This window comes from Humulus lupulus, chromosome 1 (assembly GCF_963169125.1).
Source record: "Humulus lupulus chromosome 1, drHumLupu1.1, whole genome shotgun sequence".
NCBI classification, from domain to species: domain Eukaryota; kingdom Viridiplantae; phylum Streptophyta; class Magnoliopsida; order Rosales; family Cannabaceae; genus Humulus; species Humulus lupulus.
This window is the reverse complement of record NC_084793.1, coordinates 15254361-15326449: the sequence shown is the minus strand read 5'-3', so window position 1 is coordinate 15326449 and position 72089 is coordinate 15254361. Positions and strand designations below refer to the sequence as shown.

The following is a 72089-nucleotide window of genomic DNA, read 5'->3' as shown; positions in this document are numbered from 1 at the left end:
ATGGTCCGCCTGCCTGATTCTCTGAAATATTCTCAATCCTTCATCCAAGACAGTCTTCTAATTGATTCTTTTCTATTATGTTGTGTCGTGCAATGCTTGTTTTCCCTTCATTTTTGATTTCTGAGTTCTTGAATATCTCTGTCAGTTCTTGTAAAATGGTCTTGGGGTAAATGGGTATGTTGATCTGTGCTAAATATGGTAGGAAAATAACACCTTACTGGGGTTAGGAATTAGTTTGGTAGTTAGGATCATGAATTTAGGGCGTAAAATCGAAGTAAAAATTCGATTTTCTAGCTTGTAGAAAAACTGGGTTTTTCCCGCCCCTTCAAAGTCGAAAAAGTCTTTCCTGAAAAACTTCTTACTTCTGCCTTTTGATCCGTTTTCCAAACTGCTCGTATATAATTTAGTATTTTTGTTAAAATGCTGCTAGTCGTATAAAAGCTTAACTTTTATACGCGAGCAACATTATTCCAACTCTTAACACAAGTTTTTAGGTCGTAGATTCTCATCTCCCCTTCTCTATTCGCAAATTTTCATGCAAGATCCGTGGGGAGGTGAGAGGCCAATTGATGATGTCCTGCTCGCTCAGCTGCTTGTGGACGAAGAACAACCGTCACTACTTATCCCATGAATCCCTTTTTCTCAAATTCCACCCACCAGACCTTCTTCCAGTCCATAAAAAATTGGTAGAGTAAAATCCACTGCCCAGAAAAAGAAATCATCAAAACCTTCTGAAAATCAGCCCGCTCCTCGGGCTGAAATTCCTTCGACTAGTGATAGAGCCGAAACCACTGATTTCGAAATTCAAACACAGGCCAACCCCCACGACGCCATTCGACCAGACATCGAATGGTACCTTGTTCCTCCTAGCACAATCCCTGCTAGGATGGTAAATAATTTCCTCAGAAAGTACGGACTTTCTGGGGTTTCTTTATTCCTTCCTACCACTGACCAACGGGCAAACCTACCTGGTGGCACCTTAACCGCCTAATCGAGGTATCATATTGAGGTAGGAGCAATCCTGCCTCTCCATCCTTTCTTCCAAGGAGTGGCAAATTATTTTGGGGTCACTCCTTTCCAAATAACCCCGAACGGGTATAGAATGCTTTCGGCACTCTATATCCTTTACAGCCATAAAAAATGGCCTGTCTCTGCTCCTCATGAGATCAACTACTTGTTTGATCTTAAATCTAACCCCAACCAGGACAACATGGGGTTCTTTCATTTTTGCCACCAGGAATCGACTTGCACCTTCCTGAGTGGGACTACCTACAAGTCCAATGTAGGAAAGTACTACCAGGAGTACTTTTTAACCACCGACCTGGTCGCCAACAACCTAGCCTTCACCCAAGACAACAACAGGGTCCGTGGAGAAAGCAACAAAGCTGCTTCAAAGAAGGCTCAGACTGAGGGTCCTTCAGCAACTGCTCCTTCGAAGGAAATCATGCCAACTCCTACAAAGGAAACAGCACTACCTCTTTCTCCACTTGACCAACCATCTCCAACTGCACCGGTCGACCAACACTTTACCGAACAAACACCTCTGGGTAATAAACCTTAGGATGCCCTGACCAGCACCGTAGTTGGCTCAGCCAGAGAGAGGATATACAAACTCTCAAAGCACAAGCGCAGCCGAGAGGCCATTGTCAGCACCAACTCCATGGAGGCCGATCAAATAATCAACCGAGGTCTGAATGAGATAGCCAGTGTAAGTTGCTTTTCTTTAGTTGAGTTATTTTATCTTGTCATTTTCTGCCATCATCTTATCTTTTCTCCTGATCGCAGGGATTGTTGACTATAACTGCCGGTTGGCATCGCACAGGGGCTTTGGTCACCCAGACCAGAGACTCCGATACCAAGTATACTGAGGCGATGAAGATGCTTGAGGAGAAGAACACTGAACTGCTCGAGAAAAACACAGAATTGCTCTGCAAGAACACTGAACTAGTCGAGCATAATTCTAAGCTGGCCAAAGAGCTTCAATAGTTTAAGACTGCCCTAGACATAGCCAATACAGACAAAGAGAAGTTTAGGGAGTGTGCTAGACTTAACTGTCAAGAGGCCAAACAACTCGAGGTTGATCTGATCGCAAGCAGAAAGGAGACTGAGGAGCTGGAGGGGTGCGTCAAAGAGCTTAAGGAGACGAATGCCAGAAACTTGGAGAAGTATAGGGAAGCCACCCACCTTTGCTTCTACAAGTTTTGGAAGCATAACCGTGAGGCCGACTTCAGCTATCTGTCTGAGCGCTTGAGGAGAACTCAAATAACCCAGTGCAATACTCGCTTGGAGGAAGAAGAAAGAGCCAAAATTCCTGCTTCCCCAGAAATTTCCTTAGCAACGGGGATTGATGGTGCGGAAAATGAAGCTGGTACAACTATCGACCAGGGCACTCCTCAAGATCCTCCTGCCTCGTAGTCTTTTTTTTCTCTATCTTTTTAAATACACGACCTATTGGTCATGATGTAAAGAATTTTTTTTTTTAACTTTTATTGCTGCATGGGCAGCTTTTTCCCTTTTAATCTAACAATTACACCTGAGCAGTGACTACTTGTGGTGTAAAATGATTCTTTTTTGATATTATAATATATTTGCACTTTATTATAACATCTATTCGCATGACCGAACTTAGCATAGTACTTTGGATTGATTTAACAAAATAACAAAATTTTGAAAAATACTCTAAGTACCCTAGCATGCTTTCACTTATTTTGCTCATGTGTTTACATACCTTTCGATATGCTTTGCTTACCAGATACCTTATATGCCCCCCAAGTGATTGAGGAGCTTTAGATCCTCGGTCGCTTGCCTTGACTAAGACCTATTCGAACATTTCTGCTCGTAGGATAAATTTTAAAACGAGAATATAGCAAAAAAACACACGTAATGAGCAAATACTTGTAATAAATACAATAGTGGGCAAGATTGACTGGCTGCGCACAGTCCCTTTTATTTCTCGTAGTAAATGGACAAAACGTGTCTGTACGAGTGATCACAAAAATGATCTTACACTTATAAGCGATTAGTCACATATAATGACCAACCCTTTTTCATAACTTGTAAAAAGTAAAATTAATACAAGCCAATTCTTTAAGAATAATTGTTTATTGATAGTACTTGCGCAGGTGTTCTCCATTCCAATAGCGAGGAATGAGATCTCCATTTAAGCGAGCAAGTTTGTAAGTGTCTGGATGGATGACTTCTTCAATTTGGCACGGTCATTCCCAGTTAGGTCCGAGTACTCCAGCGGCCTGGTCGCGGGTGTTGAGGAAAACCCTTCTAAGTATTAGATCTCCTACATTGAATTTCCTCTCACATACTTTAGAATTAAAATACCGGGCGACCTTTTGCTGGTAAGCCGCTACTCAAAGTTGGGCTTGCTCGCGCCTTTCATCGACCAAATCTAGAGATTCCATCAATAGTTGGCTATTAGAGCCTTGATCATACGTCATTCTACGATGCGATGGCGAATCTAACTCGACAGGCAACATAGCCTCATATCCATAAGCCAAGGAAAATGGAGTACAACCTATTGCTGTGCGATGGGACATTTTGTACGACCAGAGAACTTCAGGCAATTGCTCTGGCCATGCTCCCTTTGCTTCCTCCAACCTTTTCTTCAGAGTATCCTTCAGCATTTTATTGACTGCCTCAACTTGTCCGTTCGCTTAAGGGTGAGCAACTGAAGAAAAAATCTTGATAATTCCATGCCGTTTGCAAAAATCCGTGAACAAATCACTATCAAACTGTGTGCCGTTGTCTGAGACAATTTTTCTTGGCAATCCATAGCGACACACAATGTTTTTAACCACGAAATCCAGCACTTTCTTGGTCGTTATGGTTGCAAGTGGCTCAGCTTCGGCCCATTTGGTGAAGTAATCGACAGCCACCACGGCGTACTTGATGCCGCCCTTTCCTATGGGCAAAGATCCGATTAGGTCTATACCCCAGATTGCGAATGGCCACAGACTTTGCATCTGTTTTAGTTCATTAGGGGCCGCTCGCGAAATTTTGGAGAACCTCTGGCACTTGTCGCACCTCCGCACAAATTCCATCGAGTCTTCATTCATTGTTGGCCAGAAGTATCCTTGGCTTAAGATCTTTTTGATAAGCTCTGCCCCCCAGCATGGTCTCCACAAAAGCCTTCGTGGACCTCTTTCATCAATTCTTTGACATTCTCCTTCGAAATACACCTGAGGAGTGGCATTGAGTATCCCCTTCGGTACAAGATTCCACCAACCAGGATATACCTAGCAGCCTGCCGCTGAAGAATCCTGGCTTTGTTTCTGTCAGTTGGTAACACACCCTTCGTCAAGTACTCCATGTAAGGTGCCATCCATGTATCCACCACTTGAATCACCAAAGATGCCTCTTCTTCTTGGATGCTTGGCGCAGATAGTCGTTCAACCAGCACTATGTTTAGGGTGTCAGCATCCTTGGCACTTGCCAACTTGGCCAAAGCATCAGCGTTTGAATTTTGGTCGCGAGGTACTTGCTAGAGAGTGTACTTATCAAACTGCGCCAATAGATTCCTCGCTTTATTCAATTAAATGACCATTTTTAAACCTCGGGCCTGGTATTCTCCAATGATTTGATTGACCACTAACTGAGAGTCACTGTAGATATCAAGTGACTTTATGAGCATGTCTCTGGCTAGCTGTAATCCTGCGAGCAGCGCTTCATATTCGACTTTGTTGTTTGAAGCAGTGAAGTCGAATCTAATCACGAAGTGAAATCGATGCCCTTCAGGCGTTATCAAAATCACTCCTGCTCCAGCGTGATGCTCATTGGAAGAACCATCTGTAAACAACTTCCATGAGGGAGTTTGGCTTTGAGGTTCAGGCTCGTTTGTTCCTTCTAGCTGTTCGCTATCTGGAAGACCAGTGAGCTCTGCAATGAAGTTAGCTAGTGCTTGTCCTTTTATTACTGCTCATGGTAAGTAAGAGATATCAAACTACCCAAATTCAATCGCCCATTTCAATAATCGGCCTGCGGCTTCTGACTTCTGCAGAACTTGCCGTAGAGGTTGGTCGGTCAAAACTGTGATTGGGTGAGCTTAGAAATATGGCCGCAATTTTTCAGATGCTAAGATCAGGCAATAGGCTAATTTTTCAATAGGAGGATATCGCAGTTCCGCTCCTATTAGCCTTTTGCTTACATAATATACGACCTTCTGCACGCCCTCTTCCTCTCTTACTAGAACAACACTAGCAACACATTCCATGATTTCCAAGTAGATGGACAAGGTTTCGTTATGAACCAGCTTTGATAGAATCGGTGGCTGCGACATGTGAGTCTTTAAAGCTTGAAAAGCTTGCTCGCATTCCTCCCTCCATTCGAACTTCTTGTTGCCTCTGAGTAGATTAAAAAATGGGACGCATTTGTTCGTCGATTTGGAAATAAATCTACTGAGAGCAGCAATTCTTCCGGTTAAGCTCTGAACATCCTTGATTTTTGTTGGTGATCTCATATCGACCAGGGCTTTGATCTTCTCGGGATTGGCCTCAATTCTTCGCGAGTTTACTATAAATCCTAAGAATTTTCCTAATCCAACTCCGAAGGAACACTTGAGGGGATTCAACTTCATTTGATATTTGTTCAAGACGTCAAAGAATTCTTGCAAGTCCCCTATATGTCCTTCTACCTTCTTCGACTTAACTAGCATGTTGTCGACGTATACCTCCATGTTTATTCTGATCAACTCCTTGAACATGTGATTGACTAGTTGCTGGTAAGTCGCACCAGTGTTTTCCAAACCGAAGGGCATTACTTTATAATAGTAAAACCCTGTATCGGTCTGAAAGCTAGTGTGATCCTCGTCAGAGGGATGCATACTAATCTGATTGTACGCGGAGTATGCATCCATGAATGAGAGGATCTCATGCCCCGTAGTGGCATCGACCAGCTGGTCAATCATAGGGAGTGAGAAACAATCTTTAGGGCATGCTTTATTAAGGTTTGTGAAATCCACGCATATTCTCCACTTGCCATTCAGCTTTGGAACCAGTACGGGATTAGAGACCCAGGATGGATAAAACACTACCTGGATGAATCCATTCTCCTTTAGCTTCTCGACTTTTTCCTTTAGAGCTTTTGATCTATCTTTGTCGAGCAGTCTCCTTTTCTGTTGCACTGGTGGAAAACTCTTATCTATGTTTAGGACATGGCTAATGACCGTAGGGTCTATTCCAACCATGTCTTTATGCGACCAGGAAAATACTTCCTAGTTTTTTCTTAAAAATTCCACCAATTTTTGTTTCGTTGTTGTCTCTAAGTTTTTACCGACTTTCACAACCCTGGTCGGATCTGCTTCATCGAGTTGGACCTCCTCAAGGTCCTCGATGGGACCTACCTCTTCATCAAAATCCCCAAAGCGAGGATCTAAATCTTTGTCCTCACTTTGGGCAATGCCCTATTTGGTGACACCATCACCTGATTGGGCTTGTACATCAATAGTCGTTTGCAACTCTTTCTCGGCAGCTTCCCTCGATACACCTTTCTTCGCCTTAGATATCGAGGCTTTGTAGCACTCCCTTGCTTCCCGCTAGTTTCCCAACACACATCCTATCCTTGCGTCGATTGGGAATTTCATGGCAAGGTGCCATATCGAGGTAACGGCTCGCAGGTCGACCAAAATTGGCCTTCCAATTACAGCATTATACGCTGAAGGACAATCAACTACTATGAAAGTAGTGAGTAATGTCCTGTTTGCAGGTGCAGTTCCTGCTATAACTGGGAGCTTAATTGATCCTGTCGGGGTGAGCCCTTTGCCAGAAAAACCATATATGGTTTGGTTGCATGGCTCCAGGTCCTTGACGGACAACTTCATCCTTTCTAGTGAAGACTTGTACAAGATGTTGACTGAGCTTCCTGTGTCAACCAGCAACCTTTTAACCATCACGTTGGTGATTTGGACGTCAACGACCAGCGGATTAGAGTGTGGGAATCAGACGTGCTGAGCATCATCTTCAGAGAAGGTTATCAACTCCTCCTCTGTTCGAGCTTTCTTTGGTGCTCGATCCTCCACACTCATCATCTCGATGTCTTGGTCGTGGCGTATCACTCCCTTACTTTCCCACTATCCCTTGCAATGTGGGGGCTGCCACAGATGGTGAGTAATGTTCCTGCCACAGGAGATGGCTATAAAGGTGTCAAGCATTGGCATGCAGGCGCCTGCTCGTTGCCACCTTGAGCCTCTCGTTGAGACCCCCCTTTGGCTCGTACGTATCTCCTAAGGTGTCCCTGCCTGATTAAGAACTCAATCTCGTCCTTCAACTGGTTACACTCATTGGTGTCATGTCCATAGTCGTTGTGAAAATGACAGAATTTTGTCGTATCTCTCTTGGAGATATCCTTCCTTATAGGCGCTGGTCACTTATAAAGGACATTGGCATGGTAGACCTCTGCCCTACTTTCAACAAGGGTCATATAGTTGGTGAATCTCGGCTCATATCTGTTGCCTTTGGGGCATTTATTTTCAGATGTTGACGGCTCATTGCCCACCTTTTTTCCACTGTTGTTGTTGTTTCCGCTCCCGTTGCCTTTGTCGTTGCCATTGGGTTTATCTGACCCATTGGCGGCTTTGGCGGGATCTTCCTTCGGTCCCTTATATTTTGTGGGCGACTTCCCTTGGTTGGCGATCACATCTTCGAGCTTGATGTATCGATCAGCTCGATCCAAAAATTCCTGGGTATTTTTTACCCCATTCTTTCTTAGGCTACTCCAGAGGGGAGAATGGTGGATAACCCCAGCAGTTAGGGCCATCATCTTTCCCTCGTCGCCCACTGTTTTGGCTCCAGCCGCTACTCGCATAAAGCACTGGACATACTCCTTTAAGGGCTTTCCTTCCTTTTGGCATATCTCAACTAGCTCTTTGGCCTCAGTGGGGTGTACGCGACCCACGTAGAATTGTTTGTAAAATTCCTTCATGAACATTTCCCAGGATACTATACTAGCAGGAGGGAACTTAAAGAACCATTCTTGAGCGGTGTCAGATAGGGTGGCGGGAAAGATCCTGCAACGGGCATCGTCCAACACCTTCTGAATATCCATTTGTATCTCAAACTTGTTCACATGAGATACTGGGTCCCCGTACCCATCAAAGTTCGACAGTACTGACATTTTGAACTTGCTGGGGATTTCTACCACAACAATCCTCTGCACAAATGGAGTGCCTCTCCTCTGGTCATATTCTATGTGGGATGTCCGGCTCCCGACCAGCTGCTGTACCGCCTGGTTCAGAGCATCAATTTGAGCCTGAACCACGTCTGGGATCGCTAGGGTGATTGGGGTCGGAGGAGCATACTCATTGTGCCTCTTGTGTCTGTCATTAAGTATGTCCCTCAAGTCATCATCCCTACGCCTTTGTTCGCTAGTGCCCAGGCGATCAAAGACGTTATGCTATCGGGGTTGCCCCCCAAAGTTATGGCTCGCGGGCCTATTTTCTCTTGATGGGGGGTTTCTATCTCCACCTATCCCCTCATGTCTTCGACCAGCATTCTCGCTCCCAGAATCAGCCTCATTGTAGTCATGGCCATCCCTAAACTGTGGCCGACTATGGTGAGACCGGCTGGTCACGCTGTTTCCTCATCTGCATGGTTTCTCCCGAGCGTCAAAGGGAGGCCTGTGTTGGTCGGTGGGCCACCGTGCATTATTATGCCGTGGGGGGCCCTTGACTGCACAGCCTGACTCGTTATGCCTTCTGTTAGCAGAAGGACGTTGCCCCTTGCTTAGTGGATTAGGCTCATCGTCCCCTGGGCGTCTAGAGCTACGGGGCGGCTGCCCGGCCCTATTCTGCCTCTAGCGCTGGGGATTGCCGCGACCAGCTTGAGAGGGTGGCTGTTGCTCAAGATCCCAAATCGGGACATCATCCTGAGCAACAGGTGGCTGCTCCGGCCTTTGAGGGCTTGTTGGCTGGAGAGGAGGACTCGGATTAGGGGCCCGTTGCGGTGGTGCACTTGGTGGATGATCCAGTTGAGAGGCCGGCGCAGCATGCCTTCTGGCCAACTGAATGACTGCTTCAAGAGCAGCCGTGGCATCTCTCTGTTGACGGTCCATTTCTGCCCGCCGCTCATTTAGCTCCTGGCGCTGACGCTCAATCTCCCTTTGTTACAGCGCCAATGTCTCTGCCACATCTTCCTGATTGGCCCTCAAACTGGCCAACTCATCCTGCAACACGCCCAGTGTTGCCCTCAGCGTCTCAGAATCCATTTCCTCCTCTTTAAAATCCAAGTGTGGTTCATTTTCAGCCACATTTGGAGGAGGAGGTTGAGATGACGCAACGCCAGCAACCTGTTCAGCTCTCTTGGATGCCTTCGCCATTTGATCTTTTTCAAGCTTTTTGATTAAGCTCTCAATGAAAGCATCAAAATGTTGACCCTTGATTTGGCCAACGACAAAGAATAAAATCAAGAATGAAATCAAATGGGAAGAAAGTGACACAAATGATTTATAGTGGTTCGGCCCCAACTGTGTGGTAATGACCTACGTCCACTTAGTGTTCTTATTGATGTTGAATCCCAACGCAGTGATCAAAGAACTAGGGTTCTTGAGTTTCACCCGCCTTAGGAGAATTACAACTTTTTTGTGGATAATCACACTATGCTTTCTCTATGAGTATGAGTACTCGAGTTCAAGGTTCAAAAGTCCCTTCCTTGAGCCATCCCATTCATATTTATAGGCTCAAGGGGGTTACATGGGTCAATGGGCCTTAATTATCCTTAATATCAGTGCATCAAGGTAATAAAGAGAAAATAATAAATGTTGTTATTACAAGATTGCGTATCTTAACGGAAATAAACTGAAGCATGTGACCAGACTGGTCGCATCTAAAAGCGTGATCTGATGAAACAATAAACATCTGGTCGATAGGTGAACAACACCCCTTCACTTTGATGCTGCCACGTGCCAACCACGTGTAATAAACTCTTTCCATATCATCAGGAGTCATTTTTGGGTAAACAGTGTGCATTTTAAACTGTGCTAAACTCGCTAATCGAGTCATTTGGCCATAATCATGTAACTATGTATGATTAGAGGTTTAGGTTAAAATTTTTGGTTAAGATATAATGTTTCACTAAAACGTTTACTATATATACATTGGGATCCCAAAAATATAATTTAAAGGTTATTTACAACAAAATATTTACAACCAGCCGACCTAGGCGGCAAAATAGGGTTTAACCCTAGTTCCTCTTTCAACCCTCGACCGTGGCAGTCGAGCAGCCGCATATGTACACATCGTCACCTAAGCTCTCCAACTCAAGGATGGTTCAACTTTCTTTTGCCTTTACTTGCACCACATAGCACCCGTGAGCCGAAGCTCAGCAAGAAAACTCAATATGCTCAACAACAGTAATAACATGTTACCAAATCATAACAGGCATGCCTAGCATTAGTAACCTTATTCATGCATGCAAATAAGTTCAAATAATGATGGTTGTGGGTCATGCCCTCCTGTATTCAATCCTAAACAGATGAGTGATTAACACTGGAGGTTCCGATAACCATGCTGGGGCTTATAGCCCTAAACCAGATGAGTGGTTGAGAAGTAAGTCACTAACATGGGTTCCGTACCCTTAGCCATGTGATGATGTAGTCACTTGGGCCTTCTGACCCTGGCTCAGATGAGTGACAAATGAGTGAGTCACTAATGTAAACCAAATGAGTGACTAATGAGTGAGTCACGAACATGGGTTTCGCACCCTTAGCCATGTGACAATGCAGTCACCTGGGCCTTCTGACCCTGGCTCTAAGTGACTAGTCATTAGACTAGACAAGCGCTTTTAGTTTTCATCGAACTTGGGGTCGGTCAAGCATTAATGTTCATGATGAATCATTCAATGCTTATGTCGATTTGATCTAATCTTTTCGGCTTGCATTAAACACGCTAAAACTGTTCTTGACTCTTAAGCCAATACCATACGACCAATGCTCAGTACTACTGCCGAACTTGACTAGTAAGTCACAGATTCACAGTTAATACCGACACCATTGCTGATTCTGACAATGAGTCGGTGCCATTCACAAGTGAGCAATGCAACCAGACATATATCATATGTCAAATATCCAAATGTAGGGCATTCAGCAAGCTTACTTAACAATCCCTAGCATAATTATGATCATGCACAAATGCAGAGACTCAAGCTCTGAACAATCTCATATTCAATATTCATGTCATGCCCTAATCACATGTTTCTCATGCTTCAAATGCATCACATACTGGGTGCAGTTTTCTTATCTCTGATTCGAGCGAGAAATAACAATTGAACGACCCTTGAGAACGATTGATTCTTTAATCCTTTAGCGGTCACCTAGTCATAACCAACTCCAATTAATGAAATCAACAATAAAAGGTTCTTGACCTAAACCTCACTCCCAGGACCCCGAATTGTACTTAGATGGTGAGTAGATTCGATCCCGAGCCTTAGGAATTGTAACCCCGAATGGAAAAGCAGGGTAGCGCTACAGCACTACCCCCCTAGCGCCCCAGCGCTACAAGCAGGGCATAATGCCCCTGGCTAGCGCTGTAGCGCCCATAGCTGGGTGCTGTAGCGCTACAACTAGGGTTTTCAACCCTGGTTTTTCCCTCCTTCGGCTCCTCTATTTCCAACCTTCAAAACAAGCTTCCAAACCTCATTAAATTCCCAAATGAACCCCAAAACCATATACACAAGTCCCAGGCATCATAACCTAACCAAACTTTGCCAAAAAATCCATTGAATTCTCAACTTTCAAACCAAAATCCAAACTGAAACTTAATAAGAAAAACAGAGCAAGAACCAGAGTTTTAATGGCTAGAAACTCACCTTAATCTCAGTATCACACCCTTGTCAATGGTAGAACATAACCCTAGATCGTCAAAACTTGGTTCCTAAAAAAGAGCTTCAAAAGAAAAAGAAAAAGAAGAGAAAATGATGAACGGTTGAAGAGAAGGTGATGCTCTATTTTGGTTCAGTTATATAGCCTTTTGAGTTCATATATATCTTAAGGTCAAAGAACAAAATTCCCCCAAGCCTATTTAAAACCCTTAACAGCCACCAAGGGCAAAATCGTCCTTTCCTGCCTGTAACGCCCCAACTCCAAGGACCGCTACAGTGCACATTGAAAACAGTGCTAAACTCGCTAATCGAGTCATTTGGCCATAAACGTGTAACTAAGTGTGATTAGCGGTTTAGGGATTAAAAACTTTGATTAAGATATAACGTCTCAATAGAACGTTTACTGTATACATTGGGATCCCAAAAATATAATTTTAGAGTCTACTATAAAAGAATATTTACAACAGGCCGTTCTAAGCGGCAAAACAGGGTTCAACCCTAGTTCCACTTTCAAACCTCGCCCAAGTATTGGTCGAGCAGCTGCATATGTACACGTCATCACCTAAGCTCTCCAACTCAAGGATGGTCCAGCTTCCTTTTTCCTTTACCTGCACCACAAAGCACCCGTGAGCCGAAGCCCAGCAAGTAAACTCATATGCTCAAAAACAGTCATATCATGATATCAAATCATATCTGGCATGCCTAGCATTCATAGTTCTACTCAGCATGCAAATGAATTCAAACATATGCTGGGGTATCCAGGAAAAGAAAACCTGGCCTTCTGATTGGAGGACTATCAAATCAATCCTAATCAGATGAGTGTCGTAACACTAGAGGTTCTGATAAACCATGCTGAGTGCCGACAAGCGAATCACTAACTCAAGTGGAAGGGTGGCTGTTGGGTAAGCCTCTAACCTTCAATAGGTTCTGGTAAACCATACTGAGTGACTGACAAGCACGTCACTAATTCAAATGGAAGGCTGGTTGTTGGGTAAGCCTCTAACCTTCAACAGGTCCTGGTAAACCATACTGAGTGACCAACAAGCAAGTCACTGGGGCCTCAGTGCCCAAGCCATGCATATGATGATCAAAATGATCATGCAGAGCCCGTAGCTCTGATCAGATGAGTGAATATCACTTTGAGGTCCTGGTAAACCATACTGAGTGACTGACAACCAAGTCACTAGGGGCCCAGTGCCCATTTCCTGCAATGGCTCTACATGACTAGCCTTTGGCTAGATAAATGCTTGTTTATATTCATCGAACTTGAGGTCGGTCCTGCATTAATGCTTTTGGAGTCATTAAATGCAGAGGGTCGATTAGGTCCAATCGACATAGCTTGCACTACTCACTAGGGTTGTCATGACTAGTGAGACAGCACAATGTGGCCAGTGCCCAGTACCACTGCCGAACCTGACTAATAAGTCACAGCTTCACAGTTGATACTAGCACCTTTGCCAAACCTGACTAATAAGTCAGTGCCATGCACAAGTAAGCAATGCTATCAATATGTATCATATGCCAATTATCCAAGAGTAGGGCACTCAGCATGCTTACTAAACAGTTGCTAGCATAGTTATAATCATGCACAAACACAGAGACTCAAGCTCTGACCAATCTCATATTCATCATTCATGGCATGCCCTAATCACATGTTTCTCATGCATCACATGCATCACATTTAACCAACCAGCATGCCTCAATAATAATCATATGCAAATGGGCAAGATTTCCAAGCATTCATTATGCTATCAATGTTTACATTTCAACATCCAACATGCATCAAACATAACCATGCATGTCACAAATGGGGTGCAATTTTCTTACCTTGGGTCCAAGCACAGGTTACCAACAAATGAGCCACAAGAACGATCCCGATTCCAAGCCTCTAGTGATAACCTAGTCACAACCATAATATAAAACCTCATCAAAATGAGTAATTAAATACTTCCAAACCCAACCCAAGCCTCCGAGACATCGAATCCCACTCAACTAAGTAGTAGGATCGATCCCGGGCCCTTAGAGCTAAGTTCTCATCACAAAAACCACCATTTAGTATTTTTTCCCTTAAGGGCCGCGGCCCGCCCCCCTGGCAGAGCCTCCTCCATCTTCTTCAAGCTAGGGCCGCGGCGCCCAAGAACAGGGCCGCGGCCCAACCTCGCACCAGCCACTTTTCTTCGTTTTTTTCATTTTAAAACCTTCCAAAAACCCATCCAAACATTTCCCAATCATTAAATCAAAGTTCCCAAACTTCTCAATGGTCTAAAACCACCAAAACCTGAAGCTCAAACAAACTAAAAACTCAACAATTCACAAAATCCAATTCAAGCTTAAAAACTTTTAAAAACTTAAAACTTAAACTTGAATTACCTCCGATTGATTTGTTTCCAACTAAATCCTCCGGTTAATAAGCTTCTAATTCTCCTTAGGATTGCTATGCCTCGATCCTTGCTTGATTCCGAGCCCTAGAACTCAAGATACCTTCGAAAATGCGATCGGGAAACAAAAAGGGAACTTTTAGGGAGAGAGAACGTACAGAACGTTCTTTTTATTTTCTTAAAAGGTTACTTCAAGCTTAAGTAGCTTCCAATAAAACCTAACGCTTGGGGTCCCGAAAACACCCCCGGGGACATTATAGTCAAAACTTCCAGAATTTCCCCCTGATCTTACTAACTCCCAATTTATCACCAAATATTAATTCCCATTACCCAATAACCCGGTAATGCTCTAAATACCCCTTGACTTACTCCGACTCAAGCTTAAATCCCGTTGTGACTTTCCCACTAGCTTACCTCCTAGGACCGTCTTATGCTGGGTAGCCCTGGCATAACCAAATAATAACAAAGCACCACGCCCATTTCACATATATGCCAAAATTGCCCGAAATGGCCAAAATATGAAAATCACCCAATTAATCACAAATGGGTTCACATGCATATTTAATACACCTAAACATGCATATTATCATTAAATAGCATAATAAATCAATTATGGCCCTCCCGGCCTCCTAATCAAGGTCCTAAACCTTATTAGGAAATTTGGGGCATTACACTGCCTATCTCGTTAATCATAATTAACACCCTCCAATTCCCGTTATTCTCAATACCCTCAAATGCTAATAAATCATATCCCATTACCCTTTAATTCTCGGTAATGTTCTAATCACCAAATTACCCCGAGACTCACCCCGAGCCCCGAAATTAACCTCGTTATGACCAAACTGATAACTTGCGTTCAAAGATCGTCTCATGCCGAATGGCTCGAACTGTAATGACCCACTAATTCTAAGACTTTGGACCATTAAAACTACTAGACATAACTACGAATTTAAATAAAACATACATAAGGAATATTCATAACTTTATTAAAAACTCCAAAGTAAATATTGAAATACATAAATGAGTGATATGGGTGCTTAAGACTCGATCAAAAACATTCAGAGGCTAGTCAAGAGGTTAAGGCTATTTTTAAAATTGATAAACCAAAATTTCAAAAATACATAGGTGGGGCCGATATATCGCCCCTTATAGGCGATATATCGCCTCTCCCAGTATTCCCGAGGCTGGTTCGATCGTTCGTGCAAAGTCGACGTGTTTTTCATATCTTCCGTAGGCGATATATCGGCCCCTATACTGCGATATATCGGCATACATGAATATATTAAACACATAATTTAGCATAATTTGAATTGATTAATCAGGTTTGATTGAGTAATACGAGATTCCAACAAGTTTTGGAAGGGTCCAGAGCTTCTCGGAACTTCTATTTTTGAATTATCCACTTAAAATGCTTAAATCCTCAAATAAACAAGATTATGATAAATGTCATGCTATTAATGGTTTTGGAAGATTCTAGAGTTTCTAGAGCTTTCTTTTATTTAAACTATAATTAAATCCTTAAATAAACATGCACACGACAAGTGTCATAATCTTATTAATTCTATCTAAACCTTACAGTATAATAAATGACATCTTTATAATCAGCAATATTAATCAAACCTTATGTTATAATTAATATTCTTAAACTATAGGTTAAACTTATAAAATCTATAAGTGTTGCTACGAGTGTTCAACTAAATCCTGGCTTGAACAAAAAATCACAGTAACTATCATACTATAACTACTACTAGCTACTGCTACTGCTACTACTACTACTACTACTACTACTACTACTATCTAACTAGTTAAGTAAAGTTCTGGGACTCTACACGAACAAATCCACATTATGATGTGGCCTTATTCAAAATTCACCAACATGCATGAAAATACACAATTACGCCCTCAACGGGCCAAATTACCAAAATGCCCTTATAATTAAAAGTGGACTGTAACGCCCTAAACTCCAGGGACCGTTACGGTGTGCATTTTGAACAGTGCGAAACTCGCTAATCGAGTCATTTGGCCATAATCATGTAACTAAGTATGATTAGCGGTTTAGGGTTAATTTTTTTTATTATGATATAACGTTTCACTAAAATGTTTACTATATATACATTGGGATCCCAAAAATATAATTTAGAGGTTAATTACAACAAAATATTTACAACCAGCCGATCTAAGCGGAAAAATAGGGTTTAACCCTAGTTTCTCTTTCAACCCTCGGCCGTGGCGGTCGAGCAGCCACATATGTACACATCGTCACCTAAGCTCTCCAACTCAAGGATGGTCCAGGTTTCTTTTGCCTTTACCTGCACCACATAGCACCCGTGAGCCAAAGCCCAGCAAGAAAACTCAATATGATCATGAACAGTAACAACATGTTACCAAATCATAACATGCATGCCTAGCAATAATAGTCCTATTCATGCATGCAAATAAACCCAAATAATAACGGTTGTGTGCCATGCCCTCCTGTATGGATGACTATCAAATCAATCATAAACAAATGAGTGATTAACACTAGAGGTTCCGATAATGATGCTGGGGCTTATAGCCCTAATCAAATGAGTGACAGAGGAGTAAGTCACTTGCATGGGTTCCGCACCCTCAGATGAGTGATTGATGAAGGAAGCCACTAACTCAAACCATATGAGTGACTAATGAGCAAGTCACTAACATGGGTTCCACACCCTCAGATGAATGACTGATGAAAGAGTCACTGAGTAAACCAAGTGAGTGACCAGGGAGTCACTAGTGTGGGTTCCGTACCCTTAGCCATGTGATGATGCGGTCACCTGGACCTTCTGGCCCTGGCTCTAAGTGACTAGCCATAGGCTAGACAAGCGCTTTTAGTTTTCATTGAACTTAAGGTCGGTTCGGCATTAATGCTCATGATGAGTCATTCAATGCAGATGTCGATTAGTTATAATCTTTTCGGCTCTGCGTTCATGGCGCTTATGCTGCTCCTGACTCATAGGTCAATAACATATGACCAGTGCTCAGTAATACTGTCGAACTTGACTAGTAAGTTACAGCTTCATAGTCAGTTCTGACACCATTGCCGATTTTGACTAATAAGTCAGGGCCACACACAAGTAAGCAATGCAACCAGACATATATCATACGTCAAATATCCAAATATAGGGCATTCAGGATGCTTACTTTGTTGGAAAAAGCTTATACAGGATCTTTATTTATTTTCATGTATATCTAATATTAAACAAATTAATACAAGATAACCTAAAACATGTTTCTAAAATTGAATTCAAAGAGAAACAAATAATATAATACTTACAGTATACGCAGCGGAATTAAGAGTCCTTCCTTCAGTTTCTCTAACTCTTGTATCCTTTCTGTCGCAGAGTATTATCAAGAAACTGAACCGATCTTCTATTTTCTTCACGATCTTCCAATGTATCCTTAGAACCACCTAGACTAGTGTGGGCAATTCTCAACACATGAGATAGATATAGAGAGAAGAAAAGAAAATAACAAAGTGGCTTAGAAAAGGACTTGTGTTTAGAGAGAATATAAAACTATCAGAAAATCTGACTTGTGACTTATCTGTTGTGACGCCCCACGTCACTATGGCTGCTTTCTGGAATGACGACTGACCCTACAAACCAAGACAAGTCTTTCCAGTGTGCTTTGTCCTCACTCGCACACTTCCTGGGAAAACTTCCCAGGAGGTCACCCATCCTTAGATTACTCCAGGCCAAGCACGCTTAACCATGGAGTTCTCAAGTGATGGGCTACCGAAAAGAAGATGCATCTTCCTGATATAGGTAGTACCCATCAATCCATTTAAGCCCTCTTCAACTGTGTAGTCCCATACCTACACAGTCTTAGAATCATCACACTTGACCTTCCCCAGGCAGTGTGGGATTGCACAGCTTACCCCGTCTTTCCCCTTACGGATCATGGGATTCTGACTGTCACAATCACCCCCCCTTACGGGCCCGACGTCCCCGTCGGCCACACTTCCGGCTGGGTCAAGGCTCTGATACCATTATGTGACGCCCCACGTCACTATGGCTGCTTTCTGGAATGACGACTGACCCTACAAACCAAGACAAATCTTTCCAGCGTGCTTTGTCCTCACTCGCACACTTCCTGGGAAAACTTCCTAGGAGGTCACCCATCCCTAGATTACTCCAGGCCAAGCACGCTTAACCATGGAGTTCTTAAGTGATGGGCTACCGAAAAGAAGATGCACTTTCCTGATATAGGTAGTACCCATCAATCCATTTAAGCCATCTTCAACTGTGTAGTCCCATACCTACACAGTCTTAGAATCATCACACTTGACCTTCCCCAGGCGGTGTGGGATTGCACAGCTTACCCGGTCTTTCCCCTTACGGATCACGGGATTCTGACTGTCACATCTGTCGTCTCTTAAATCTTCTCTCTAAGCACTCCTTTTATAGACTCAATTAGGCCATTTAATTTAATTAAAAAATCAATAAAATAACAGTCATTTTGAAGCCCTAGGTCGAAATTATCATGGGCTATAGGCCCGTGAAATTTCCCATTTGATTATAAGCCCATTGGACTTAAAATCAAGGCCTGTATTATTTTCTATTGATTTAATTAATTAAATAATTATTTAAATCCTTTATCAAATTAATTATTTATAATTTGAACCTTGATTTAAATTTATTTATTAATTTAGATACCAATTTATCTTAATTAATAAATCTGCCATAATTTCTCTTTTCTTCTCAAAATTACACAACTCTGTGAAACTATCCAAAATTGACCTGGTCAACTTTGATAATTCTAATTGATAATTAAAGCTCCAATAAGTTATCATAAATCTAACAAATAAATTTACTAACTTATTAATTCCTCGTGACTCCACTATAGACTTGGAATTGCACTCTTGAATTCATAGAACGCTCTATAACAAATATAGATACGCTATTAATTATCCATTGTTACAACCATAATTGTCACTCAATCCTCTATAAACGGTCTACAATGAGATAGGACTAAAATACCGTTTTGCCCCTCATTGTATTTTATCCTTAAAACACTTAGTTCCTTCTAAATGATATTTCAGTAAACTAATTTAATTACTGAAATGAGATCTCTATCATTTAACACCTTGAACCAAACTAAAAGGAAACCATCGTTTCACTTCTTCATCAGAAGCTATAGATGTTCATATCTATGATTAACACTCCCACTCAATTATACTACCGAGTTCCCAAGATGTAAGTATGGGCTAGTCCGTAGGGTAAGCTGGTAACGAACAAGTCAAAGAACTCAAATAATACAATCAGTTAGAATACTAACCACTCAGAATTATTTGGATATATCTCATATATCTAAATATTGTAACTCTCTATTATATGTTACAATATGTGACACACTTTGTAACATTTATTTAATCTAAAGCATTATATTATAATATTACATTATATTATAAAATAATATAATATTCCCCCACTAGATTAAATAGTTTATCTATTGTAACACTTATTTAATCAATCATTATATTTTAAAATATAACATATCCCCCACTTGATTAAATAAAAACTCTCTCTTATAGGAGTCATTGCATTAGTGCATAAAGCAAAGTATTTTTCAACTTGAACTTTACTATAGTGTAATTATCACAAAATTTGTCGAAAATTTGGTCGCACTAGGCATTGAACCATCTTTTCATGATAACAAATTAGTGATAACACACACACCTTTGCGATGTTCACTTGAGACCTCTATGTCTCGCTTTGCACCGTTAATGGCCATGTGCACTTTCCATTCATGGGCGTTCTTGAGAATACTCTCAATTCTCATGAGAGGCGGCACCATCCCTAGGTCCATATAGGTAGAATTCTTACAGTATTTTGTTACCAAAAATACTTGTCTTTACAAGACTGAATTCTATTAACAAAACCTTTCGGTTTTAACCCTCTACTTGGTACACACAAGTACTTAATATCTCAGATGAGACTTATTTGAGTACAACTAATATTCAATTGATTGACTTGTTGTTACCTATTGAACCTAACACTAGTTGAATAACTAATGTTAAGATAGGTTACCATCAATCGTGAATCTCTTTAAGGAGTTTGAGTCCCATCCCTCAAGATGATGCAGCCACTAAATCCCTCATTAGTGGCTAAGTGAAAGGATCCGCCAGATTTTCAATTGTTCTCACATAGGATATTGAGATGACTCCTCTTTGAATCAATTCTCTTACATATCCATGTCTTAGACTAATGTGTCTAGACTTCCCATTATACACTCCACTGTATGCTTTAGCCAATGTAGCTTGGCTATCACAATGTATCGATATAGTAGATACATTCTCTTTGATTAGGGGAATCTCTATCAACAGATCCCTTAACCATTCGACCTCTTTGCCGGTAGCAGCTAGAGCTATGAACTCTGCTTCCATAGTAGAATGAGATATACAGGTTTGTTTCTTGGAACCCCAAGAAATTTCACCTCCACCAGGTGTAAATACCCAACCAGTTGTGGACAAGTTGTCCCCAAGATTGGATATCCAACTTGCATCTGTATATCCTTCTAATATTGAAGGAAATTTGGAGTAGTGAAGGCTTAGTCCTTTGGTTTTCTTGAGATAACCTAGGACTCTTCCAATTGCCTTCCAGTGATCCACACTTGGATTACTTGTAAACCTACTAAGTTTACTTACCGCAAATGCTATATCAGGTCTAGTACACTGGACAGCGTACATTAGACTCCCTATAGCACTAGCGTACTCCAATTGAGCCACCACTCTTCTTTCATTCTTCTCTAGTTTTACACTATGATCGAATGGAGTATTGACATCTTTAACCTTGAGATGGTTAAATTTGTTCAATACTTTCTCAACATAATGGGCTTGCCCTAATGCAAAACCCCCACTATGTTTCTTTACTTTGATACCGAGTATGGTATTAACTTCTCCAAGATCTTTCATCTTGAAGGATGATGATAGAAACCTCTTCGTTTCTTCTATCCCTTTCATGCTATTACTTAGAATAAGCATGTCATCCACATATAAGCAAACAATGATAACATATCCCTTACAAGTTTTGGAATATAAACACTTGTCTCCATTATTATGTCTAAACCCATTAGACATGATGGCTTGATCAAATTTCTCATGCCATTGCTTAGGAGCTTATTTCAATCCATATAAGGATTTTACAAGTCTGCAAACTTTATGTTCATATTTTGGTAGGACAAACCCTTCGGGTTGTTCCATATAGACCTCCTCATTGAGGTCACCAATAAGGAATGTCGTTTTGACATCTATTTGATGAACATACAAGTTGTGTATAGAAGCTAAAGCGAACAAAATTCTTATAGTAGTTGTTCTTGCAATAGGCGCATAGGCATCGAAATAATTGATACCCTCTTTTTGCCTAAACCCTTTAGCTACTAATCTAGTTTTAAAGGTTTGGATAGTGCCGTCAGTGTGGTATTTTCTCCTAAATACCCACTTACACCCAATTGGCTTTGACCCCGGTGGGAGGTCTACCAATTCCCAAGTGTTATTGGAAAGAATGGAATCCATCTCATCATTGATGGCTTCTTTCCAAAATGCACTATCTCTCGATTGCATAGCTTCTCTATAAGTCTTAGGATCATCCTCAACGAGAAGTACAATAAGAATTTTCCTAATGACTTCCTCTGTATTTCCTTCTACCATGTAGAATGAAATTCGTTGAGAATCTATCTCATCCACTACTAGAATTTTATGATTTTTAAGCCTTTGACTTCTTCTAGGTTCAAAGGGTTGCTTTACATCCTTTTGAGAATTCTCCTCTTGAGAATCAACTTTGGATGTAGAAGCTTGAGAATTGTTCTCATATAACAAATTCTCCTTTAGAGATGTTGAAGCTTGAGAATTGTTGTCACATAACTTATTCTCAAAAAATTCAACTTCTCTAGATTCAATCACAACATTAGACTCTAAGTCTAATAGCCTATAAGCTTTACTATTGCTGGCATAACCAACAAAAGCACACTTTATGGCTCTTGAACCTAACTTTGTTCTATTAGGTTCATTTTTCTTGCAATATGCAAGACACCCCCACACTTTGAAGTACCCTATGTTGGGTTTTCTTCCTTTCCATAACTCATATGGAGATATCTCATTTTTCTTCATCGGTATTCGATTAAGAATGTGACAAGCGGTTAAAAGCGCTTCACCCCATAAGTTGAAGTTCAACTTAGAAAACAACAACATAGAATTTATCATCTCTAGATAAGTCCTATTTTTCCTTTCCGCAATACCTTTGTGTTGTGGTGTATAAGGTGCAGTGCACTCATGAATTATACCATTTTCTTCACAAAATGTATTGTATTCATTAGAGAAGTACTCTCCACCTCTATCACTTCTTAGCACCTTAATATTTTTATTTAGTTGATTTTCAACTTCTAATTTATACAATTTAAAAGCATCAAAAGTTTCATCTTTATGCTTTAAAAGAAACACATAGGTATATCTACTAAAATCATCTATAAAAGTAAGAAAATACCTTTTACCACCTCTAGTTAAAACACCCTTTAATTCACAAAGATCACTATGGATTAAATCTAGTAAATTAGATGATCTTTCTACACTAGGAAATGGTTTCTTAATCATTTTTGCCTTAACACATGTTTCACATTTACCATAGTTTTTAATATTGCATGCAATCATACCACATTTTACTACTCTTTTCATGGTTTAAAAACCTATATGCGATAGTCTAAGATGCCACAAAAATAAAGAATCATACTCAACAATATAGGCGGAATTAGCATTTTTATTGATAACATTGAAAGTTACATCATTGGTGCACAATTTAACCATTCCCTCACAAGAGTACCCTTTTCCCAAGAATACATTTGATTTGGTAAGTATAAGTTTACCGGACTCAAAAATTGTAACTCTCTATTATATGTTACAATATGTGGCACTCTTTTTCACATTTATTTAATCTAAAACATTATATTATAATATAATATAATATTACATTATATTATAAAATAATATAACAATATTTTGTGATCCCATGTTGTATAATACTTTTGGAATAAAATTCAATGGTTCTTTGACCAAAATTTTTAACCCTAACCCTTGTCACTAACCTTAGTTACACGATTTAAGCCAAATGACCTGATTACTAGGTCTGACACAATTTTAAGTACACAGTGTAATGGTCCTTGATTAGGAGGGCGTTACAGATATATTTTGGTTACTCAAGGCGAGGTGATCCTGGTGAGCAAGTTAGCGAAAGAGTCACAACGGGGTAAAATACCCGACTCAGGGTGAGCTTAGGGGTATTTTTGTAATTTAGTACATTATCGAGATTTAGCAGGTAATAGGAGATTAAATGATTATTATTTTGAGGTAGTTGGGGACTTAGAGGAACACTCTAGTATTTACAAGAAGTGGCAATTGACGGAATTTCCCTTGAGGTCATTAGAGGATTTAAGTTAGTGGTAAGGGCATTTTGGACTTTTTGGGAAAAATGGATATGTTGGTTTAGGCAGCTAGAACCTTAGAACTATTCAGAAAGAAAGAAAGAAGGAAAAAACTCTCTATCTCTCTCCCGTAGCTCTCTCTCTCTCTCTCTCTCTTTGGTGAATTGGGGACTTTGAGTAATTGAAGGAGCAAAGCATAGGAAGCTGAGGATTTGGTGTTTAAGATTAAGCTAGAAGAAACTTGGGATCATTAGAAAACCATTGGAGGTAAGGAATTACTCTGAATTTTAAGTTTAAATTCAGTTAGTTTAAGCTTTTTTAGAACCTTAGGTTTGAGTTTGAATTTTGGAATTTTGATGAGTTTTAATCTGGTTCTGAGTTGGTTTTTGTTGCTGGTGAGTTGTTGAGTTGGTTATGGAAGTTGAATTGAGGTTTTAAGCTTTATTTGGGGTAATTATGAATGGGTTCGGCTGAGGGAAACCAAAGAATTCTGGGTTCGAAAGGGGTCGGGCCGCAGCCTTGTTCATGGTGTCCCGCGGCTGTAACGCCCTGATTACTCCAAGACCATTACTGTGAACTTTAAACCGTGCTTAACTCGCTAAATGAGTCATTTGGTAATAAACATGCATCTAGGTGTTATTAATAGGCTAAGGTGAAAAATCTCGATCAAAAGGAATTGATATATTTTATTTAAAACATAAAACTGTACATGGGCCCATAAAAGCGTTTACAAGTTATTTACAATCCAAAATGGTCATTACAGTATAAAAATTACAACCCGCCGACCTAAGCGGCAAAATATAGGGTTAACCCCTAGTTCCTCTGAGAAACACCTTGGCCATGGTAGTCAAGCGGCTGCATATGTACACATCACCACCTAAGGTCTCCACTCAAGGATGGGTGAGCTTTTCTTTCCCTTTACCTACACCACATAGCACCCGTGAGCCAAGGCTTAGCAAGAAAACTCATTACTGCATGTATACAATATCAAATGATGATTATGATAATCATAATGGGCTTATAGCCCTAAACAGATAAGTGAATATCACTTCAACATTCTAGTAACCATGTTGGGGTTTGTAGCCCTAATTAGATAATTTTGAGATTCTAATAATCATGCTGGGGCTTGTAGCCCTAATCAGATGGTATCGAGATTCTAATAATCATGCTGGGGGGTGTAGCCCTAATCAGATGAGTGACTGATGAGTAAGTCACAAACTTAAACTAGATAAGTTACTATGGAGTCACAAACTTGAATAAGATAAGTGATTGATGAGTAAGTCACGAACTTGGGCTCCGCACCCATAGCCGTGTGACAATGTAGTCACTTGGGCCTTCTGGCCCCGACTCTAAGTAACTAGCTTTTAGACTAGAGAAGCACTTTTGTTTTCATCGAACTTAAGGTTGGTCAAGCATTTCATGCTTATGACGATAATGCTTATGTCAATTAGATCTAATCTTTTCGGCTTGCGTTAAACACGTTAATACTGTTCTTGACTAGTAAGCCAATACCATACGACCAGTGCTTAGTACTACTACAGAATTTGACTAATGAGTCACAGCTTCACAGTCAATACTGACACCATTACCGATTCTGACTAATAAGTCAGTGCCATTCACAGATAAGCAAGATTGCTAAGAATTTAATATGAAATGAATGTCCACATATAGAGCACTCAACATGCCTCATTAATAACCATGCATGTCACATATTGGGTGCAACTTTCTTACCTCTGGTTTGAGCGAGAAACAATAAAAGAACGACCCTTGAGAACGATCGATCCTTTGATCCCTTAGCAGTTACCTAGTCATAACCAAATATGGAATTCCATCAATAAAGTAAATTAATAAAAGGTTTATAATCTAAAGCCTCACTCCCGAGACCAATCCTGTGCTCTGGGGACTCCCAATCCACCCAAACGGGGTAGTGGAACCATCCCCCGAGCCCCCAAAGTCATCCCAAGCCCTAAAAAATAGGCCTTGCTCGAAATGACCTAGCGCTGGGGCACTGCCCCAAGTTAGAGAGAACCCCAATCTCCCATTTGCCTAGCGCTGGGGCGCCACTGACAGACCAGAAAAACTCTGGTCTTCTCCCCTGCAATTTCCTTTGAAAACCAAGCTTCAAAATCAACCCCAAACATCATCCAAACCTATAATTTAACCCCAAAACTTCATCCATACCTTAACCTCAACCTCATCAAAACCCAAGAAAACTTTCCCAAAAACCTCCACGAATTCTCAACTATCCACTTCAAAATTTTCAGCTGAAAACTAAAAGAAAAACAGAGTATAACCAGAGTTTCATGGCTGAATTCTTACTGTAAGCTTGAATTGAGTCCTCTTCAATGGTTTAACTAAGGTTCAAAGCTTCAAACCTTGATCTCCTAGTGTAACGCCCCACGTCACTATGGTTGCTTCCTGGAATGACGACTAACTCTACAAACCAACACGAGTCTTTTCAGCGTGCTTTGTCCTTACTCGCACGCTTCCTAGCAAAACTTCCCAGAAGGTCACCCATCATAAGATTGCTCCAGGTCAAGCACGCTTAACTTTAGAGTTCTCAAATGATGAGCCACTGAAAAGAAGATGCATCTTGTTGGCATAGGTAGTACCCATCAATCCATTTAAGCCATCTTCAATTGTGTAGTCTCATACCTACACAGTCTTAGAATCATCACACTTGACCTTCCCCAGGCGATGTGGGATTGCACAGCTTTTACCCAGTCTTTCCCCCTGCGGATCACGAGATTCTGACTGTCACAATCACCCACCCTTAGGGGTCCGACGTCCCCGTCGGCCACACTTCCAGCTGGGTCAAGGCTCTAATACCATTTATAACGCCCCATGTCACTATGGTTGCTTCCTAGAATGATGACTGATCCTATAAACCAACACGAGTATTTCCAGCGTGCTTTGTCCTCACTCGCACACTTCCTGAGAAAACTTCCCAGGAGGTCACCAATCATGAGACTACTCCAGGTCAAGCACGCTTAACTTTGTAGTTCTCAAGTGATGGGCTACTGAAAAGAAGATGCATCTTGTTGGCATAGGTAGTACCCATCAATCCATTTAAGTCATCTTCAATTGTGTAGTCCCATACCTAGACAGTCTTAGAATCATCACACTTGACCTTCCCCAGGCGATGTGGGATTGCACAGCTTTTACCCGGTCTTTCCCCCCTGCGAATCACGGGATTCTGACTGTCACACCTAGCTTGAATCCTCAAATGGAGTTTCAAAAATTGAAACGAAGTCGAAGATGGATGATGATCGTGGGAGAGTAAGGAGAAGGGCTCTGTTTTGGTTTCATCTTTCCACAACCTTCTACTTATTTCACATATAACCTTAGGTCAAATGATCATATTGCCACTAGGTTAAGTAAAGTCCTTTAAAGTCTAGCAAAGGCAAAATCATTATTTCCCGTCTATCTCGTTAATTATAATTAACGTTCACCAATTCCCGTTACTCCCAATATTCTCAAATGCTAATAAATCATATCCCATTGTCCTTTAATTCCCAGTAATGTACTAATCGTCAAATTACCCCGAGACTCACCCCGAGCCCCGAAATTAACCCCGTTATGACCAAACCGCTAACTAGTATTCAAAGATCATCTCATGCCGAATAGCTCGAACAAATCCACATTATAATGTGGCCTCATCATAAATCACCAACATGCTTGAAAATATACAAATATTCAATTAACGGGCCAAATTTCCAAAATGCCCTTATAATAAAAAGTGGACCCACATGCATGCATTTATCATCATATAATAATATAATTCACATAATCATGCACATAATCATTTAATGGCATAATAAATCAATTATGGCCCTCCCGGCCTTCTAATCCAACCATTAAACCTCATTAGGGATTTTGGGGCACTACAACTATCCCCTCCTTATAGAAATTTCGTCCTCGAAATTTACATGAACAGCTCGGGATACTAATTCTGCATATCTGACTCCAGCTCCCAAGTCACTTCCTCGACCTTGTTGTCCCTCTATAATACCTTAACCAAAGGTATCATTTTATTCCCAAGGACCTTGTCCTTTCTGACAAGTATCTGGACTGTTTGTTCCTCATAGAAGAGATCTGCCTTAAGCTCTAGATCTTCGTAACTTAGAACATGAGTCACATCAGATACATACCTCCGAAGAGCTGAAACATGAAACACATTATGCACGACTAACAATGCCGGTGGTAAGGCCAACTTGTAGGCCACCGACCAATCCTCTCCAGGATCTCAAATGGACCTACAAATCTAGGGCTCAGCTTGTCCTTCTTCCCAAATCTCCTCACCCCTTTCCATGGTGAGACTCTAAGGAAGACATAGTCTCCTACCTGGAACTCCACGTTCCTGTGTTTGGGATCTGCATAACTTTTCTGTCTGTTTGAAAGGTGAACATCCGAGCTCTAATCTTCTCAATGGCCTCACCAGTCCTCTGAACTACCTCAAGACCCAAGTATCTTCTTTCTCCTGTCTCATCCCAATGAATGGGAGGTCCACATTTCCTACCATACAACATCTCATAAGGTACCACACCAATGGTAGACTGATAGCTGTTGTTGTAGGAAAACTCTATCAAAGGTAGATACTTACTCCAGGATCTACCAAAGTCCAGTACACATGCTCGCAGCATGTCCTCTAATATTTGGAACGTACTCTCAGATTGTCCATTTGTTTGAGGATGATAAGTAGTACTGAACTTCAAATGTGTACCCATGGCCTCTATAAACTCCCCCAGAACTTGGAAGTGAAAGTGGGGTCCCGATTTGACATGATCGACCTCGGTGCTCCATGGAGGTGCACGATCTCTCTCAAATAGAGATCTGTGTACTGGTCAACTGTATATGTAGTCCTCACTGGTAAGACGTGAGTTGACTTGGTGTAGTGGCCCACAATAACCCATACTGAATCATGTTGACCAATAGTCCTAGGTAACCCCACCATGAAATCCATCGTGATGTCTTCCCATTTCCACTCTAGGATGTCTAGAGGCTGCAATAACCCTACTGGCCTCTGATGCTCAGCCTTGACCTGTTGACATGTCAAGCACTTAGCCACATACTCCACTACATCCCTCTTCATCCAAGGCCACCACTACAATAATCTCACATCCTGATACATCTTTGAGGTGCCGGATGCAAAGAGTAAGGAGTGGTATGAGATTCATCCAGAATCTCCCGTCTCATGGCAGTGTCTAACGGAACACATATCTGACCCTTGTATCTCAACAAGCCCAAATCAGACACCGTATAATCTCTGGACACTTCAACTAAAACATCTTCTCTAATCTTGATCAGCTGTGGATCACCCAACTAACCCTCCTTGATTCTTTCCAACAGTGTAGATTGTAGCGTAATGTTGGCCAATTGGCCCATCAGCAACTCTGTACCAACTCTGGTCATATCCTCTGCTAACTCTCTGGCTATCAAGATCGCACTATAAATCTGTCCTGGACCCTTCTGGCTTAAAGCATCAGCTACCACGTTGGCCTTTCCTGGATGATACAAGATCTCAAAATCATAATCTTTTACTAACTCCAGCCAATGCCTATGTCTCATATTCAAGTCTTTCTGCGAGAAGAAGTACTCCAGGCTCTTGTGGTCAGTATAGATCTCACAATTCTCCCCATAAAGGTAATGCCTCCATGCCTTTAATGCAAACACCACAGCCGCCAATTCTAGATCATGAGTGGGATATCTCTGTTCATACTCCTTCAGCTAACGTAAGGCATAAGAAATCACCTTCCTTGACTGCATCAGGGCACAACCCAAACCTTGATGTGAGGCATCACAGTATATCACAAATTTCTCTTGATCTGTTGGAAGACTCAAAACTGGAGCTATAATCAATCTCTGCTTCAGTTATTGGAAGTTGTTCTCACACCTGTCTCACCACACAAAATTTTGATTCTTCCGTGTCAGCTCAGTCAATGAAGTAGCAATCTTAGAGAACACTTCAACGAAATGTCTATAATAACCTGCCAATCCAAGGAAACTTCTAACCTTAGAAGCATTCTTTGGCCTTGGCCAATCTCTAACTGCCTCAATCTTGGCTGGATCTACTTTAATCCCCTCCTTACTGACAATGTGTCCAAGGAAAGACACCTGAGATAACCAACACTCACATTTATTGAACGTTGCAAACAATCTGTGCTCCCTCAGTCTCTGTAGAACCAACCTCAAATGTTGCTCATGTTCTGACTCTGACTGAGAATAAACCAAGATATCATCGATGAAGACGATCACAAACTGGTCCAAATAATCCTTGAACACTCTGTTCATCAGATCCATGAAAGCGGCTGGGGCATTAGTCAATCCAAAGGACATGACTAAGAACTCATAATGCCCATATCTAGTGCGGAAAGCAGTCTTTGCTATGTTTCCCTCCTTGACCCTCAACTGATGATAACCAAAACGAAGGTCTATCTTTGAGAATACCCTTTTACCTTGCAAATGATCAAACATATCATCTATCCTTGGAAGAGGATACTTGTTCTTAATTGTTAACTTATTCAGTTCTTTGTAATCAATACACATTGTCAAAGAACCATCTTTCTTTTTCACAAACAAAACTGGGGCACCCCAAGGTGAGAAACTAGGTATGATAAAACCCAAGTCCAATAGCTCTTGCAACTGTCCTTTCAATTCTTTTAACTTAGCTGGGGCAATTCTGTAAGGTGCTCTAGACACTGGCTCCATCCCTGGTGCCAGTTCTATCACAAACTCAATATCTCTGTGCAGTGGCAACCCTGGTAAATCTTTTGGAAACACATCCAGAAACTCAAAGACAAGTCTAGTCTCTTCTAGTCTCACTGGCATGACCTGAGTGGTATCAACCACACTAGCTAAGAATCCAATGCAACCTCCTTGCAATAGATTTATAGCCCTCAACACAGAAATCATAGGTATGTGAGGTCCATGCACAATACCAACAAACACAAAATGATCCTCACCTTCAGGCTCAAAAGTGACCATCTTCCTTCTACAATCTATGGTTGCCCCATACTTCACTAATCAGTCCATACCCATAATCATGTCAAAGTCAGTCATAACTAACTTTATCAAATCCATTGACAACTCTCTGCCCTCCAATGGGTCACTGGCAAAGATCTGACCCATCTCCTGGATACTACTAACTCCCCAGTGGGTAATAAGGTCCCGAACCCCACAATAATAATCACATGCTCTACACAGTCTATCAATAATTATACTAGCAACAAAATAATGTGTAGCACCAGAATCAATAAAAACAGTATAAGGGGTTCCAGCACTAAGAAGCTTACTTGTAACTATTGAGGGTGAAGCCTCAGCTTCTGCTTGAGTCAATGCGAACACTCGAGCTGGGGCCAAGTTGTTCGCGTTCTTGGGTTCTTCCTTTCTTGATTTTGGGCAGTCTTTCTTGAAATGTCCCACTACCCCACATAAGAAGCAAGTCTTTGCCCTACAATCCCCTAAATGGCGCCTCTTGCACCTAGGGTACTCAGGATAAGTCCTCCAAGCCTCACTACCACCCTAACGACCCATTTAAATACCACGTGGTCGCCTATCAGGACCTGGAGTTGGGAAGGTGTCAGGAACCTTCCTCTTTTGATCACTAGGGCCTCTGCCCCTACCTGAACCCATAAATGGAGGACCTGTCCTCCTCAACTCTCTTCTAGCATCATTGTCCTGCCAAATCTTGTTCTCTGCACTCTCAGCTGTGAGTGCCTTCTCCACCACCTGTGCATAAGTGGTAACTTCAGCCACAGTGGTGATATGAACATCCCAGGCTAATCTAGGTTGTAGCCCTTGGAGAAACCTCTCCCTTATGGTCCCATCAGTGGGCACCAGCTCCATGGAAAACTTTGCCAATCTATCAAACTTCAGGGCATATTCAGTCACTGACAAACTTACCAGAAGTAATCTGATAAACTCTTCAGCTTTAGCAGCCCTTATGTCATCATTGTAATACTTCTCATTGAACAGAGTTTGAAACTCTTCCCAACTCAAGGCATTGACATTTCTGGTCTGGGATATAACTTCCCACCAAATTTAGGCATCCTCCCAAAACATGTATGTGGCACAGGCCACCCTCCCATTACCAGACATCCTTATGAAGTCGAGGATGGTGGTAATCATGCTCATCCATTGCTTAGCCTTAGTTGGATCTGCACTGCCCTCAAATACTGGAGGTTACTGTTTCCTAAACCTTTTATAAAGAGGCTCCCATTTACTTCCAACCTCAGGCAGCTGCTCAACTGTTGGCACTGATACAGGTGGTGCCTCTGGTAAACTGATCTCTACAGGAACTTGTTGTTGTCTGAGGAGATGAATTTATTCTTCCTGCCTCAACACTCTGGCCTATAAATCATTAAACAACTATTGCCAGTTATCAGTAGCTGGCTGTGTTATCTAATTCTAGTCATTCTCTTGACCTTGCCTGGTATTCTAGCCTTGATCTTCCTGGCCAGTTGGTGAATCTGTCTATCTTGGAAACATTCTTATCACTTAAACCTTGCTGCAACAGTCAATGCGGCCAATTAGGCAATGATAACTAAACCTCTTGTCGCCTCACTGTCCAAGATACACAAATAATCACCCATATTCCACAATTATACAGATATACAAATGGATACATGATCATAGCATTTAGCATTTAGCATTTAACACGTATCATTCAATAATTCACAATGAACAATACTAATAAGTATGTTCTAGCAATATCAGTGCTAATAAGAACGTTTTTGCTAATGATGCAGTAGTCCAGGCCTAACCTTATTGAAATTCCGTTTTTAATAATTACCAGATTAATTAAACAATGTATTAATTAAAATGCGGAATGGTAATTAGATGTTTACACAGAAAGTGATTCTGTCGGGACAGAATCCGAACTTGTCACGACAGAACTGAACACAAAAATTAAACAGTGCAAAAATTAGAGAACACAGAGAATTTTTACAAGGTTCAGAAACCCTTTCGGATATCCTACTCCTTGGGGCCACGCCCAGAGAATAAACCAATTAGTAAAGAAACAAAGTGTACAAAAGCATTGACTTAAACAATGTAAGACTCCCTCTTAAACTATTGCCGCAATCTTGTTGTACTCTTCTCTACGAATCTGGTTTGATGAAACGCTGATTCTCTTGAACTCCCTTCAAAGAACAGCGAGTGCTCACTTCCTCCCGAGGTGAGACTTAGATCGAATCCTCTCCCGAAGATCCTTATGAACACGTTCACAATAGACACTATCTGTTTACAATGGACTAGATAGATATCACAAGTACACTCAGCACTCTCACAAAGATTAAGATGAACAAACTTAATCTCTACAAATAAACACACTCTTCAAAATAGCATAACGATTACAAAAATTCAAAATGGAAGAGATAAAAAATCCAAAGGCCTTGGCAAGGTATTTATAGGAAGGGAAAACGTCCAAGGCCATGATTTTCTGGAATATTTGAAATCAATTTGCGAATTCCTTTGATTTAGGAAAACAGCCAGCCAGATGGATTCTGTGTTGACAGAAAAGGAAACTGATGAGTCAGCAACGTGATCCGTTTGATCTGGCAGAACGAACATGGTCATTTTTCTTGACCAAGTTCATTTTCGACTCCTTCTTTATTTCCAGGATAACCATAATCCTATATAATCCCTGAAAATAATCTCAAGATATTTGCACAATATATTTTTACCAAAAATTGATTATTTGAGATAAATAAGGTAACAAATATATTTACATTTAGAGATCTTTTCACATTACAAAATCAGCTGAGAATATTGCTAATAAAACCGAATATCAACAAGGAGATTTGCTACTGATTTTTCTTTAAACAATTAAAATATTTTATCTAAATTAAAGTTTAGCCAAAAAGGATTTTACACTTATCAATGTATCACATGTAGACAGGTAAAGCATTTATACTTTATTTAAGTAGTTAAATATATAACCACATAAATAGTTACCAAACCATGAGTCGAGCTTGTCCTCAATGGCGAGTGTACATGCCCAGCCAGTCTACAGGAACCCTAAACCTTGGCAAGCTCTGATACCAAGTTGTAACGCCCTGGTTACTTCAGGACTGTTACAGTGAGTTTTGAACCGTGCTTAACTCGTTAATCAAGTCATTTGGCTATAAACATGCATCTAGGTGTTATTAATATGCTAAGGTGAAAAATCTCGATCAAAAGGAAAGGATATATTTTATTTAAAAACATAAAACTGTACATGGGCCCATAAAAGTGTTTTCAAGTTATTTACAATCCAAAATGATCATTGCAGTGTAAAAATTACAACTTGCCGACCTAAGCTATCAGTCTACCATTGGGGTGGCACCTTATGAGATGTTGAATGGTAGGAAATGCAGATCTCCCATTCATTGGGATGAGACAGGGGAAAGGAGATACTTGGGTCCTGAGGCAGTTCACAGGACCAATGAGGCCATTGAGAAGATTAGAGCTCGGATGCTCACTTCTCAAAGCAGACAGAAAAGTTATGCAGATCCCAAACGTAGGAACGTGGAGTTCCAAGTGGGAGACTATGTCTTCCTTAGAGTCTCGCCATGGAAAAGGGTGAGAAGATTTTAGAAGAAGGGCAAGCTGAGCCCTAAATTTTATTAAAAGGCTAAGGTGAAAAAATGTTTATCAAAAGGAAATGATATATTTTATTTAAAAACATAAAACTGTACTTGGGCCCATAAAAGTGTTTTCAAGTCACTTACAATCCAAAATGGTCATTACAATAGTGGTCAAGCAGCCACATATGTACACATCACCACCTAAGCTCTCCACTCAAGACTGGGTGAGCTTTTCTTTCCCTTTACCTACACCACATAGCACTCGTGAGCCAAGGCTCAGCAAGAAAACTCATTACTGCATGTATACAATATCAAATGATGATCATGATAATCATACTGGGCTTATAGCCCTAAACAGATGAATGAATATCACTTTAAGATTCTAGTAACCATGCTAGGGCTTGTAGCCCTAATCAGATAATATTGAGATTCTAATAATCATGTTGGGGCGTGTAGCCCTAATAAGATGAGTGATTGATGAGTAAGTCACAAATTAAACCAAATGAGTGACTATGGAGTCACAACCTTGGGCAGGTGTCTAATAAGTCAACCTCTAAGGATCTTTTCCCTGTATAGATGGCTAATAAGTCCAACTCTAGGGTCTTGCTCCTTAAATGGATGGCTAATAAGTCCGTCTCTGGGGATCCGCTCCCTAAGCCATGTGACATGTCGATCACCTTAGCCTTTTGGCTTTGGCTCTAAGTAACTAGCCTTTAGACTAGACAAGCGCTTTTGTTTTCATCGAACTTAAAGTCGGTCAAGCATTTCATGCTTATGATGATAATGCTTATGTCGATTAGATCTAATCTTTTCGGCTTGCGTTAAACACGCTAATATTGTTCTTGACTCATACGTCAATTCTATACGACCAGTGCTCAGTACCACTGCCAAACTTGACCAATAAGTCACAGCTTCACAATCAATACTGACACCATTGCTGATTCCTAACTCATAGGTCAGTACCATTCACAGATAAGCAAGATTGCTAAGCATTTAATATGCAATCAATGTCCAAATATAAAGCACTCAACATGCCTCATGAATAACCATGCATGTCACATATGGGGTGTAGTTTTCTTACCTCTGGTTCGAGTGAGAAATAATAAAAGAATGGCCCTTGAGAATGATCGATTCTTTGATCACTTAGCGGTCACCTAGTCATAACCAAATATAACTTCCATCAATGAAAATGAGCAATAAAAGGTTCTTGACCTAAACCTCACTTCCAGGACCTCGAATCGTACTCAAACGCTTAGTAGATTCGATCCCGAGCCTTAAGAATTGAAACCCCGAGCCAAAAACCCTCAAAAGTGCCCAAAATAGGAATATGGAAAAGCAGGGTAGCGCTGCCCCCTAGCGCCATAGCACTACAGACAGGGATGACTGTCCTTGGATAGCGTTGTAGCGCCCTCCTTTGGGCGCTGTAGCACTACAACCAGGATTTTTCACCCTAGTTTTTTCCCTCCTTCAACTTCTCCATTTCCAACCTTCAAAACCTGATTCCAAACTCACAAATGAATCCAAATACCCAACATACAAGTCCTAGGCATCATAAGCCAATTAACCTTTGCCAAAAACTCCCATCAATTCTCACTATCCAAATCAAAATCCCAACTGAAAACCAAAAGGAAAACAGAGCAAGAACCAGAGTGTAATGCCCCGGATTCCCTATTATGGTTTAATGGCTTGATTAGTAGGCCAGGAGGGCCATAACTGTTTAATTATGCCATTAAATGTGTTTATGCATGTTTATGAGAATTATATTATAATATGATGCTAAATGCATGCATGTGAGTCCACATTTGTTTACAGGGGTGTTGTGGTAATTTGGCCCGTTGAGGGTATAATTGAATATTTATTTGCGTGTTAATGATATATTGTGAGACCACATTATAATGTGGATTGGTTCGAGTCTTTCGACATGAGACGATCTTTAAACATGATTTATCGGTTTGGTCATAACAGGTTTGAGCTCGGGGCTCGGGGCTCGGGGTGAGTCTCGGGGTGATATTTATGGTTATGGAGTTACCGGGGATTTTAGGGTAACGGGATATGAATTATTGGTGTTTGAGGATATTGAGATTAGCGGGAATTGGGAAGCGTTAATTATGATTAACGGGTTAAGCGGAAAGTACCAATTTTGCCCTTGTGTTGGTTTTAGAGGTTTTGGATGACACAAGGGTATTTTGGTCATTTTAGGGAGGATATATGTGACTTTAAGTGGCTGTTGGCTGTAGAAAGTGGTAGACTTAAACAGAGCAAAAACAAAGATTTGCTTCCTCTTCCTTCCCGTGCATCACCTATCTCTTCTTCCTTGATTGAGGTTTTGAGTTCTAAGTGGGGATTCAACCAAGGAAACTTAAAGGCTGGGTTGGTGGCTTGGTTCAGCTTGTAAGGGAGGTCCAAAACCTGTTTCAAGGTGAGTTTTAGCCTTTGGTTTCAGGTGTTGCTCTGTTTTCGTTTTAGTTTTCAATTCATGGTTTTTGATGTGGGAAGTGAGAATCAAAGGGGGTTTTGTGTTGTTTTGATTGGGGTTTGATGAGGGTGAGCTATGGGTGTTATTTGGGGGTTTAATTGAGTGTTTGGGGGAGGTTTGGAGTTGGTTCGAAGGGTTAGTTCCAAGGGAAAACGCAGGGGAGAGTTGGCTGGTGCGTGCTGGTTTCTTGGCTGTTTTGCGAAATGAGTCGCGGCCTGTCTATGGCGTGCCGTGGCCTGTGATGGCTTAAAAGGTGAAAATGGCCCTGTCAGGAGGGTGAGCCGCGGCCCATCAAGGAAGATTTAGCCAAAAAGGTATTTTTAGCTTGGGGATTCAAACCTTAGGCCTCGGGGTTGAACCTAGTGCCTAGTTGAGTTATATTTGGTGTCCCAGAGGCTAGATCTTGGTTTGGGAACCCTCAGTTATCATTTTTATTGATGAATCCTATATTTTGGTTATGACTAGGTGACCGTCAAGGAATTTAAAGGTTGATCATTCTCAGGGGTCGTTCATATAATAATTATCACTCGAACCAGAGGTAAGAAAACAGTGTATGAATACAGTTGCACCCTGTATAGGTATATGACATGCATGGTTGGACATTGAAGCATGTTGGTTGATATATGTGGACGTGGATTGCATATTAAATGCTAATGAACGCTGATTACCTGTTTATGACACTGACTAGTCAGGGACCGACTCTAAAGTCGAGAATCACGCATTGAATGGCTCTATGGCATTAATGCTAGACCGACCCTAGGGTCGACGAACTTATAAGCGCTTGCCTGGTCTACGACCAGATGATTATAGCCAAGGTATATGACCCCGGTGACCGTTTGTCACATGGCTAAGGGACGTTGTCCATAGTTTCGACTCTAGAGTCGTGAGGAAGGTTATGTTGGTGACTAATCACCATACACCTGCCCTAATCAACTTATGCAAGAATCACTTGACAGTTAAGCCCTGGTGACCCTATCGTCACATGGCTAAAGGGAGCGATGCTCATTATTGTGACCTTTGGCTATTGACACTTATTTGTTTGGACTGATAGTCCTGAATGGTTATTATGATCGTTGTTGATATTATATCATGTCTTATTGCGTTTTCTTGCTGGGCCTTGGCTCATGGGTGCTAAGTGGTGCAGGTAAAGGAAAGGAGAAGCTTGACCAACCCTGAGTGGAGAGCTTGGGCGATGTGATGTACATACAGGGCCGCCTGACCGCCACGGTCAAGGAGTTCTCAGAGGGACTAGGGGTTTTCCCTATTTTTGCCGCTTAGGCCGGCGGGAACTGTAAATCTGAAACAATAGCAACTCTTTTGTATTACGAACTACTTGTAAACATTTTGAAAGGCTCATGAGCAGTTTATTTACTTAATGAAATGTACCCTTTCCTTTTTACTGGTTTTCACCTTAACCTGATAATAACACTTAGATCACGTTTTTAACCAAAGGACTCGGGTAGCGAGTCAAGTTTCCGGTTCACCGTTCATCGTAACTGTTCTAGGGTAACCAGGGCGTTACACAGAGTTTCTATGGTTAGAATATTACCTTAAGCTTAGTATGGAACCCTCTTCAATGGTGGAACACAACCCTAGACCCTCAAAGCTCAACTCCCTAACTTAATGCCTCAAATGGAGCTAAAAAATTCAAAGAGAAAAGAAAGAGAAATGATGATCGGATGAAGAATAAACTTTACTTTGTTTTGGTTCAGTTCTACAACCTTCTCAAGTGATATATATCCTTAGGTCAAAAGACCAAAATACCCCTAGGCTTAAGTAAAACCCTAAACAGCCACCAAGGGCAAAACCGTCCTTTCCCATCTATCTCGTTAATCATAATTAACACTCTCCAATTCCCGTTATTTCCAACATTCTCAAATGCCAATAAATCATAACCCATTACCCTTTAATTCTCGGTAATGTACTAATCACCAAATTACCCCGAGACTCACTCCGAGCCCCGAAATTAACCCCGTTATGACCAAACCGTTTATTAGTTTTCAAAGATCGTCTCATGACGAATAGCTCGAAAAAATTCACATAATAATGTGGCCTCATCAATAAGTCACCAACATGCATGAAAATATACAATTATGCCCTCAACGGGCCAAATTACCAAAATGCCCTTATAATAAAATGTGGACCCACATGCATGCATTTATCATCATAAAATAATATAATTCACATAAACATGCATATAATCATTTAATGGCATAATAAAGCAATTATGGCCCTCTCGGCTTACTAATCTGACAATTAAACCTTATTAGGGATTTTGGGGCATTACAGTTGCGGTCAATCCCAGTCATATCTGAATGGGACCAGGCCAGAATGTCCTGGTTTTCTTTTACCCAGGCAATTATGGCAGTCCTAACCTCTGGGTTCAAGTTCCTTCCTACCCGGATTACTTTGGTCGAGTCGGTGTCACTGATGCACACCTCCTCAACCCCCGCCATGGGTTCTAATGCCCTACCTGCCTCTATTCGTGGATCCAATTCGTCGTATTCCCGAACCACCCTCCGTGCTGGCTGCGGTGGTGGGATTAGATCAGCATTTTCCTCTTCAAGAGGTTCTTCGCAGATCATGAAGATTGGTCGGGCGGATACGTGATAACATTTTCAGGCTCTCTTATGATTTCCATGTACAGTTCCCACTTCGTCGTTATCACACGGGAACTTTATGCATAGGCGGAGGATGGAGATGATGGCGCCGAAGTCGACTAGAGCGGGGTGCCCAAAAATCACATTGTATGCAGTGGGGAAATCCACCACTACGAAGGTGCAATACTTGAATGAGCTCTGAACTTCATTCCCCAGTGTCATGGGGAGTTTAATCTTGCCCATCGGGAGCAATGAATCCCCATTGAAGTCGTAGATCTGAGTAGGGCAGGAGGCTAGGTCTACCTCTGTTAGGCCTATCTTTGTGAAGGCTAGCTTGAATAGGACATTGACGGAGCTCGTGTCGTCCACCAACACTCGAGATAATCTTTTGTTGGCGATTTTGGCATCAATGACCAAAGGGTCGTGATGCGAGAAATGAACGTCCTGGGCATCTTACTTTGTGAACGTTATGGGCAAGTTCATCAGCTTTGGGGCCAGAGTCTAGACTAATGGGCACACCTCATGTTCGTGATCGAGCTCGCTGAGGTATCTCTTTTGATCATTTCGGGACAGTCCTCCCAGATGCGGGCCTCTCGATATGGTGGCCACGTGGCCATTTACTCGAGGAGGCGCGGTTCTAGGGGGATATGGCATCCCAGGCCCGAGAGCCATAGGGCCTCCAGGCGATTGCACTATTGGGGCCCCCTGGGGACCTGTGCTCCCGAACCTAGAGCGTACCCTCCTTGAGGAGTTCGGTACGGTATCTGTGCACCCTGGGCCAATGATTGTCCGGGAGCTACTGGCAGTCCTAGAACTCTCGTTGGCATCCTGACCCATTGGTAGAGATGTTCCAGTTTGATCAAATTCTCAATCTCTTCCTTCAGCTGACGACATTCTTCGGTTTTGTGGCCCACGTCCTTGTGATAGGCACACCTTTTGCTGGTGTCGCTCGAATTATTTCCCCCCTTTAAACATGGGACTTGGTTTCTGGTAATGGACTACGTTGCCCATTGCAAGGTAGATATTATCCTGGGTGTCCGCCAAGTTTGTATACTTCGTATACTGGGGCTCGTACCCCCTTTTTCCCTTCTTTGTGGGCTCGGATCGGTTCTGACTTTTGCTAGACCTCTTTCCCCGGGAAGGGTTTATGCTCGCTTCAACCGCTCCGGTTTGGGATGGTTGGGCACCTCCGAGAGTATCACTATATCTGGCTAGTGCCACTACATATCCAGAGTAAGGGGCTGAAGGAGCCGGAGCGTATCTCGATGAAGTGGGTCCATAGACAGTCGGGGCCATGAATGGCACCCCGAGGGATCTAGCGAATCTGGACACCACTGGAGGCACCGAATAAAGATCTGTCGGGTACTGCGCTCCATACCCCAGAAGGGTTTCTGCTGTTGACTGGGGTGCTGGTTGCCATCCGAAGGCTTGGATTCGAGCCTCTTCCCAATTGATGAAGCCTTGTGCCCTCCTTATAAATTATTCAAGGGCGGCTACCCTACTGCGTTGCATGTCATCCCAAAGAGGGGATCCAACTCTAATTTTGGATTGGAGAGCTACTAGGCCCTGTCCATCATCCACCTTAGTCTTTGAGGCTTCTTCTGTGAATCGTTGAATGTAAGCCCTAAGGGTTTCAGCAGGATGTTGGCCAGTGAACTGACTTCCATGTCCAGTTTTTGGGCGGCCACAAATTGTTTACGGAAAGCTGACTACAATCCAGACCAAGACTAGATTGATCCCATTTTGAGCCTTTTCCACCACTCTTCAATGGGTCCGGCTAAAGTGATCGAAAAGCACAGGAATTTGCCGTTGTTGCAAACATGGACTACAGTCATCAAGCGATTGTAGTGGGACAAATGATCTTTGGGGTCAGTGTTTCCGGTAGAGGTGGGTATGTCCGAAATCTTGAACCCTTTGGGTAACACAACGTCTAGGATGTGCTTGGCGCACTGTTCCTTCTCTTCATCTTCAAAATCGGAACCTCTGCCTTCTTGTTTCTGGACCAAGCAGTTCGTGACCTTTTTGAGAGTTGCAAGCTATTCCATGAACTGTCTGACCATTCCATCATCAAGGGGAACTCTTTTGTTTCTCCTGTCGTTGAGATTGTTCCTCAAGTCGCCTCCTTAAGGGCGAATCTTTTCTTTTCGGGCCTCCTCCTTCCGAGCGTTGAAGTCGTCTCGCAAATCCACTTGGGATGTTGTCTCCCAAACTGACCGTTTCTGGCTCTTCTTTGCGTTTGCGCCCTCCGTGATCCTTGTTCACGGAGGCACTCGAATAAAAGCGTCTTCCCTGATCGTCTTGTCTGGGGATGTTCCGAGGCTTAGTAGCCAGTGGGTGTTTCCCCTGCGTATTGTTCGGATGATTCCGTCCTGGGACAGGATTCATCCTTTCTTTCCTAGGGAATTTCCTTGGGTTAGCCCCGGTTTTTAGAAAGGGAAAAGCATTCTTGTGGGCGTTTGCTTTTTCGATGGGATCAACCACTTTGACTTTTCCTTTTTCTTTTTCTTGAACTGGGTTTGATGGAATGGCTCCGGGATGCAGGGATTGTCCCAGAGGAGGAGTAGGGGTAGCGTTGTTGGGCACACCAGTCCTTGTAGGAGGGACAGTTTGTTGTATTCTCGGGGGAGGAACGACTGAGGGATTGGCTGTAAATCCCTGCACAACAATAAAAGCTTAAAGAGTCAAGAGGGACTCTTGCATCTGGCAGGTGGTCTCTTGTTGTTCAGCCATCCTGGCTTCTTGGTCCAGGACCTGTCGCCCTAGATGGACCACTTCTGGATCCTCTTGCTCAGGTTTCACATCTTTCTCGCCAGGATCAATGGGATTCTCGGCCTCGTGGTCTTCATACTCCCATCTATCTTCCTCATAATAGTCTTCATTGTACTCACCCATTCGCTGAAGTTCTGGGAGTCATAAGGTAGAGGCCCATGGTAAGGCACATCCTTTGGTTGATCTTGAGGAAATGGTTGGTTTTGCAATGGTTCTCCATTGTCTTGCTGCTGCTGGTGAGAGGGATCAAACCCGGTATGTCGGGTATTCACCATTTTCGCAGATGACGAAGATTGATTCAAGCTTTCTTCAGCTCTCAATGAAAGCACCAAAATGTTTATCGAGTCTTTTCGGAAACTATAAATATATTGAAAAGCAAGAGCTAGAAAGAAAGGCTAAGAAATAAATGAGATCACAATTTTTACGTGGTTGGGGCGTTAAAGAGCCTTAGTCCACAAGTCACTAGTATTAGGCTTTAGAGAGTTTTGACAATGGAGGTTTTCTACAAGTTCAACAGCGTTTTGCTTACAAGAGAAAATCTGAGATCCTCGCTATAGTGCATGACTGGCCCTATTTATAGACAATCATGTCACTTGGGCATGACTAATCTGGACCAAATAAGGATATAATTACAATTGCTCGCTAACGGAGCCATAATACAAGAAATGTAACATAATTAACGGTTGTTAATCTGGGCCCATTGGGCTAGCTTAGGCGTGGTGAAGCCTTACAACTGTCCTTTGTACGTTAGCACAGATTGATCCGTGTGGGCTACCAAGGAGATCCTGGGGACAGGATCTGTCAGAGTAGTGGCAGTATCGTTTCCTGGAACAGTGTACGTTCTGTGCATACCCCATTCTGTAGGTTAGTTGGAGAAACCAACTGCCAAACTTCTCGGAGACATGTCAGCTGCAGGGAAGACTAGGCTCATACTATCCGGACATCTGGTCTAGGTTCGTTTACCGATATCCAAGTTCGTTTACCTAAGTCCTGGTTCGTTTATCAGGACCCAGGTTCATTTACCAAGGCGGAAATCTTGATGGCGGAGTCTTCTCTTGGAACCCACTTGATTGGATCCGTCTCCTACACCTTAGTTCTGGCCCCCTTACTATGCTTGTGTTATTCGCCTGCCATTGAGCTTGGTATGATCTGGGCTGTCAGGGTTTCCTTACTCATTATTCACTGGGCCCAGATCGGGCCCGGGCTTCTTCTGTGGGCCATGGACCCGTTTGGCCATGCCACGTGTCATAGGTGGAAAATATGGATAAGACAAACAATAGTCTCCAACACATAATCCAAAATCATGTCACTATTAATGCATATATGAGAAATCTTAAATCATAATTCTATAGATCTTTTGTTAAATTAAAGAAGAAGATGAACACAAGAGCGGAAGCACTAACCTGAAGTCATTGTTGGATATGATACATAGAGAGTTGTGATCTTCGAAGAAAGCAGTTTTTCTCTGAGTATTTCGCTGTGATTGGGAAGGAGAGAATATGAGTCATACTGTTTTTTGGGGACCACAACCGTATATATTAACTGATAATAATATCAGTTTTAGATATTTATAATTTGGCCCCCCATCAAATTATAAATATGACTTATGGTTTCTACACATTTATTCCATGGCATATTAATACCCCATAATACTTATACCATAATTTTTCACTTTATTTTGTATCAAACTTTATAATAACATAATACATTAATACATATGTGTCCATTATTAAGATTTTAATCCAACATTATATTTTCATTCTTCCTATTCCCTTCCTTCCTCTTTAACCAGATATAGTCTTAATGAATATAAGACATATTCACCCTTCGTGTAGGAGAAAATAAATTGATGAGCATTTGTTTTAAAACTAGTAATGTTATTTAATGTAGACATTGGATAAGATTGGATGGTTATTTCATTGAGGATTGAGTTCATAATATAGTGGTTTAAAACAAATTTTTGTCAAAAAGAGAATAATATATTTATATATATCAAACATTATTATTTAAGTTCAAGGTACAGATAGAGAGGTTCAAAAATAATCAATAATTAATGGGAAGACAAGACAAGAGTAGAATGTAATAATCTCCTAAGAAAGAAAGAAAGAAAGAGCTATTTAATTTTGACTAGTCAACAACTTATACTCAAAAACAGCAGAAGAAAGAAACAAGACACTAAGAACAACTGCATAGGCAGCAGTCCAACCCTTTCCTTCACCACCCAAATGAATTCCATAGAAAACATTTGATATGGCAAAAATAATCAAAACCCTTCCAACGATGTAATGGTACCAATTCCAATATTTTCGAACCTTAGATGCTTTATCTGGCCGAGCCAAAATGGCCATCACCTGTCAAAACCAAACCATATTTATTTTAATATTAATAACATAAAATTCTAGTACTTAATTTTAAAAAAAAACTATAAATAAATTTACAATTACACTTAATGGGTTTTTTTGGGAATACCATTCAATGAGTTTTCATACAAATAAATAATTTATGAGCAAAAAATCCTATGTGGCACAAATAAAAATAATTCTCAATTATCTCATAGAATTTTTAAAAAAATTAAATATTTATTACAATTATGCTAACTACTTCTTTTTTATATATATAATTTAGGGTAGGGGAGGTGGGGAGAAGTATATTACCATTAACTTTAGGCTAGCCTATGGTCCCCTCAAATAAGTTACTTTACAAATAATTTTTTACCTTTTAAAAAAAAAAAGTAATTATCAGTTTCCAAATCATCTATTTTATATATTTTTTTTAATTTATTAATACTTATAACCAATTTAAAATTTTTGAGAATAGGAGCACTTGAGCCTAGCCAATTATATATAAAAAAAAGTATTGCTATAATAAATTGTTTTAATGTTATATGAAAATTATATTTATATCTTTAATTTAAAGATGACATGGACAAAATAATATTTTAATTTGATACAATAAAATAAAAATAATAATAATATGTACACTAAATTATATACAAAATCTAATATGTGACACTGTTTTTTAAAATAATAAATTTTATCTTAAATAAATATAATTAGTTAAAATAAATTGTCATAATTTTAGTGCAAATATTATTAGTTAAATAAAAAGGTATGAGATAGGATACATGGAGAGAGGGAGAAACCTGGAGGCAGCCTAGGACCAAAATGAAAATGCCAAGACCTTTGTGAGTGGAGACATCACTATCGAGACGACTTTCCAAGAGGAAACCACAAATGACACCAATAACTCCCAAAGTAAAAGCCGAAACTTGACAAGAGGCGTGGGCATAGAACCAAGCGGGATCCCATTTCCTACCATAGCGAGCAATCATGGATCCGATCACCATCAAGATTCCCCACCCAACCATGTTCACTATTCCATGGCTTCTTCTTAGCTTTAGATGTGGTGCCTTCTCTGAAGCTGTTTGACCTGTTTTCAACACCAATCATCATTCATTTTTCTTTTGAAAAACCACTAATAATTATAATTTGGACACACAAAAATTATTTATACTATTAACATATTTTCAAGGCAATTAAAAATATAATATTTATAGCATTTTGAGTCTTTTTGTATTTTAATACTAGTCTCATCAACAATTAACTTAAAAATTGTTGGGATTTTCGTTGTTGGTCTCTTATTGCGGACTAAGTTCGAGAAAGAGAAAAATCCAAACTATTAAACTGAGATACTATTTTTTTTTTACAAATTTATAATTATTTGAAACTAAAGATAAAAAACCGTCCAAGTTAAATTTTAGTATATGCTAAACCTCATAATGTTATTTCTTAATTGTCAAATGGCAATTTAATTAGTTTTAATATCTAATATGTACTGAGTATTAGTAATCATTAATGATAATTACTTAACTTCAATGAATAAAAATTTGAGGAAAAAAAAGATTAATTTTAATTATTACTTTTTAATATTTATTTCAAATAGTATTGTATTAAATGACAATATCAAAATGATGTGTCAAATATGATATATGCTTATTTATTTATTTTTATTATCAAATTCGACATTGAAATTGATAAGTTGGGCTTAACATAATTCTGTATGATATAGTCTGGTTTTGATTCAATAAAGTAAATGTGATAATTATAAGAGAAAATAGGATAATGTTTAGGATTAAGATTGACATTTAGTTTGTAAAAGAAAAATAAGAATGATAGACCTAAACAAATGTAACTTGTCGAGCAAATAATCAAATTTGTAGCATTCAATATTATGTAGGATTGACCAAGATTAGTAGATTTTAACCTACTCCATCCAACCCATTTGAGTAATAATAAAATATTACTCTTAGAATAATAATAAGTAACTTTCATCAATACTGACTAACTTTGATAAAGATCGATCCTAAATTAACGTTTTAAATAATTCCATTGTTCATTAAATATTCATTAATTTGATCATAAATATTAATAGTATCTAAATAAAAAAATCTTAATATATTAGAATCAAAACTATTTACAGAATCACAATTTTCAATTACTAAAGTATTAAGATATCATGTTAAGTTACATGAAAAGATACTTATATATAAATATTTTTTTTAAGATATGTGATGATTAAAAAAATTAGCAATAATCAAAATTGACTAGACTGAATCAAAAACCACAAGCCATGATCTCAAGTGGTGGGAGCAGGTAAACTCGAGCTATCATGAGCCACTTTTTTATTCTTTTAAAATTTATTTATTTTATTTTCCAATTAGAAGATGACATCTATTCAAGGTGGGCATAAAATAATCTTCCCTTGTTCATTGCAAGTTGAATATATATACACATATATATTTTTTAAATAAAAGACAAAAACCCTTTTCTTTATATTTTCTTAGATTTTAAAATGATTGTTGAAAACGACAATAAATATTCAAACGACAATCAAAACCCAGTTAAAAATATTCTCAATATGTATTGACACATTTTGTGTTTGTCTCAATATGATTCAGATTCACATTAAGACTAAAATTAAGAATATTTATTTTTAAGTTTTAGTTGTTATTTTTTTCATTATAAAATTCATGAAACGACGAGAAAAACTTGAAAACGACAAAATGAAGAGAGTCGAATATAGATAGTTCTTACCAGTGGAATAATTAATGGAGGTGGAGACCTTGTTCCGGTGCTCCGTCAAGCGGTAATTGGGTCCGACGGGAAGAAATCCGTTGGGTCCGACGGAGTAAATCAGGCGAGACGAAGGCTGACCCATATCCAATTGAAAAGCCAGATACAACCGCGACGATTCCAACACCACCGCCGATGAGCCCTCCACCACAGTCACGTTCCCTTGGTCTGGGACCACCAGAGCCGGCGAGGTTCCGCCCAGATAATACCGTTTTATCATCGCGGTTCCGGCCGAGTCAACCCACCCAACGATCGCGCTCGAACCCACCATTCTGCCGGTGGTCGAAAACCCCATGGCCACGAACGAGTTCGGATCCGGTGCCGAAAGAACGAAGCTCCATATGCTCCCATTCGCCGCGCTCCGCTCGTACTGCACAATTATACATACACACATTCCAATCAGTACAGATTATATGTATATATATATATATATGACAAAGTGGGGTGAAACTTACTCTTAAGACGAAACCTTCAGCATCCCAAACGGGGAGGCAGCTGAGGGAAGTTGCATCAAACGGTAAACGACTTTTGAGGTTGAGCTTGGAGTTGCAGGAGTCTTGGGAAAAAACGAGACCTGAGAAATGAAGGGCGAGGATGATGAAGATGAAGAAATTGGTATTTGGGGTTTTCATTTTTGGAAGATTTTCTCTGAAGATTATAGTTGAATTGAAACAGAACAGGGTTATCTGTTTCTTTAGATGATATGAAACAGAGAAAGTAGTAGTAGTAGTAGTAGTTGGTGATTATGGTATGGCCATCTAAACTTACCTGGAATTAGTTGACAATGTCAACTTAATTTTATAATTTTTTTTAAATAGATTAATAATTGAATGATTCTTCATATTAATTAAGTAATGATATGAATATTTTGGAATTGACGATAAGAAATGTTGCAATATGAGGAAATATTAGGTGAGAACATGTAGCTTTTACATAACGCATCCGGTTGTGACGTTTTAATACAGATGAATTCAAAATTCATACAGTGAAAAAGAAAAAAGAAAAAAGCTTAATTTAGCAATTAATTATATTTTCTTTCTATAATATAATGTGAATGTGTTATGTTCTACTTCTAATTCAATAATGATTTGCTATACTTTCTTTTATTCATGGGTCAAAATGTTGAATTTCAACATATGAAATTGGTTGGTAGATTTTCTCTACGTTACTTGTGTGTATTACTATATTTTAATAAGTATAATATAGTTAGAAATAGAATTTACAAAAAGAAAAAAAAAATTATGTCAATAATTATTGGCATAAACTAGTTTGCCTTTGTTCTGTATTCAACAACCATTGAGTAGGTTTTCAAACAAAGATTAGATTAGTGTTGAATGTTGTCCAATTTTTCTCTTTTTCAAAACACTATAAGCTAATATTCAATTCAAAACATTTCATATATAATTGTCCTTTTTCAGGATTAGTTTGTGAAAGCTATCATGATAAATATATCATATCATTACTTTGCATATAGATTATGTGGAAATAGATACACGGGACTAGTTTCTTAAATTTTGTCATATGTAGTGAAAGAAATCGAACATTAGCTAGTCAAAATGAATATAACGAATACCACAATATACATATGATGTTGGATTTTGTCCAATTTTTTATGTATATAAAAAAAAAATGCATCTAATATGTATTGCAAGCTTTGTTTTGTTCTATATAATTAGATTAAGATTCAATGTACTTCAAACTTGATTTGATGTCAATTTATAAAACAAAATACTATCACATGTATAATATTATAGAACAATTCTCTTATAAGAGCTTCACTTTAAGCCTTATCGGTAGAGCTCTCAGGGTTCTCCACCTGTTTAAAATTTTCAGCGCGATTTTGTTATGACCGTGTATATTGTAGCTATTTATAGCATCTTATTTATTTTCAGAAAATTCTAAATAGTTTACAGTACCGAAAACTAAGTTCAAACATGTTGTTGCACGCGTGACTAATTTTTTTTATACGCGTGGAAAGCAACATGTTTTAACCTAGTTTTCGGTACTATAAATTATTCGGAATTTTCTGAAAATTTGCAAGAGCTCTAAATTACAATATACACGATCATAAAAAAAAATCGTACCGAAAATTATTTACGGGTCGAGAACACTGAAGAACCCCACCGTTAGAGCTTAAAGTGAAACCCTATACGAGAATTGTCCTTATATTATATTACATATTCATATGTTGGATGGGAGATGAATGGAACTGGTGAAGAATTATTAATAATAGTACTAAAGCAGCCAATATGATGTAGTACTACTTGTACTACAGATCACAACTCAATAAAATTGTGTTCCAATCCAACAGCTCAAATTTAAGCAAATGCCAACGCAGCCCGCCCTGGTCTGGTCTGGTCTGGTCTACCGTTTATGAATTTTCATATTAGAATATACCAGACTTGCGTACGCCAACAGTTTAGTCTTTCTTTATGATTTTTTTTAGTATTTATAAGCTTTTGTAAACTTCTTCTGAGATCTGTAGTGGGAGATAGAGGATATAGAGATAGGACCAAGATTAGTTGAGATATGAGCCAAAATCACAGTTGTATCTATATCATATGCAAATATTTATATGAAACAATAACATCCCTTATTGATGAAACAGTGTATCTTTTAAGAAGGCAATTTTATTTTTGACTCTTCTCAACCGAATTTGTAGTGCAGAAGAAAATGCTAGAAGACAAAACAAGTGTGAAACCCACGTTAAGATTTAATATTGTAAGACTCAATGGTATTACTTACCATGTGGTGCCCACAATCACAAATACTTCATAAAAATGCTCTATTTCGTAAATAATTAATTTCTCAATGACTTGGGGGAATAGTATTTACATATTAATGTTAGATGCACTCAAAACTTGTACCATTTTCAATTGAGTTGTTGGAAACTATACTATATTATTGTAAAAATGATTCTGAGTTTTGAAATTGAGATCTTCCCATTTACATGCTTCCAAGTTCTTCAATAGCTTCAGGAACCCATGGAACAGCATTTTCAGCAGTGCCAACTCCTGAATTCACCAAATGAAATAGAAGGTAAACAAAGTAAAATAGGAACGGAGGACAATTTAAGATTACCCTTTTTTTAACTAATGAAATATAAATTTAACAAATTCATACATATCAAGATGATTCGCCGTTCATTTACGTAGGTATCTTGCTACTTTCACCTGTTTCCTTCTGTCACAAATTTTCATTCATTGAATGTTCCTTCGAAACAAAATTACCTACAAACATTTTCTATTACAGAAAAAATCTCTTATTGTGATCAAAGATAAATCCAAGTACCACTTGACATGGATATATCAAAGATAGTTTCTGTTTTGTTTGGTAAGAAGAATTATGCAAAAGCGTCAAAGGCACATAGATCTACACAGAGGTAGAGCACAGGGCCACAAACATAAAAACTTGCAGACATCTAGAAAAAGTTTTTTAGAAAAACTGCATCACATGCTTGTTAGACCCGACTACCTGCAATTCTGGAATTAATCCAATAAAACAGTACCCAAACAGAAAGAACAGAACAAATAATCCAAGAAGCTGAACAAATAATCAAGAAGCTGTGAAATGTATATTAATCAGCCAAATTGATACAGGTTCTACAGGGATTCGAGAGCCTGGGACTCTCCAGCAGTAATTAGCAAAAGCTAGTACATGCATAACATTCTCTTTCCTCCTCACTCAATATATTCAGCTACTCCTCATTATTATCTACAATTACTAAACAGCCCCTTCCTATAGACCGAACTACCCCTGGTGCGTGGACTTGGTTCTCCTAGCATAAGTGAACCGAATAGGAGGCCTAACATTACCCCCTCTATATCTTTAACCTTGTCCTCAGGTTAAAAGACGGAAATTGATGGCGAATGGTCTCAAACTTCTCCCAAGTGGCTTCAAACAGCGGTAAGTCTTTCCACTGAATTAACACTTCGGGCTGCTGGTTGGGGTCGTCCTTGGCACGACGGACATTGAGGAGCGCTTCAGGTTCAACAATCAGCTCCAAATCAGCAGTCAATGTTGGAGGAAAAGTGGGCGAAGAGTGTGACGCCCCGACAGCAGCGCGGAGCTGAGACACATGGAAAATAGGGTGGATGGCTGAAGTAGCGGGCAGGTCCAAGCGATACGCTACTGCCCCAATCTGAGACAGCACCTTAAAGGGACCATAAAAACGTGCAGCCAGTTTTTCATTCTTCCGAATGGCCAAGGACTTCTGTCAGTAGGGTCGAAGTTTCACAAACACCAAATCCCCCCTTGAAACTCCACATGTCGCCTAGACAAATCTGCCGCTGACTTCATCTTCTGTTGTGCCCGCAGTAAATGCATCTTTAAATCGTCTAAAAATGCATCCCGGTCCTCCAATAACTGCTCGACAGCCACCGTCGTTGTTTTGCCATTCTCATAGCGAATCAAAGTTGGAGGATCTCGACCATAAAGTACTTTAAAAGGGATGCACCCCAGAGCTGAGTGAAACGTCGTATTGTACCAATATTCAGCTCAAGACAGCCACTTCACCCACACCCTCGGCTTCTCTGATGCAAAACATCGTAGATATGTCTCAAGGGAGCGATTTACCACTTCAGTTTGGCCATCGGTCTGGGGGTGGTACACGGTACTCCGCTTCAGTTCGGTACCTTGTAAACGAAACAGTTCTGTCCAAAAATTGCTGAGAAAAATGCGGTCCCGGTCAGATACTATCGAGCGCAGTACTCCATGCAACTTGACCACAAAGTCAAGGAATTTCTCAGCCACGATCCGGGCATTGAAAGGATGCTTTAGGCCAATAAAATGGCTATATTTACTCAGTCGATCCACCACTACCAATATCGAATCTACCCCTTCCGACTTGGGCAGCCCCTCAATGAAATCCATGGACACATCTTCCCAAACCCGCTCGGGCAGCAGTAGTAGTTGTAATAATCGCGCAGGGGACATGGCCATGCTCTTGTTCCGCTGACATACCTCACACTGACGCACAAAATCCGTCACCGCCTTCTTCATACCTGGCCAATACACATCCCGTCGCAATCGCTGATAAGTACGCGACTCACCCAAGTGTCCTCCAATCGGTGAGCAATGATAGTCCCGCAAAAATTCTGGCAGCAAAGAAGAAGAGGCTGTCAAAACCAATCTGTCCTTATACAATAGTCGCCCACTCTCCCAAGCGAATCCCGGAACTGCTTTCCCTTGGGTAAGGTCAGCAATCACACTCCCAAACAGTTTGTCTTGCTGCACTTCCCGCGATACCACATCCCAATCCAACCAAGTAGTTGAGGACAAAACAACGCAATCCACCCGTGGCAGCCGTGAGAGTGCATCAGCCGCGCTATTACCCACCCCTGGCGAAACTGAACCTCAAAATCATAACCCAATATTTTTACCAACCACTTCTGATGTTCTTGCGACACTAAACGCTGCTCTAACAGAAACTTTAAGCTCTTCTGATCTGTGCGCATTGTAAATTTCCTACCCAACAAGTAAGGTCGCCACTTCAAAATGGCTAGTACAATTGCCATGAGCTCCTTCTCGTAAATTGACTTCAATTAGGCGCGCGGTTTAAGCGCTTGACTGAAATACGCAAGGGGCCGTCCCCCTTGCATGAGTACCGCCCCAATGCCATATCCCGAGGCATCTGTCTCCACCACAAAAGGCTTGGTAAAATCTGGAAGAGCCAGCACGGGCACGGATACTAGTGCTGTCTTGAGTGCTAAGAAGACTTCAGTGGCTGCCGTTGACCACCCAAATTGGTCCTTTTTCAGTTGGTCCGTGAGAGGCCGTGCTATGGTCCCATAACCTGCGACAAACTTCCGGTAATAACCGGTCAACCCCAAGAAACCCCGCAACTCTTTAAGCATTGTGGGCAGCGGCCATTCAACCATGGCTTGAACTTTTGTGGAGTCAACGGCGACCCCCTCAGCTGAAATGATATGACTCAAGTATTCCAATTGAGATTGGAAGAAACAACACTTCTTGAGATTAGCATATAGCTGATGCTGTTCTAACGTCTGGAAGACCAAATCCAAATGTTCCAAATGTGTGTCGTTGTCCGGGCTGTAAACAAGGATGTCGTCAAAGAAAACCAGCACAAATCGCCTCAAAAACGGCTTGAAAACCTCATTCATGAGGGACTGCAAAGTGGCGGGGGCATTCGTCAGCCCAAACGGCATGACAACAAACTCATAATGGCCCTCGTGGGTGCGGAAAGCCGTCTTGTGAATATCTTCCGGTCGCAGTCGTATTTGGTGGTAGCCCGAACGTAAGTCTAACTTGGAAAAAATCTTGGCTCCATGCAACTCATCCAAAAATTCGTCAATAACCGGAATAGGAAACTTGTCGGCGACTGTCTCTCGGTTAAGTGCTCGGTAATCAACACAGTATCGCCAGCTGCCATCCTTCTTCTCAACCAGTAAGATGGGGCTGGAATAAGGACTAGTACTGGGGCGGATTATCCCCGCGGCTAACATTTCGCCCACCAATTGTTCTACCTCGTCCTTCTAAATTTGGAGGTAACAGTAAGGCCGCACGCTGATCGGTAAGGTGCCTGGACGCAGGGAAATGGCATGGTCACGGCTCCGGTGTGGTGGTAGTGTCGACGACACATCAAAGACCGAACTGTACATCTGAAGTAATGTCTGGGCTTTACTCGACAGCTCCCCCACATTTGGCTCAACCGTGGACATCCCCAACTCTACCCAAACCCCCTGCCGTTCTTGTTGCAAAATCTTCCGCATGGCCTTCAAGGAAACTCTGGTCTTATGCAGGGAGGGGTCACCCCGCAACGTAAAAGCTTTGCCGCCAACGTTCAGCTTCATAATGTGGTCCTTCCAGTGATGGTACGTGCCCCCTAATGTCTCAAGCCACTGAATTCCCAGAATTACATCCATGCTGCCCAACGGTAGTGGTAGAAAATCAGCAACAATTTCCAACTCTTGCAAAGCCAACTGAACCGAGCGACACACCCCTTCCCCCTTGACCGCCTGCCCCGTCCCCATTTGGACCCCATACGCTTCAGTGCGAGATATGGGAAGTTGCAGCTTCGATGCTAACTCAGCGGTAAGGAAGTTGTGGGTCGCCCCACTATCAATAAGAACGACCACGTCCTGTCCACGGATACTGCCCAGTAGCTTCATCATCTTGGGCGAAGTCAAACCAACTACCGAGTTCAGTGACACCTCCACCAATTGAGCCTCCAACCCCGTTGACGGCGGCGTAGCAGCACCCATACCCAGCAGCTCCTCAAGCAGCTCGTCGACCTCCTCCACAGGAGCATCATCCTGTACCAAAACAATCTGCAACTCAGGGAACTTGCACTCATGCCCCCGACGCCATTTGCCTTCACATTTGAAACACACTCCACGTGTTTTCCGATCCTGAATCTCAGCTTCTGTTAGGCGACGATAGGCGGCCGCTGGTGTAGTCGCCTGCGACGATGTAGCCGCCGAAGAGGGAAAAGGACCTCTGGACGTATCGAGCTGCAAGGGACCCAATTGCCGAGTAGGGTTGGGTTGTGTTTTGGGCGGCCCAAGCCCAACCCGAGAAGCCCGAACCAAGGACTGATTAGCTTCTATCACCTCTGCCAATTCTATGAGTTGGGCCAAGCCCGCGGGCTTAAGGATTCGCAGTGGGCCCTGAATCTCCATCTTCAAGCCCTTGAGGAACGTGGACACCAGCATTGAATCCTCCATCGTCCCCAGCGTGGACACAATGGATTCGAATTGCCGTCTGTAATCCTGGACCGAGGACGTTTGCCGAAGGTTCAGCAAGCGGTCGTACAGGAAACCCTCCGTGACCGGCCTGAACCGTTTGACAATCAACGACTTCAGCTCCTCCCATGAAGCAATCGGCCTGCGAAGATTCTCCCAACGAAACCAATGGAGGGCCGCCCCCTCCAAACACATCACCGCAGCTTCCAATTGTTCAGCCTCCGATAACCGCTGCAACCCAAAGTACCTCTCCGCCCGATAGGTCCACTCATCGAGGTCAGCCCCCGAATACACAGGCAGCTCGATCTTCCGAGCTCGGAAATCCGAGCGATGGCCACCCTCGCCCCCACGAAAAGACAACCCACCCAAGGGAGGAGAGCCGGCCGAAGAGTGCTCACCTGCGCCGGAGGGACGGTCAGCACCAAAACGTCTCGCGGCCAACTCAGAGGCGATAAGAGTCTGGCCCTTAATCACCATCTCCAATTTCTCGGTAAGAACCGCCATATCATGCAACTGCGATGTCACCGTATCCTAAAGGGCGGACAACTGAGATTCAACCGAATCAAGTTGAGAATCCATCCTCGTGTTCGTCATTCACCCAGACGAGTGCTCTGATACTAATTTGTTAGACCCGACTACCTGCAATTCTGGAATTAATCCAATAAAACAGTACCCAAACAGAAAGAACAGAACAAATAATCCAAGAAGCTGAACAAATAATCAAGAAGCTGTGAAATGTATATTAATCAGCCAAATTGATACAGTTCCACAGGGATTCGAGAGCCTGGGACTCTCCAGCAGTAATTAGCAAAACCTAGTACATGCATAACATTCTCTTTCCTCCTCACTCAATATATTCAGCTACTCCTCATTATTATCTACAATTACTAAACAGCCCCTTCCTATAGACCGAACTACCCCTGGTGCGTGGACTTGGTTCTCCTAGCATAAGTGAACCGAATAGGAGGCCTAACAATGCTACGGGCACAAATTGATGGTATATAAACAAAAGCGATTTATGGATTTAACAAAGGGAGAAAAAGTTACAATATAACAGAGTCTACAATTAGGTAACTACAGCACAAAGGAACTTACTCAATGGCACGTATGATGGTAAGCTGACATAATCAGGACATGAACTTGAAGAAACTCTGTCATTTTGAGATGATTCAATCACACAGTCCCGAGGCTGCAATAAAAAAGAAGAAAAATATTTAGAATACAAAGGAAAAAACTTCTAGGGGAACAAAAATATATCATTTGACTGTTTACGAAACTGGATTAAGGGTTTTGTTGGATAATCCCAATTTAAATCATCCAAATCATCAACCACGTTACTAATATACATTGCACATATAAGTATGACTTTAAGTAATCCCATTATCTAATTTTGGAGTTTGAAATGCCTACGCTGGAACGAATTGAAAATCTTAGCAGTGAAGGAAAATAAAATAAATTTTCAAACCAACACAATGGGAAAATTTTCACCTTAAAATCCTTGTAAAAGCATAGACGGAGCTCCTCTACAGCTCCGTTGTCACAAACCAACCATGGGGTTGCATGGAAAGCATTCTGAATTGCAGAAATGATGCCCCCAAGTGGATATTTTTCAGTATTAGAAGCCACATATCCTTCTTCATTAAGGATTCTCTGGGAAAAATGTTGGGCAAATATAATTATAATTAAGCATGCATCAGTAACATGCATTGACAGAATATTATACAAGGAATGTAAACAACTAATAAGGATGATAAAACAATAGATTTTATAACCGAAAAACAGCTTTACAAGTCCATGTGTTTCCACAATACAGTCTGAAGCCATTCAACAATGCGTGTAGTCTATAGGCTTACTTATAAACACCCCATGACTCCCACACACACACTGAAAAAGAACAAAATTTTGCTATAGGGCTCCTTTTCAAATTAAACAGATTTCATAAAATGTTTTGACTTATCTCAGAACTCAGATCAATCCTTGTCTAATTTTTCCTGTGCTGAGTAACCAGTGAAGCAACTAAATCTCGTAATGTAGAGTAGTCAGCCTTAAGGATAAACTAGACAGCTTCTATCCATGAATCATCTACTTAAGAGCAAAGGGTTTAGAGTATATATATTTTTTTTTCTTTTTTTAATTTTTAAATTTTCAAGAGAGATTAGATGATTTGAAAACTTACTGTGACATTGTATTTGAAATAGAGATTAAGGGTCGTCAAAAAGTAACTGTATTCATCCCAAACAACTGGAGAGGAACAAGTCCCATGCTTCTCTGCAAGTAACAATACATGAGGAAAAGAGCAATATTATTGTATAATAAATAAAATCGCTCACACTCTTTATGATTCATAAAAAGAACTTTGTTGAAGAAAAGACACCACAGTGGTTTCAAAAAGGAAGATAATGCACTAATGTCATAACAAAACAAAGTGCTAATAAAACCAGAAACTAGTTGTCACTATCTTAAGGGGGCCTTGGAAAAATGGTCTCTTAATTGCACTTTGGCCTAGTTTTGATAATATTTTGCAAAATAGTTTTCGACACTCCAGACAACTAGTCGGGAATTTCAGACGGAATTTCAAACACTCAGTCGGAAATTTTAATCAGTCAGTCAGAAATTCTAGACACTTTGTTGAAAATTTTACACACATTGTATGGTATCCAGCCATTTTGCAAAGAATTATGAAAACCCGGCCCAAGTGCAAAATAAATAATAAAAAGGTCTATTTCCACCAATTACCTCCTATTCTTAATGATATTAAAAGTGCTTAAAGACCTCTTTGTAAACAATTCTTTCATGTTATTATCACTTCTCCCAAACTTTTATAAACTTTCATTCGTATGTCTTAAAACTGCTTTTAGAATCGCACAAGCCTTAATTGAAACATGTAAAATGCTAAAAAAATTGCCAAAATCAAGAGAAATGACAATATTAAAAAAATAAATACAAAATAACAAAGAAGATAAAGCAACTAAAGTATCCTAAGCAAGCCAAAGTACTGTAGGCAGCAGACAAAACTTGCACATATGTTACCTTATAACACTAAGATAAGAAAAAAATGAAGAGAATTACCCCACTGCCAATGTAATGCATCCAATTTAGCCATCATAGAAACAGAAGATGAACAAACTGTTAGTTATGTATAATAGTGATTAAGAACTTAGGCACAAAGTAACTTTACAATTAATGACCACCTCATGAGCCCAAAATGATCCTTCACCGCCATCACAGGTGGTATATGGAAAACAACCGTAAGTTGGCCAATACTTCTTTAAAGTATCAAGTAATGTTGAAACCTACAAAATGAATAAACAGGATTCAGTACGGTAATATAGATAGAGGCAGTACTTGGGTTACAATAAAATTTGTAACTGCTGAACTGAAGTAAAAGCCACAGGATGTATTTATAGCAGAGACCCTTTGGACAGGCATAACAAATAACGCGGGTAACTAAATATCAAACTCAGTCATTGAAGAAATATATGTGTGTGTGTGTGTATATATATCCTTGTGATCCTTTGAGTGCACTATTTTCTCATTCATCATAGCCCCAAAAAGAACAGTATATACTAACTATCAATAAAAGAACACAAACCTCTTTCTCATCAAAACTCTTCTGCGAGCAGCAGGCAGGCCAGGTTCCATCATTGTAGTTCGGCCACAACCCATCTGCCATGCAAGGACAAATGGCAAATTAGTCACCCTACCTAATTGGAAACTAGTTTTTTAAAGAGCCTTATTAAAAATTAATTGTTTAAGGTCAGATTATCATAATCACAACAGAAACATAGCTGGGCGGGGCATCTAGTAGTTCATGATTATAGTCATCAATTTCGATATTTTTCCCTAGTTAGTTGGAAGGAATAGTCACCAATTCAAAATCATACTGATTGATTACAAAATAATTTTTTTTTCCCACATTCTAAAATAAAGTATTTTCTTTATAAGCTGCTTGAATTAAAAAGAAAACAATTGAGCATATGTACATATATGCAGTCTAATAGGGTGGAGTAATATGAACATACATATATGGGCACTAATGTAAAGATGTATAAACATATACTTACGGATTGTAAACTCAGTTTGAGCATTTGAGCTGGGGAAAAAAATGCAAACGTTGAGTGGATTTCAAACAAAATAACTAATACAAATAGATGCCCCAAATTCCAGATTACCATGAAAACCACAACCGACAGAATCTAACCATTGATAAAAAAAATGATCCGTTCTTAAGATATTTGGGCAGTAATAATGGCCTCAAAGTAATCGATAAAGCAGATTTCTTGTAAGATACGAATTAATTCAATAATTTCGAGTCTTCGAAAAGGAGAGAGAGAAAAAGGGAAAGGATTAAGAAAGAACCCTCGGCAGCAAGCGTTGGAGGGACAGCAATGGCGGGACTGGCGACAGGAGGTGGCAGGCCATAGATGTGACAAGACGAAGTAACCGAAGTCAGTAGACTTTTCTTCTTCTGTTAATACTACTGGTGATAATGGAATATCATATCGGGATTTGGCCAGGGAAGCCATTGATACGATAATTAAACAGGTAAATTTGGCGAAAAGAAGAGCCATTGTTGTACTGAACTAAGTTCTCTGTTGCTTGAAAATGGTATTATTATTCCTCCTTAAGAGGCAACGCATAAAGTGCATATAAAATGGTTCTCTCTATTTTAGAGTTTCTCTCATTTTCATCTCTACTTTAGAGAAAGGATAAAGCTGCTTCAAACATTTTTTTTCATTATGTTATTCTTTTTTTCTTTCTTTCTACCACTAATTAATTATTATTTTATTTTTTATTTTAATTAATAAAAATTATTTAAAGATATAATATTTAAATGAGGTAAAAAAAAATATAAATAAGTTATTGTATGGTGTATATTTTCTTAGTTTGGTCATATATTTTGAAATAAAGAATATAGGAGTTAATTGAAGTGCTTTATTTTGTGGAATTTTTTCATAAATATGGCTACTTAGCTATTAATATGCAAAAATATGGTAATTAAACTTTTCTTAGTTTGTATGGACAAATTTAATATTAAAAAATCAGATTATGAGAAAAAATATGGTATAAAATGATTTTTTACAAAAATATGGCATAATAATGATTTTTTTACAAAAGTATGGGAAAAATATCTCATAGAAAAGAATACAAGTTTTAAAAAACCATAAAATAATACTTGTAAAAAAATCTATATTTTTGAAAACTTTATTAAAAGACCCATATAAAATATAATTTTCACTTATTCTGTGGCGGCTGATCTCACCAACCGCTACCATTCCAAAGCCCTCAATTATAGAGCTTAATCTATATTTTTTAGAGTATAATCATAGACACCAACTTTGTTAATCAATCTCAATCTCAATTTAATTATTTTGTAATTTTTAATTTTTAGTCTCATATTATAATAATAATAGATTATTTTAATAAATTTCTTTTATAAATTTATATTTTTTTTATTACATAATTGTTATCCCCATTTCCTGGCGTGGGCCCGGGACGATGGTCCAGGCCCATGGTCTGGGGCGTTCTGATATGGGCCCGGCCCAAGCCCGCTTGGTATAGGGAGTAAGCGTGATTCTGGACCCGGATGGCGTCCGAGATGGTGATCCAGGACTGACGTCCAGGAGACGTATGGACAGTTGGGATTACAGTTGAAGCATACGTAAATCGATCCCGGAGCCTAGTAAACGGTCCGGGCCTATGGTAAACAAAGAGGGACAGAGGTAAACGAACCCGGATCAGGTCCTCCCGGTTTGGTAAGGAAAAGCATCCGTGACCCTGAAGCCGCCCCACAACGCGTGGGGGTTGTCCCCACTTTTCACCTGCTGAAAAGGCCACCTCGGGATTGCACGTCGCTGTTTCAAACCTGCGCTGCCAAGTACACTGACTGGTTTTGTCCCCTGAATCTGCCTCGTAACTCGGAGTGCCCTGACCCAAAAGCATCGTTTTGTCGGGCGAAGTATAGTTCTTGGGCCGCTCCCTTTGGGCCTTAATTATTCTGGGGCTTGTGTATTTTTATCTTTTGTATTGGGCCTCCGCCAGAGAAGCCAAGAGTATCCACATCTTTGATGGGCCCGGGTCATACCCGGCCCAGGTTCAGTGTTCCTATGAGCCTATAAATACAGGCGATAGAACACTGGAAAAAGGATCTCTCTTCGACTTGTATACAGTTACTCTGTCAAAACATAGGGAGAAACTCCATTGTAAAAGACTTTCTAAGCTCTAATACAACTGACTCGTGGACTAAGGCTTATTAACGCCCCAACCACGTAAAAATCATGTGTTAATCTTCTAAATTCCATATCTTAAATCTTAGCTAATATTCATTAGTATAGTTTCTGAAAACCTCCATAAACATTTTGGTGCTTTCATTGAGAGCCTGAGAAAGCTAGCGCTAACACCAAGCCTTTACTACAATGGTGAACACACGGCACACCACCTTCGACCCTAGTAACCCAGAGCAGGGAAACGGAGATCCGTTGCCTTCCCAGCATCTTCCTCAGAATCCGCCTGAGAACGCTCCTCCCCAAACATCTCACCATGACGAGTCACAAGACTATGAGGGTGGGACAGAGTACGAAGAGGAGAATGAGGAGGAATATTATGAAGAGGAAAATGAGGGGGAGTACCACGACAAAGCTGCGGATCCCGAGATCCCAGAAGGAGAGCCCAGCCAGCAAGACCTGGAGGTGACTAGACTGAGGCAGCAAGTCCTGGATCAGGAGGCCAGGATTGCTGAGCAAGCAGAGGCGCATCGGCGGATGCAAGAGTCTCTCCAAGCCCTGCAGGCATTCATAGCCGCGCAGGGTCCGGCGGCCAATCCTCCAGCTGGCCCACTTCCCGGAGCGCAACAACCTGCTCCGCAAGCCCGAGTCGGGGTCCCCAAAGAAGCGAGGCCGGCCCCTCCCCGGAGCAGTTTCCTGAGCCAGCCCCGGGAAACTCGGACAGGGAGAAAAGGAAAGCCGGTGGAAAGACCCGAGGAAACAGCACCCCCGTCACGAAAGCCGGGACCCGTTCCCGGCCGCTCCCTAGGAAAGAGAAGGTGCGCCCCGTCCCAAGACGAGGCCACCCGATCGATCCGCAGGGGATGCGTTCGCGGAACGCACAGCCCCGGCATGCCCCAGGGCGAGACGAACGGGAAAGGTCTTTGCACCCAATCGCCTCGGTAAACAAAAACCACCGGGAGCGGCCGCGCAGCGAGGAGCGTCATGCCCTCAGTTCAGGGGATGACATGTCCCGGATAGATCTACGCGATGGACTGAACGCTCGAAAAGAGCGGGCCCATAAGGAAAAGATTCTCCCCCGAGGTGGCGACCTTAGGAACAACATCAACGACAGGAGGAATGAAAGAATCCCCCTAGAGGATGGCACGGCCAGGCAGCTCATGGAGCAGCTGGCCGCTTTGAAAAAGGTCACGGACCGTTTGGTCCGCAAGCAGAAAGGAGTGGACACCGACTCCGATGAAGAGGATAAAGAGCCTTGCGCGAGGCACATCCTGGACGCTGTACTCCCCAAGGGGTTCAAGATGCCAAGCCTCAACGCCGATACCAGAAACACCGACCCCAGGGACCATCTGTCCCGATACAACCGGCTTATGACGGTGGCCCACGTCAGTGACGACGGCAAGTGCCTCTGTTTCTCAATCACTCTAGGTGGTCCCACCGAGGAGTGGTGGAAAATACTTAAGTCGGGGTCCATCCAATCCTGGTCCGGACTGCAGTCAGCATTTCGCAAGCAGTTCGTGGCCGCCATGAGGATGGACATGCAGATGAGCGCCCTCGCAAATATCAAACAGCTCCCAACGGAGACGTTGAGGGCCTACATCCAACGCTTCACTGAAGAATCCTCCAAAACAAAGGTGGACGACGAACAGCGCCTGGTGGCTTTGCAGTCCGGAATCCGGGCGGGGTCCCCTCTCTAGGATGACATGCAGCGTACCAAGGCGACTACCCTGGAAGAGTTCATCAGGAGGGCCCAAGGATTTATCAATTGGGAAGAGGCTCAGATCCAAGCTTTCGGATGGCCTCCGGCACCACAGCCCAACGCCCCAGCGTTCCCGGGGTACGGGGTGCAGTTCCCGGCGCAGTCCTATGTCGCGCCCCCAATCGCCCCGGGACAGGCCGTCGCGCCTGGAATCACCTACGCCCCTACGGTGTACGGTCTCGCCTCCTCGGGATATGCCCCAACCCAATGCCCACTTCTCAGGATATGGGGCCGCGTCGGCAGGGCACAGTGTCTCCCCTGTCAGGGGCCAGCAGTCACAGACGGAAGCGACAGAAGCAAGCGTAAACCCCTCCCGGGGGAAGTGATCTGGCAAAGGCCAAAACCGGCCCGAGTCGGCCAAGAAGGGAAAAAGGGGCTACGAGCCCCAATATTCAGAATACACCAATCTGGTGGACACCAGGGAGAACATCTACCTGGCCACAGAGAGGGCGGTTCACTATCGGAAGCCTAGCCCCATGTTCAAGGGGGAAAGAAATCTGAGGGATACCAGCAAGAGGTGCGCCTACCATAAGGATGTGGGCCACACTACCGAAGAGTGTCGGCAGCTCAAGGATGAGATCAAGAATCTCATCAAGCTGGGGCATCTCCACCAATGGATCAGGATGCCCGTGGGAGTTTCGGGCCTGTCAGCAGGTCCCGGACAATCCGCGGTCCCGGGAGCACCCAGGGCATACCCGCCTCAAGGAGGGTATTGTAATGACCCAACTACTCTAGACTTTTGGACCATTAACGAAACTATACATACTAATCCTTAATAAAACTTACATTGTGAAAATACCATAACTTTATTAGAACTTGTAAAAATAAGAGTTACTTACATAAAATATCAAGTAGGATATGGGATCCCATTGTTTTAAAAACAAAACATAATTTAAAATAAAAAGGAGTTACATAGCAAGTGCGAAAAAATACATGTAAAACCATAAAAACAATACTACATCCTCGAAAATCGAACTCTCGACTCCTTGAATCCATTCATCACCGATACACAATCCCCAAGCATCCATGAACCTTACCGCCACTATAGCTATTTTCCTGCACATATAAACAAAAAGGAATGAGCCTAATGCCCAGCAAGGAAAATCTACCACATAGTTCATATACATAAATTTCATAGGAAACATAAAAACATAACATAACATACATTACACTTATATCATACACATACTATAATGGTCATTATTACTTGGGGTCCCATAGACCAAACAAGTCATATGCCCATTAGATTAGTGGGGTCCTACTAGCTAAGTAGGTCATATGCCCATAATCTATTTGGGGTCTTGTTAGTCATATGGGTCATATGCCCAAGCCTACATACATATATATCATAACACATTTCATATCATAAAAACATAAGATAACACATATAAAACATATAACATATGAATTCTGTCCTATTTTCCTTACCAAAATACCGGGATAAGAGGACAGAGGTGGGACTTTGGAACACTCCTAAGAACCATTTGAAAAAGAGTGAGTATAGAGAAGAAGAGAATTGAAAGGAATGGAAGGACTAAACCATTGAGAAAATACTTACCAAAAACTTATGTGCGAGTTTTTAGATTTCCTAACCAAAATAAGAATAAGGTTAATATAAGTAAAAGACTATGAGAACTTTTAAAGAAAAAGTACAGAAACGAACTAGAGTTTTGGTTACCTTGAAGACTTATAAGACCAATCTAAACCTCGAACCGAAATACTATAAATCCTTACTTTCCCAAGTGTTTGATAAGCTTATGATGATCAAGCTTATGATTTCCCCACCCAAGTGTTTACACTCTCACACTCGCCTTGCAACTTGCAGCCTCTGAACTTAGAGCAAAAGATGAATAATGGATGGGTACTAGGTCCTATTTATAGAGTTTAGGAATGAAAGGATCTTAATTTAACTTGAATAAAAATAATGGCTTTTTAGGTGAAAATAATTTGAATAATCGTTCAGCAGAGGCTGAAGACTCGTTCAAAAAGGTGCTGGACTTATCAAAAGGTTGAATGGAAAACGAATTCAAAAGCATTCAAAATATGCTGAAGGAGGCGATATATCGCACCCTGTAGGCGATATATCGCCTGGGCCAGTATGCTCGAGGCAGTCGTGCATCGTTTCGTGTTTTCCGTATCTACGTGCTGCGATATATCGGCATTCGCTGATTATTTAAACACGAAATTACACATTTTTAGCTTAATTCAAATTGAGTAAACAGCCTTGACTAAGCCCTTAAACGTATTCAAAGCTGCTGACTGACCTTAGAGCATTCAAACTTTACCCTTATTAAATTTAATCCTCAAAATACTTAATCCTTAATCACTCATACATAACATGTGCTTAAAATCCTATTGGTCCTTATCTAAACCTTATAGTATAATAAATATTATCCTTAATATCAGTCATATTAATCAAACCTTAGGTTAAAATTAATATTCTTAAACTATAGGTTAAACTTAGAAAATCTACAAGTTCTACTATGAGTGTCCAAATAAATCCCGATCTGAACCAAAAATCCACAGTCATAAAGATAATACTATAAATACTATAATACTACTATCTAACTAGCTAAGTAAAGTTCTTGAACTCTACAGGTATGCACAGGAACCGACGGCGCAGTCCCCTCAGGGGGCCCCCGTCGCGCAAGCTCCCGGCCCTGGAATGCCTTACCCATCCAGGGTCGCACCCCCTCGAGTGGACGAGCTTGTGGCCACCATCTCGGGCGGACCTCACCTAGGAGGACCGTCCAGGAACGACCAAAAGTGCTACCTGAGCGAACTGGACCATGATCAGGAGGTATGCGCCCTTGTCCAGGCCCCGGCTCAGCGCCCGAAGTTGATGAACCTCCCCATCACCTTCATGGAGGACGACGCTCGCAACGTCCATTTCCCGCACCATGACCCGCTGGTCATAGATGCGCAAATCGCCAACAAATTGGTGTCGCGCGTGTTGGTGGATGACGAGAGCTCCATTAACCTCTTGTTCAAGCCCGCCTTCACTGCCATTGGCTTGACCGAAGTGGATCTAGCATCGTGCCCGACCTAGATCTACGGCTTCAACGAAGACGCATTACTCCCCATGGGGAAGATCCAGTTGCCCGTAACGTTGGGAAGTGAGTTGCAGCACTCATTCAAGTTCTGCACCTTCGTGGTGGTGGACTGCCCCACCGCTTACAACGTCATTTTCGACCGACCCGCATTAGTCGAGTTCGGGGCCATCACCTCTATCTGTCATCTTTGCATGAAGTTCCCGTGTGACAACGGAGGGGTGGGGACTATCCGAGGAGATCAGAAGAGCGCCCGGGAGTGCTACCACGTGTCGCCCCGACCAATATACATGGTCCAGGACGAGCCCGTTGAGGACTTCGTCGACCCGATTCTTCCCCCACACCGCGAGAGAGTGATCCGGGAAGAAGATGACCTAGACCCGAGGATAGGGGACGACCGCATCCTGGAGCCAATGGAGGAGATTGAAGAGGTGTGCATCAGCGACACCGATCCGGCCAGGATCATCCAGGTCGGAAAGAATCTACCAGCGGATGTTCAGTTCGCTATCATCGCTCAAGTTAAGGAAAACCAAGATATTCTGGGCTGGTCTCACTCGGACATGACGGGGATCGACCGCAACATCATCTGCCACGCGTTGAGTATTGACCCAAATGCGACCCCGGTCCGCCAGAAACGCAGACCTTTGGGGACGGAGAGGGCCGAGGCCCTTAAGCTGGAAGTTGAGAAGCTATCTTCAATCAACTTCATACGCGAGGCTGTATACCCCGTGTGGCTGGCCAATCCCGTCCTAGTGCCGAAACCAAACGGAACATGGAGAACGTGCATCGACTTCACGAATCTCAACAAAGCTTGTCTGAAGGATTATTTCCCACTGCCCAGGATCGACCAAATGGTGGATGCCACGTCCGGGTACGAGATCTTAAGCTTCATGGACGCTTACTCCGGCTATAATCAGATCTCTATGCATGTGGCAGATCAGGAGCACACCAGTTTCCAAACCGACAAGGGGATATACTGCTACGTCGTCATGCCCTTCGGACTGAAAAACACCGGGGCAACCTATCAAAGGATTGTCAATCGAATGTTCCGGGCCCAGCTAGGGCGAAACATGGAAGTCTACATCGATGACATGTTGGTCAAGTCCAAGACGTCCGGGAAGCATTCAGACGACCTGGTTGAAGCTTTCGTAGTCATTCAGAAGTACGGGATGAAGTACGGGATGAAGCGGAATCCCAAGAAGTGCACTTTTGGTGTGGCATCCGGGAAGTTCCTGGGCTTCATAGTGAGCTTCTGGGGAATAGAAGCTAATCTGGATAAGATCAAGGCACTGATTGATATGCCTTCTCCCCGAAAGCACAAGGACGTGCAGAGCCTGACCGGGTGGATAGCCGCCTTAAGCCGTTTCGTCTCCAAGGCCACGGATAAGTGCATCCCGTTCTTTAATGTCCTTCGGGGAAGCTAGCATTTCGAATGGTCAGTCGAGTGCGAAGAATGTTGGGTTTTATGCCCTTATAAACCATGTCGGACATGTAGCACGATTTCATATTATCAATAAAAGTAGTAGAAATCATTTAGTTTGACAATTGTGTTGCTTGCTTGTTTTATTACATGATTATTGAAATAATACAAACATTTTTAAAATCCTGAACATATGGATAGTTACAATTATAGTGACTAGGTCACAGTGGATTATAGTTGTAATTATATGTTCAAAAGAACGAGTCCTAAGATTAGATCAGTGCATTGGATTTTCACTGATTAGGCAATCTACGATATGATCTACTTACACATTCAGGGTGTGATGCCTTTTCCAAGGCATCGACCAACTAGATAAGATTGGATGTATTTAGTTACATCGGACTAGGACCGATATTGATTATTGATTGATAAATAAGTATCGTTGTTATCAAATCTAATCAATGTCACAACGTTGACCATATATTAAGTCGATCTTAATTCTGAGTGATAATATTCTACTAATTATATTATTTAAATCTTTTGACTTGTTCGTTACCAGCTTTGTAACGCCCTGGATAGCCAAGACCGCTACACTGTGTGTTTGTGAAGTGCCAGACTTGCTAAGCAAGTCATTTTAATAAAATCGTGTTATTGAAACTATTGGGGAACTAAGGTTAAAAGAGTTTTGGTCTCAAAAGCCATATTTTCATTAAAGGAAAACATTGTTTATTTACACGGGATCCCAAAAATATAAGTTAAAAGGCCATCTACAACAGTTACAAGGTTCAATACATTAACCAGCCATATTAAGGCAAAACGAGCAGTTAGGTAATCCCTGCCCTGACTCACTCCTCGACCATGGTGATCGAACAGCTGGCTAAGTACATTCCACCTTGGGGCTCTCCACCTCAGGCTTGGTCCAGCTTTCCTTTGCCTTTACCTGCACCACGTAGCACCCGTGAGCCAAGGCCCAGCAAGAAAACACAACAACAACAGAGCATGAACAATTAACAGACAGATCAATAACTCACATTGCATCTCCTAAACTCATGTATATCATCAGTCAGTACAATCAAGTATTCCACATACTAGGCATTTCAGTTCATAATATACACAATTCACAAACGATAACTAGGGCTAGCGCCCTCAGGCTGCTCCCTCTGTTATCCCGTTGTTCCTGGCTCCCAGTGGCCAATTCGCGCTCTGTGCGCTAAAATCATGTACGGTACTCTTAAACCGCTTTCACATGTCCCATGGCGTGATACCAACGTTGACATGATATAACTCTCGGGAGCACTTAGTCCCATCACAATCACACAATCGGGTGCAGTTTTCTTACCTTTAGTCTGAACGATTATCAAAGCCCCTCAAGCACGATTCGTTCCCGAGCCCAAGCTTTTATCACCTAACCACAATCAAAGTATAAGGTTTCATAAATATCCAAATATAGGTTTCCGATTTACAAAACTAACTCCCAGGACTCATAATTCCACCAAGCACGGTGGTGAAACCAAACCCGAGCACCCAAGACCACTCTCCATGCTTAAAACCCTCAAAATCCCAAGTGTGCAACCAAGGGCTGCGGCCCCCAAAGCCTAGCCGCGGCCCTTCCTCAAAACAGAAACTAACCCCACTTTGAACCACACACGCGCCGCGGCCCTTGCCTTGGGCGCCGCGGCGCGCCCCCTTGGCCGAACCTCCTTGCCTTCTTTGCATGCTAGGGCCGCGGCGCTCTAGAACAGAGCCGCGGCCCTCCCCTTCGAACCCAGTTTTTCCACCATTCAAGAGCTCAGAACCTTACCTTAAACCATCCCAAAACTCCCCAACTCCTAACCACTTAATTCCAAACCTCTTAGCATGATCTAAATAGCATAACTCCCAAGAAAACATAGCCTAACCTACTCAATCACTTCCTTACAATTTCTGCAACCCAAATGCTAAAACACACACAAACCAGCCACCAAATTCAATCTAAGACCTCCAAACCAGAAATTAAAACTCACCTCTGTTGTAGAACCTCTTCACCAAACTGTAGCCAAGCCAAGTCTCCAAAATCCCCTCTTTAATTCTGCCTTAAACACCATAACCAAACTTGTTTCAACACTCAACTAAATCCAGCAAAAATTCATAATTCAACCACAGAAAACAGAGTTAAATACTCACCTTAATCCCTGTTCTAAAGCTTGATAAATCTCTGAGCTAGACCTTCAATTCCTCACCCCAAATCACAGGAATCCCAGCTTGTTTCCCCTTTGATTCACTGTATTTTTCTTTTGGTGTTTTCCTTGAACGTGAGCAAGAGAGAGAGAGAGAGAGAGCCTAAGTGCTAAGTTAAGGTCAGTTTGTATTATTTTTGTTTTTCCTTCTAAAGGCTTCCTTAAGACTGACTCATGTGCTAAGCTAGTCCCGAGGCTCGGGGTGCCGGAACCATCCCCGAGGCCAAAATGGTAAAATCCCCCATTATTCCCGCCTAGACATCCTAACCTCAAATATATCTCCATATATTTATTTTCATGTCCCGGTAACCCAATTCACTATCCGCTATCTAATAACATTCCTGACTTCTCCAAAGTCATAACTTAAACCCCATTATGACTTCCCGCTATCTGACCCTAGAATCGTCTTGAGTCGTGCTCAACAAACCTGTCCACATAATAATGTGGTTCTCCCATTTATCACATATCATATACCACATATTATAATCATATAAACAATATTAAACACATAATTATTCATTAAATCACAATTATTCCAATAATGCCCTCCTGGCGCACTAATCAAGGCCCTTAAGCCTTATTAGTGAATTTGGGTCGTTACAAGCTTACCCTACGGTCTAGCCCATACTTACATCTTGGAGATTTATTAGTGTAATTGAGTGGGAGTATTATTCATAGATACGAAATCTATAACTTCTGTATGAGAAGTGAAAAGATGATTTCCTTAATTGCTTTGTTCAAAAGGTTAAATGATTGAGATCTCATTTCTGTGATTAAGTTCACGGAAATATCATTTATAAGGAACTTAGTGGGAGTTAAGGATAAAATACTGATGAGGGGTAAAACGGTAATATGCACCCAGCTCGTTAGTAAGTCATCGATAGAGGATTGACTGATTGTAATGGTTATAACAATGGATAACATATTTATGGTTTTGAAAATACGTTCTATGAATTCAAGAGTTCAATTCCAAGTCTATAGTGGAGTCACGAGGAATTAATAAGGTAGTGAAATTATTCGTAAATAAATTCACGGTAACTTGTTGGAGCTTGATTTCATGGATTCATGGTCCCCGCATCACCTTTGAGTAAATCATCTAGAATGTCTCAATTAATTGATTTAATTATCAATTAGGATTTTTAAAGTTGACTATGTCAATTTTGGAAAATTTACAGAGATATGAGATTTAGAGAACAAAAGAGAATCTTTGGGTAAATTTATTAGTATTGATAAATTGGTATCAATATAAATAAATAATATTAAATCAAGTTTCAAATTATAATTAGTTAATTTGAATAAGGATTTAATTAATTAATTGAAAATAAATAAATAAAAGGTTTTGAATTTAGGCCCAGTTGAGATTTAAATTCAAAACAAAGAGATTGGGCCCAAGTCCATTTATGGCAGCCCAAGGCATTTATTTTTGTTTATTATTTTTAATTAATTTAAATTTAAATAAATCCCATTATGTTGCCTATATAAGGAATATGATATCTAGGGTTTTCATTAGGAAGTAAGTCAGTCTCAGTTGATTTGGGTAAGTGAAAACCTAGACACTCTAATCATTTCTTAGCCACAATCTCTTCTTCTCTTCAAGATCTCTATCTCATGTGTTGAGAACCAGCCCACACTAGTTCTAGGTTGATCAAAGGTGTAAAGTCCTTTTTTGGCTAACTTTATTTTAGACAAAATATTTTAAAGTTATTAAGGAAAATCAGTAGTATCTCCATATTGATTTTCGGTTTTATTTGGCAATATTTTCAGCTGATTCTGTAATGTGAAAAGATCTCTAAATGTGAATATATTTGTTGCCTTATTTATCTCAAATAATCAATTTTTGGTAAAAATATATTGTGCAAATATCTTGAGATTATTTTCAGGGATTATGGTTATCCTGGAAATAAAGAAGGAGTCGAAAATGAACATGGTCAAGAAAAATGACCATGTTCGTTCTGCCAGATCAAACGGATTACGTTGCTGACGCATCAGTTTCCTTTTCTGTCGACACAGAATCCATCTGGCTGGCTGTTTTCCTAAATCAAAGGAATTCGCAAATTGATTTCAAAGATACCAGAAAATCATGGCCTTGGACGATTTCCCTGCCTATAAATACCTTGCCAAGGCCTTTGGATTTTTCACCTCTTCCATTTTCAATATTTGTAAACATTATGTTATTTTGAAGAGTGTCTTTATTTGTAGAGATTAAGTTTGTTCACCTTAATCTTTGTGAGAGTGCTGAGTGTACTTGTGGATATCTATCTAGTCCATTGTAAACAGATAGTGTCTATTGTGAACATGTTCATAAGGATCTTCGGGAGAGGATTCTATCTAAGTCTCACTTCGAGAGGAAGTGTGCACTCGCTATTCTTTGAAGGGAGTTCAAGAGAATCAGCGTTTCATCAAATCAGATTCGTGGAGAAGAGTACAACAAGATTGCGGCAATAGTTTAAGAGGGAGTCTTACATTGTTTAAGTCAATGCTTTTGTACACATTGTTTCTTGACTAATTGGTTTATTCTCTGGGCGTGGCCCCAAGGAGTAGGTTATCCG

At 41.1% G+C, this 72089-nt stretch overlaps 2 protein-coding genes across 2 annotated transcripts; both read right to left on the bottom strand.

Moving 5' to 3' along the window:
- Positions 1-43993: 43993 nt before the first annotated feature.
- Positions 43994-47896, bottom strand: LOC133786429 (cytochrome b561 and DOMON domain-containing protein At3g07570). Its single transcript, XM_062225478.1, has 4 exons — positions 47624-47896; positions 47130-47538; positions 45179-45465; positions 43994-44387 (listed from the first exon to the last, which is right to left on the bottom strand). Exons 1-4 carry the CDS (start codon positions 47798-47800, stop codon positions 44154-44156), a joined length of 1107 nt encoding a protein of 368 aa, XP_062081462.1. The 5' UTR covers positions 47801-47896; the 3' UTR covers positions 43994-44153.
- A 1963-nt stretch (positions 47897-49859) lies between these two features.
- Positions 49860-59554, bottom strand: LOC133786413 (ribonuclease 2-like). The gene is made up of 9 exons (XM_062225477.1): positions 59231-59554; positions 58936-58964; positions 58464-58537; positions 58063-58164; positions 57941-57944; positions 57048-57139; positions 56360-56521; positions 55967-56060; positions 49860-50182 (listed from the first exon to the last, which is right to left on the bottom strand). Exons 1-9 carry the CDS (start codon positions 59440-59442, stop codon positions 50115-50117), a joined length of 837 nt encoding a protein of 278 aa, XP_062081461.1. The 5' UTR covers positions 59443-59554; the 3' UTR covers positions 49860-50114.
- Positions 59555-72089: the final 12535 nt, after the last annotated feature.

Excerpts from the sequence above, each read along its gene's own strand:
- LOC133786429 (XM_062225478.1), bottom strand. The coding sequence starts at position 47,800 with ATGAAAACCCCAAATACCAATTTCTTCATCTTCATCATCCTCGCCCTT. Across the intron at positions 47,539-47,623 it reads CTGAAGGTTTCGTCTTAAGA|TACGAGCGGAGCGCGGCGAA; the intron begins GTAAGTTTCACC and ends ATAATTGTGCAG. Across the intron at positions 45,466-47,129 it reads CTCCATTAATTATTCCACTG|GTCAAACAGCTTCAGAGAAG; the intron begins GTAAGAACTATC and ends TGTTGAAAACAG.
- LOC133786413 (XM_062225477.1), bottom strand. The coding sequence starts at position 59,442 with ATGGCTCTTCTTTTCGCCAAATTTACCTGTTTAATTATCGTATCAATG. Across the intron at positions 58,538-58,935 it reads TCAAACTGAGTTTACAATCC|ATGGGTTGTGGCCGAACTAC; the intron begins GTAAGTATATGT and ends CTTGCATGGCAG. Across the intron at positions 56,061-56,359 it reads GCTTTTACAAGGATTTTAAG|CCTCGGGACTGTGTGATTGA; the intron begins GTGAAAATTTTC and ends TTTTTATTGCAG.